Below are 71,523 nucleotides of genomic sequence, written 5' to 3' on the forward strand. Positions count from 1 at the left end.
GACATGATGGCGGGAGGTGGGTGGTGACTCGTGGGAGGTGGGTGGTGACTCGTGGGAGGTGGTTGGTGACTCGTGGGAGGTGGTTGGTGACTCGTGGGAGGTGAGTGGTGACACGTGGGAGGATGGTGGTGCCACGAGGGGGGAGGTGGGTGGTGACCCGTGGGAGGTGGGTGGTGACACGTGGGAGGTGGATATTGACCAGTGGGAGGTGGGTGGTGACACGTGGGACGTGGGTGGTAACCCGTGGGAGGTGAGTGGTGACACGTGGGAGGTGGGAGGTTACCCGTGGGAGGTGGGCGGTGACCCGTAGGAGGTGGCCCGTGGGAGGTGGGTGGTGACCCGTGGGAGGTGAGTGGTGACCCGTGGGAGGTGAGTGGTTACCCGTTTGAGGTGGGTGGTGACCCGTGGGAGGTGGGTGGTGACCCGTGGGAGGTGAGTGGTGATACGTGGGCGGTGAGTGGTGACACGTGGGAGGTGGGTGGTTACCCGTGGGAGGTGGGTGGTGACCAGTGGGAGGTGGGAGGTGACACGTGGGAGGTAGGAGGTGACACGTGGGAGGTAGGTGGTAACACGTGGGAGGTGAGTGGTGACACGAGGGGGGATGTGACACGAGGGGGGAGGTGACACGAGGTTGGTGATGACTGCTAATTGACGGCTAATTGACGGCTAATCGACGTGTAATTAACAGATATTTGACGGCTAATTAGCGGCTAATTAACGGCTATTTGACGACTAATTGACGGCTAATTGACGTCTAACTGACGGCTAATCAACGGCCTTTTTTCAGTGCCGGTCACTCAGTAACTCAGAGGCTCAGACACTCAAGGGCTCAGGGGCTCAGGTGTATGAGTGGCTGAGGGTCACTTCTTGAAGTACATGCTTTCCTGGTATCGGAAATCTCAAAACAGCTGGTTTGTAAGGAAAGTTAGTGTATAAACATTGCATACCTTACGGCGCAGTACCAAGAGCTACCTTTTCCGTTGATGCTCTCCTGGTACTATACATTCGGAAACTGGAGTTTTCGAAGAAATTTTTCACAACCGGCAACGGTATAGTGGTTTTCACAGTTGACCAGCTGATTTGGTCATTAGACAAATTTGTCAGCATTTTGGCAACTCTCCTGGCCCTGCACCTAATGGATCAAAGAATGCTATAAAACATGATCGATTGTTGAAAATGTTCAGTAAGTAGGAGCTCACCACAGAAGTCAACCGTTAATTTATGTTCATCGCCTAAAACATCTACATGAGCGGAACAGGTTGCTAAGAAATTTCGCTGATTGTTACCGAAAAAGTAAACCGATTGGAAACTGTACCTTCGCTCGCTTCGCTCGCAGTGCTTCCGGGATATTCACCATGCAACACTCAGTTGCAGCGGATACATGAGGGCACAGTATCAAAATTCAATAATCATTTGTTTGTGCTTTTGGGCAAACCAGATCTATTCATCACCGTAACTTGTAATCCGAGTCTTGATAACAGGAATATAGTCCAGTACGATTTGCAATACAGAATGAGCGAGTTACTAAGTTGTGAATTTCGATTTTTTTGTATATTTTTTATTTAGTGTCCGCCATCTTGTCTGCCATCTTGTCCGCCATATTGTGTCCTCCATCTTGTCCGCCATCTTGTCCGCCATCTTGGCCGCCATCTTGTCTGCCATCTTGTCCGCCATCTTGGCCGCCATCTTGTCCGCCATCTTGTGTCCGCCATCTTGTCTGCCATCTTGTCTGCCATCTTGTCCGCCATCTCGGCCGCCGTCTTGTCTGCCATCTTGTCCGCCATCTTGTCCGCCATCTTGTCCGCCATCTTGTTCGCCATCTTGTGTCCGCCATCTTGTCCGCCATCTTGTGTCCGCCATCTTGTCCGCCATCTTGTGTCCTCCATCTTGTCCGCCATCTTGTCCGCCATCTTGGCTTCCATCATGTCCGCCATCTTGTGTCCGCCATCTTATCCGCCATCTTGTGTCAGCCATCTTATCCGCCATCTTGGCCGCCATCTTGTGTCCGCCATCTTGTCCGCCATCTTGTGTCCACCATCTTGTCTGCCATCTTGTCCGCCTTCTTGTGTCCGCCATCTTGTGTCTGCCATCTTGTCTGCCATCTTGTCCGCCATCTGGTCCGCCATCTTGGCCGCCATCTTGTCCACCATCTTGTCCGCCATCTTGTGTCCGCCATCTTGTCCGCCATCTTGTGTCCTCCATCTTGTCCTCCATCTTGTCCGCCATCTTGTGTCCGCCATCTGTCCTCCATCTTGTCCGCCATCTTGTCCGCCTTCTTGTGTCCGCCATCTTGTGTCCGCCATCTTGTTCGCCATCTTGTCCGCCATCTTGTCCGCCATCTTGTCCGCCATCTTGTTCGCCATCTTGTCCGCCATCTTGTCCGCCATCTTGGCCGCCATCTTGTTCGCCATCTTGTCCGCCATCTTGTTCGCCATCTTGTCCGCCATCTTGTCCGCCATCTTGTTCGCCATCTTGTCCGCCATCTTGTGTCCGCCATCTTGTCCGCCATCTTGTGTCCGCCATCTTGTCCGTCATCTTGTGTCCTCCATCTTGTCCACCATCTTGTCCGCCATCTTGTCCGCCATCTTGTGTCCGCCATCTTGTGTCCGCCATCTTGGCCGCCATCTTGGCCGCCATCTTGTCCGCCATCTTGTCCGCCATCTTGGCCGCCATCTTGTCCGCCATCTTGTCCGCCATCTTGTCCATCATCTTGTCCGCCATCTGGTGTCCGCCATCTTGTCCGCCATCTTGGCCGCCATCTTGTCCGCCATCTTGGCCGCCATCTTGTCCGCCATCTTGGCCGCCATCTTGTGTCCGCCAACTTGTCCGCCATCTTGTCCGTCATCTTGTCCGCCATCTTGTGTCCGCCATCTTGTCCGCCATCTTGTCCGCCATCTTGTGTCCGCCATTTTGTCCGCCATCTTGGCCGCCATCTTGTCCGCCATCTTGTCCACCATCTTGTCCGCCATCTTGTGTCCGCCATCTTGTGTCCGCCATCTTGTCCGCCATCTTGGCCGCCATCTTGGCCGCCATCTTGTCCGCCATCTTGTCCGCCATCTTGTCTGCCAACTTGTCCACCATCTTGGCCGCCATGTTTTCTGCCATCTTGTCCGCCATCTTGTGTCCGCCATCTTGTGTCAGCCATCTTGTCTGCCATCTTGGCCGCCATCTTGGCCGCCATCTTGTGTCCGCCATCTTGTCCGCCATCTTGTCCGTCGTCTTGTGTCCGCCATCTTGTCCACCATCTTGGTCGCCATCTTGTCCGCCATCTTGTCCTCCATCTTGTGTCCGCCATCTTGTCCGCCATCTTGTGTCAGCCATCTTGTCCGCCATCTTGGCCGCCATCTTGACCACCATCTTGGCCGCCATCTTGTGTCCGCCATCTTGTGTCAGCCATCTTGTCCACCATCTTGTCCGCCATCTTGTCCGCCATCTTGGCCGCCATCTCTTCAGCCATCTTGTCCACCATCTTGTTATCGCCATCTTGTGTCAGCCATCTTGTCCGCCATCTTGTCCGCCATCTTGTCCGCCATCTTGGCCGCCATCTTGTCCGCCATTTTGGCCGCCATTTTGCGTCCGCCATCTTGTCCGCCATCTTGTGTCCGCCATCTTGTCCGCCATCTTGTCCGCCATCTTGTCCGCCATCTTGTCCGCCATCTTGTCCGCCATCTTGGCCGCCATCTTGTGTCCGCCATCTTGTCCGCCATCTTGTCTGCCATTTTGTGTCCTCCATCTTGTCCGCCATCTTGTGTCCTCCATCTTGTCCTCCATCTTGTCCGCCATCTTGTCCGCCGTCTTGTCCGCCATCTTGTTCGCCATCTTGTCCGCCATCTTGTTCGCCATCTTGTCCGCCATCTTGGTCCGCCATCTTGTGTCCGCCATCTTGTGTCAGCCATCTTGTCCGCCATCTTGGCCGCCATCTTGTCCGCCATCTTGTCCGCCATCTTGTGTCCACCATCTTGTCCGCCATCTTGTCCGCCTTCTTGTGTCCGCCATCTTGTGTCCGCCATCTTGTCCGCCATCTTGGCCGCCATCTTGTGTCCGCCATCTTGTGTCAGCCAGCTTGTCCGCCATCTTGTGTCCGCCATCTTGTCTGCCATCTTGTCCGCCATCTGGTCCGCCATCTTGGCCGCCATCTTGTCCACCATCTTGTCCGCCATCTTGTGTCCGCCATCTTGTCCGCCATCTTGTGTCCTCCATCTTGTCCTCCATCTTGTCCGCCATCTTGTGTCCGCCATCTGTCCTCCATCTTGTCCGCCATCTTGTCCGCCTTCTTGTGTCCGCCATCTTGTGTCCGCCATCTTGTTCGCCATCTTGTCCGCCATCTTGTCCGCCATCTTGTCCGCCATCTTGTTCGCCATCTTGTCCGCCATCTTGTCCGCCATCTTGGCCGCCATCTTGTTCGCCATCTTGTCCGCCATCTTGTTCGCCATCTTGTCCGCCATCTTGTCCGCCATCTTGTTCGCCATCTTGTCCGCCATCTTGTGTCCGCCATCTTGTCCGCCATCTTGTGTCCGCCATCTTGTCCGTCATCTTGTGTCCTCCATCTGGTCCACCATCTTGTCCGCCATCTTGTCCGCCATCTTGTGTCCGCCATCTTGTGTCCGCCATCTTCGCCGCCATCTTGGCCGCCATCTTGTCCGCCATCTTGTCCGCCATCTTGGCCGCCATCTTGTCCGCCATCTTGTCCACCATCTTGTCCGCCATCTTGTCCGCCATCTGGTGTCCGCCATCTTGTCCGCCATCTTGGCCGCCATCTTGTCCGCCATCTTGGCCGCCATCTTGTCCGCCATCTTGGCCGCCATCTTGTGTCCGCCAACTTGTCCGCCATCTTGTCCGTCATCTTGTCCGCCATCTTGTCCGCCATCTTGTCCGCCATCTTGTCCGCCATCTTGTGTCCGCCATTTTGTCCGCCATCTTGGCCGCCATCTTGTCCGCCATCTTGTCCACCATCTTGTCCGCCATCTTGTGTCCGCCATCTTGTGTCCGCCATCTTGTCCGCCATCTTGGCCGCCATCTTGGCCGCCATCTTGGCCGCCATCTTGGCCGCCATCTTGTCCGCCATCTTGTCCGCCATCTTGTCTGCCAACTTGTCCACCATCTTGGCCGCCATGTTTTCTGCCATCTTGTCCGCCATCTTGTGTCCGCCATCTTGTGTCAGCCATCTTGTCTGCCATCTTGGCCGCCATCTTGGCCGCCATCTTGTGTCCGCCATCTTGGCCGCCATCTTGTCCGCCATATTGTGTCCGCCATCTTGTCCACCATCTTGGTCGCCATCTTGTCCGCCATCTTGTCCTCCATCTTGTGTCCGCCATCTTGTCCGCCATCTTGTGTCAGCCATCTTGTCCGCCATCTTGGCCGCCATCTTGACCACCATCCTGGCCGCCATCTTGTGTCCGCCATCTTGTGTCAGCCATCTTGTCCGCCATCTTGTCCGCCATCTTGTCCGCCATCTTGGCCGCCATCTCTTCTGCCATCTTGTTCACCATCTTGTTATCGCCATCTTGTGTCAGCCATCTTGTCCGCCATCTTGTCCGCCATCTTGTCCGCCATCTTGGCCGCCATCTTGTCCGCCATTTTGGCCGCCATTTTGCGTCCGCCATCTTGTCCGCCATCTTGTGTCCGCCATCTTGTCCGCCATCTTGTCCGCCATCTTGTCCGCCATCTTGTCCGCCATCTTGTCCGCCATCTTGGCCGCCATCTTGTGTCCGCCATCTTGTCCGCCATCTTGTCTGCCATTTTGTGTCCGCCATCTTGTCCGCCATCTTGTGTCCTCCATCTTGTCCTCCATCTTGTCCGCCATCTTGTCCGCCATCTTGTCCGCCATCTTGTTCGCCATCTTGTCCGCCATCTTGTTCGCCATCTTGTCCGCCATCTTGGTCCGCCATCTTGTGTCCGCCATCTTGTGTCAGCCATCTTGTCCGCCATCTTGGCCGCCATCTTGTCCGCCATCTTGTCCGCCATCTTGTTCGCCATCTTGTCCGCCATCTTGGCCGCCATCTTGTGTCCGCCATCTTGTGTCAGCCATCTTGTCCGCCATCTTGGCCGCCATCTTGTGTCCGCCATCTTGTGTCAGCCATCTTGTCCGCCATCTTGGCCGCCATCTTGTCCGCCATCTTGTCCGCCATCTTGGCCGCCATCTTGTGTCCGCCATCTTGTCCGCCATCCTGTCCGCCATCTTGTGTCCGCCATCTTGGTCCGCCATCTTGTGTCCTCCATCTTGTCCTCCATCTTGTCCGCCATCTTGTCCGCCATCTTGTTCGCCATCTTGTTCGCCATCTTGTCCGCCATCTTGTCCGCCATCTTGTCCGCCATCTTGGCCGCCATCTTGTGTCCGCCATCTTGTCCGCCATCTTGGTCCGCCATCTTGTGTCCGCCATCTTGTGTCAGCCATCTTGTCCGCCATCTTGGCCGCCATCTTGTCCGCCATCTTGTCCGCCATCTTGTCCGCCATCTTGGCCGCCATCTTGTGTCCGCCATCTTGTCCGCCATCTTGTCTGCCATCTTGTGTCCGCCATCTTGTCCGCCATCTTGTGTCCTCCATCTTGTCCTCCATCTTGTCCGCCATCTTGTCCGCCATCTTGTCCGCCATCTTGTCCGCCATCTTGTTCGCCATCTTGTCCGCCATCTTGTTCGCCATCTTGTCCGCCATCTTGGCCGCCATCTTGTGTCCGCCATCTTGTGTCAGCCATCTTGTCCGCCATCTTGTCCGCCATCTTGTGTCCGCCATCTTGTGTCAGCCATCTTGTCCGCCATCTTGGCCGCCATCTTGTCCGCCATCTTGTCCGCCATCTTGGCCGCCATCTTGTTATCGCCATCTTGTGTCAGCCATCTTGTCCGCCATCTTGGCCGCCATCTTGTCCGCCATCTTGGCCGCCATTTTGTGTCCGCCATCTTGTCCGCCATGTTGTCCGCCATCTTGTGTCCGCCATCTTGTCCGCCATCTTGTCCGCCATCTTGTGTCCGCCATCTTGTCCGCCATCTTGGCCGCCATCTTGTCCGCCATCTTGTCCGCCATCTTGTCCGCCATCTTGTCCGCCATCTTGTGTCCGCCATCTTGTGTCAGCCATCTTGTCCGCCATCTTGTCCACCATCTTGTCCGCCATCTTGTGTCCGCCATCTTGTGTCAGCCATCTTGTCCGCCATCTTGTCCGCCATCTTGTCCGCCATCTTGGCCGCCATCTTGGCCGCCATCTTGTCCGCCATCTTGTCCGCCATCTTGTCCGCCATCTTGTCCGCCATCTTGTGTCCGCCATCTTGTGTCAGCCATCTTGTCCGCCATCTTGTCCACCATCTTGTCCGCCATCTTGTGTCCGCCATCTTGTGTCAGCCATCTTGTCCGCCATCTTGTCCGCCATCTTGTCCGCCATCTTGGCCGCCATCTTGGCCGCCATCTTGTGTCCGCCATCTTGTCCGCCATCTTGTGTCCGCCATCTTGTCCGCCATCTTGTCCGCCATCTTGTGTCCGCCATCTTGTCCGCCATGTTGTCCGCCATCTTGTGTCCGCCATCTTGTCCGCCATCTTGTCCGCCATCTTGTGTCCGCCATCTTGGCCGCCATCTTGTCCGCCATATTGTGTCCGCCATCTTGTCCGCCATCTTGTCCGCCATCTTGTGTCCGCCATCTTGTGTCCGCCATCTTGTCCGCCATCTTGGCCGCCATCTTGGCCGCCATCTTGTCCGCCATCTTGGCCGCCATCTTGTCCGCCATCTTGGCCGCCATCTTGTGTCCGCCATCTTGTGTCAGCCATCTTGTCCGCCATCTTGTCCGCCATCTTGTGTCCGCAATCTTGTCAGCCATCTTGTCCGCCATCTTGGCCGCCATCTTGTCCGCCATCTTGGCCGCCATATTGTGTCCGCCATCTTGTCCGCCATCTTGTCCGCCATCTTGTGTCCGCCATCTTGTGTCCGCCATCTTGTCCGCCATCTTGGCCGCCATCTTGGCCGCCATCTTGGCCGCCATCTTGTCCGCCATCTTGTCCGCCATCTTGTCTGCCAACTTGTCCACCATCTTGGCCGCCATGTTTTCTGCCATCTTGGTCCGCCATATTGTCCGCCATTTTGTCCGCCATCTTGTCCGCCATCTTGGCCACCATCTTGACCGCCATCTTGGCCGCCATCTTGGCCGCCATCTTGGCCGCCATCTTGTCCGCCATCTTGTCCGGCATCTTGTCCGCCATCTTGGTCCGCCATCTTGTCCGCCATCTTGTCCGCCATCTTGTCCGCCATCTTGTCCGCCATCTTGTCCGCCATCTTGTCCGCCATCTTGTCCGCCATCTTGGTCCGCCATCTTGTCCGCCATCTTGTCCGCCATCTTGTCCGCCATCTTGGTCCGCCATCTTGGTCCGCCATATTGTCCGCCATTTTGTCCGCCATCTTGTCCGCCATCTTGTCCGCCATCTTGTCCGGCATCTTGTCCGCCATCTTGGTCCGCCATCTTGTCCGCCATCTTGTCCGCCATCTTGTCCGCCATCTTGTCCGCCATCTTGTCCGCCATCTTGTCCGCCATCTTGTCCGCCATCTTGTCCGCCATCTTGGTCCGCCATCTTGTCCGCCATCTTGTCCGCCATCTTGTCCGCCATCTTGTCCGCCATCTTGTCCGCCATCTTGTCCGCCATCTTGTCCGCCATCTTGTCCGCCATCTTGAACGCCATCTTGTCTGCCATCTTGTGTCCGCCATCTTGTCCGCCATCTTGTCTGCCATCTTGTGTCCGCCATCTTGTCCGCCATCTTGTGTCCTCCATCTTGTCCTCCATCTTGTCCGCCATCTTGTCCGCCATCTTGTCCGCCATCTTGTCCGCCATCTTGTCCGCCATCTTGTTCGCCATCTTGTCCGCCATCTTGTTCGCCATCTTGTCCGCCATCTTGGCCGCCATCTTGTGTCCGCCATCTTGTGTCAGCCATCTTGTCCGCCATCTTGTCCGCCATCTTGTGTCCGCCATCTTGTGTCAGCCATCTTGTCCGCCATCTTGGCCGCCATCTTGTCCGCCATCTTGTCCGCCATCTTGGCCGTAATCTTGTTATCGCCATCTTGTGTCAGCCATCTTGTCCGCCATCTTGGCCGCCATCTTGTCCGCCATCTTGGCCGCCATTTTGTGTCCGCCATCTTGTCCGCCATGTTGTCCGCCATCTTGTGTCCGCCATCTTGTCCGCCATCTTGTCCGCCATCTTGTGTCCGCCATCTTGTCCGCCATCTTGGCCACCATATTGTCCGCCATCTTGTGTCCTCCATCTTGGCCGCCATCTTGTCCGCCATCTTGTCCGCCATCTTGTCCGCCATCTTGTCCGCCATCTTGTGTCCGCCATCTTGTGTCAGCCATCTTGTCCGCCATCTTGTCCACCATCTTGTCCGCCATCTTGTGTCCGCCATCTTGTCCGCCATGTTGTCCGCCATCTTGTGTCCGCCATCTTGTCCGCCATCTTGTCCGCCATCTTGTGTCCGCCATCTTGGCCGCCATCTTGTCCGCCATATTGTGTCCGCCATCTTGTCCGCCATCTTGTCCGCCATCTTGTGTCCGCCATCTTGTGTCCGCCATCTTGTCCGCCATCTTGGCCGCCATCTTGGCCGCCATCTTGGCCGCCATCTTGTCCGCCATCTTGTTCGCCATCTTGTCCGCCATCTTGTCCGCCATCTTGTGTCCGCCATCTTGTGTCAGCCATCTTGTCCGCCATCTTGTCCGCCATCTTGTCCGCCATCTTGTGTCCTCCATCTTGTGTCAGCCATCTTGTCCGCCATCTTGGCCGCCATCTTGGCCGCCATATTGTGTCCGCCATCTTGTCCGCCATCTTGTCCGCCATCTTGTGTCCGCCATCTTGTGTCCGCCATCTTGTCCGCCATCTTGGCCGCCATCTTGGCCGCCATCTTGGCCGCCATCTTGTCCGCCATCTTGTCCGCCATCTTGTCTGCCAACTTGTCCACCATCTTGGCCGCCATGTTTTCTGCCATCTTGGTCCGCCATATTGTCCGCCATTTTGTCCGCCATCTTGTCCGCCATCTTGGCCACCATCTTGACCGCCATCTTGGCCGCCATCTTGGCCGCCATCTTGGCCGCCATCTTGGCCGCCATCTTGTCCGGCATCTTGTCCGCCATCTTGGTCCGCCATCTTGTCCGCCATCTTGTCCGCCATCTTGTCCGCCATCTTGTCCGCCATCTTGTCCGCCATCTTGTCCGCCATCTTGGTCCGCCATCTTGTCCGCCATCTTGTCCGCCATCTTGGTCCGCCATCTTGTCCGCCATCTTGGTCCGCCATATTGTCCGCCATTTTGTCCGCCATCTTGTCCGCCATCTTGTCCGCCATCTTGTCCGGCATCTTGTCCGCCATCTTGGTCCGCCATCTTGTCCGCCATCTTGTCCGCCATCTTGTCCGCCATCTTGTCCGCCATCTTGTCCGCCATCTTGTCCGCCATCTTGTCCGCCATCTTGTCCGCCATCTTGGTCCGCCATCTTGTCCGCCATCTTGTCTGCCATCTTGTCCGCCATCTTGTCCGCCATCTTGTCCGCCATCTTGTCCGCCATCTTGTCCGCCATCTTGAACGCCATCTTGTCTGCCATCTTGCGGGGTAAGGGGGGGAGGGGGATGGAAGATGTTACCTCTTGAACAACATGCTCTCCTGGTATCGGAAATTTGAAAACAGCTGGTTTGTATGAAAAGTTAGTGTATAAACATTGCATACCTTACGGCGCTTTTCATTGCAAGTTGCTTGCATACCTTCCGGCGCTGTACCAGGAGCTACCTCTTCCGTGCATGCTCTCCTGGTATTATACATTCAAAAACTGGTAGTTTTCCAAGAAATTTTTCACGACCAACGGGAAAGTTAGTGTTTAAACATTGCATACCTTTCGGCGGTTTTTGAGCAAAATTGCTGCATAATTTTACTCAGCCAACGGGAAAGTTAGTGTTTAAATATTGCATACCTTTCGGTGTTTTTCGACCAAAATTGCTGTACTAGGTGCTACCTCTGCCGTGAATGCTTTCCTGGTATCGGAAATCGGAAAACAGCTGGTTTAGAATGGAATTTCGTACCAACCGACGGAAAGTTTGAGCGAAATGAAGGATGCTTTCCGTTTTATTGATCTTCCTTACATTAGCGATCGTTCTCACGTGTTTGATAGTATGCAATAGCAATTGTGATGGGCAAAGTTGACCCAAGCTGCAGATGTCACCTCTGGGAAACCATGCTCTCCTAGTATCGGAAATCTGAAAACAATTGTGTGCGCGGCTACGGCATAGTGGTTTTCACAGTTGCCCAGCTGATTCTGTCATTGGTCAAATTTGTCAGCATTTTGTCAACTCTAGTGGCACATATTAATGTGAATTTCGATCGTTCGCTTGATTTTCGCGTATTAAGTTTGATGCTCCAATTTTAGGTCGGTTGTCCGTGCGTCAAAAAATCCAAGAATTTCTGGGCCGATCTCGCTCATTGTGAAGACACTTGCGATCATTTCGTCACATTTACACTTGCACATTTACATCAGTATGAAACACACTATGTGCTCCTCAGGCACAATTTGATAGTCAGTAGCAAATTATAGGGATACAACACCACAAAGCACTCACTAATTTTTCTCAAACAAACTGAGTTTTCAATGCAAAAAACGAGACCGCTTTTAGCACGCACGACAATGTTTTAGCAAGACTATTATGATAGGTTCTTCACTGAATACATCGTTTTTATATCAATGCATACTTGATTTCTTCAAGTATCTTTTTTCGTGTTCATTTTTTAATTTAGATCAACGATTTCGCAGTGATGATCTTCAACCGTATGGATTTCGAATTGGAAATTTTAAAACCATTTCAGTCTAACAACGATGCATATGTTTCCGAGATTACAACAATGTAGTTTGAACAGTATTCTACACGGGGATATGATGAAGTGTTTGGACAGTTTGGGATGGGTGGACATAAGCTGGACCTACAATCCAACTTCGAATAAGTAATAATCAAGAAAGACAGAAATGGTATTCCAAGAACCATGAAGTATCAAATATCGAACGAAAAAGAAAGTTCTAATGATTGCAATTTGATTTTATTCATATGCTATGACAATGCTAGCTATTTCGTAATACACTGACAGATTGTGTCGGTAATAACATCATTACCGGCTTGCAAACTTGCAGAAATTGTGACAATCGAAATACTAAACACAATACTCCACCACAATAATGTTTCAAAACACGTAGGCTGGACATTTTCACGGTTCAATCGGGGAGAGAAAACAATACCACACCACGAGTATCGCAATGGCAATAGCTTGCGAATATTGCGGAAGTGAAAACAAGCATGGTTTCTATTCTAGCATCTAACGGTAGGATCATTTACGAGCAGATGAAAAAATCCCGTTTAAGAAATAGAATACATGAATAGGTTGAAGTAAAAGGGCATATAAGGGTTCACGGGGCGGCCAGATGGTGTATTGGTAGCGCAGTCGGTCTGTACAAGACAGGACCACGGAAAAGATTCATTTCGACCACCAAACCTCCGTACGTAGCACTGACTATCCTACGGGTAAATAAAGTAAAAAAAATAGAAATGGTAGGCTTAAACATCCTAAAGATGTCGGGCCGATAAAGAAGAAGGAGTTTGAATACACTGCATACTTCTCTTGCGTAGCCGTGTAACCGGGCCGATATAGCTAATCAAATAAAAACAAATTATCTAACCAAGGATAGCCAATTTTCTACCTTTTTAATTAGATTTTATGCTATAAATTAACTCTGCTGCTAAATTTCCAAAAATCGCACAATCGGCACAAGTTGTTTGGGGCCCCCAACACGACGAGGCCCTAGGCGACCGCCTACTCCGCCTACCGTTTGATCCGCCGCTGCCTCCTCGATATTAAGTGATATATTTAATACATTAAGGTACGTATAACACCCGTCACGGGCTCTATGAGATGGATTTTAACAACCATTGGACAGAAGCGTTGTACTGAATCAGTTACCACAACTTTTCGTGAATCCCTTCACTCTGATAACTTCCCAGTCTCCGGGAAGCTCACCTTGCTGACATCCATTTACAAGAAGGGCTGCAAGGTTGTCCGCGTCCCAGCATTGATGCTCTTGTTGTCTTTTATTTAGTGGATTGAATAGTTTCATGGACTCATAACTACTTAAGGTATACACCCTTCTGCTTGACGTAGCGCCCTATTGTGCCTGACTGCATGAGCTACACCTCATGTATTTGATCATTCTTGTCAGAAAAAAATTGCTGCAAACATTTGTGCCTACCTTTAGGTGCATATAATAGGACCACAACCAGCCAAGAAGACACGCTGAGAGACAGTAATAATCGCTCTTCCTTCTATAATTCTTCCATCGGCCATTAGCGATTCCACTTCATTAGCTCTACTTCATCATGAGCTCATTATCTTCTGCTTACAAGACTACTAACATTGAGGCGATTTTGCCGTGCGGATTGCATACTTCAACCCGCAATACATAAGCAGAGTATTAGGAAAAACTCCTAAATGTATGCAATACGAACAATTTATAATTACTGTACAAATTCGAAATCTTACATTTATGATCAAAATCAAGGTTTCTAGTAGCTATTTTGTGGGATAAACATGGTTCCCTTCACGCTGCTTGTACTCGCAGCCATACTGTTTTGAATTATTTTATATTCTTCCTTAACCATCATTAACAGCAGAACAGATACGAAACATACCATTAGGCCCTAAGGCTTAAATTTAATATTAAATCCGATTTATCCGCCCGGCAAGGTGGTGAAATGATTGAAAGGGTTATTTTTGAAGCTCACTAGCAAAACCCACACAATGCATGTCAATAGAAGGATAAGTTAAATCGATCAACCACGCAAACGTCTCGTTATATTGATCTTCTGCTCGCCCCCCCGGCGGAAGACTGTTTGATGAAGTTTAATGGATGGCAAAGAAAAACACCGCGCTCTTTGCCGTACCCGGAATCGACTGGGGTGCTGGTCTGTTTATTTGTGACTTGCGTTGTGCGCTGGAAATCGGTGCGTAAATCGCCGGTTCTGTGTAATCTCGTCGGATGGTTCGGAAACATATTTATCGACATTCAATCATCGTTCCGAAATCTACTTGATCGACGATAGATGGTTGCTGTCGTCGGACGGTTTGCGCGCTCGGCACGGTCGTGTTCGGGTGAGATTTGGCAAGATGGTACTGTATAATGTAGCGCATGTTTTTTTGGGAGCGAGGTGGAATAGATTCCGGGACACGGCAAACGAGTGTGGCAGCTGGAACAGGATGGTAAAAGGATTATGCTCCAACTAAAGTGAAACTGATGTTCAGTGAATTGATATGATGCTGTTAGCACCCACACGGTTTCGGTAGATGATGATGCCGAATGTTCCCACCGACTGGGATAATTGAATTGCGAAAAGTGCCTCCGGGTTGGTGTAAATAAAAAGTGTAGGAAAAACAACAAATCATAATTCACAGACCTTTCAATATTTCATTATCACCATCCGCGCAAATATGCCGCCGGGATATTGTGTCGCTTGCGATGGGAACGCTTTTAACTAATTTGGGGAATATCGGAGCTAAAAATGCAACCGAATCAATAGCACTACTACCGTGCCGGACTCGCACAAACAGAGCACAACCAAAACAAAAACCATTTCTTCAGGAAGATTTCATCCATGAATATCGAACACCAAAGCGCACGGGAAGGAAATTTGGGGAAAATCAAATTAAATACCATCGTAAAGGAAATCTCTTTCATTCGTCAATTTGCTTGCGATTTTCTCCTCATGTACGCCTTCCGAGAACTGTGTCCAACCCTTGGTGTTGGCGCCTGCTAGCGATAAGGGCTGCGATCGGTCACAATGAAAGCCAGACCTGTGTCCCTGCGATTACGAACCTTTCGAAGGCTATTCCGACGCGAGTAGGGTCGCATTAAATATTTATCGAATCTATTACTGGCAAAGCAAGGGGATCGGGTCCTGGAGGTATCGGGCACTGTCATCACGGTTGACGGGGATACGGCGTCTCGGTAAAGGGTATTAGCACAGTAAAACTTACCCATCCGGATGGATTGGTCATCTGTTGCTGATTGTTTGTTTGATGATTTTGAGTGCGCTTCGCACGAACGCCTTTAAAGGAAGTGACGAAAACTAAGGCAAGTATGGGCTTTAATAAATCGTCAGGAGAATGGAGAAACTCGCACACAATACACAAGCGGTTACTATTTTATCGGTTAGTAGACGGGTTTATTGAAGGGTTTTCGCACAGTTAAGAGGGGGACGGGGTTTTATTCTTGCACAATACGTAGATTTTTTGCTTTCGGATTATTTTGTTATTATGTGTTGGTTGTATTTTAGCCATACTCCCCTGGTTCAGTAAGTTTCACGTCAAAAATTGACATCCCGGAAACATTTCAAATAACGTGCCAACGAAAAAAAAAAACGAACACTCACTCACACACACACGCATACCCACCCAAACATAAACACACATACATATACATACATACATACAAGACGAAGCTGCATTAGGCAGGCAGTAGGCGGAGGAATATTGCAATCCCGCTTGCTATACGACGTTGTGAAGCAGCAGATAGCATGGGCGCTCTTTGTTGAGCGAAATGCATACATTTAGGCGCTTTTCCTTTTCAAAGCGTGTATTCCTTCTGTGTTACTTGTGCCACACAGTAGGGAAGGGGTTTGCTTGAGCAGGGGTATAAATAACGTTGCAATAGCTTAAGCAATACGGCCAGTCTGTCCTTCATGAACTAAACGCGTTGAAAAAAAATGAAAAGAAAGAAAAGGGATTTCTTTTAAGCTTTCGATAGCATAGCAACCGTCTGTGTCAACCTGATTAAAAAAGGGACAAATAAATCCATCCAAAAGTAATTAATTTTTTCACACAGTTATGTAGGCGGACTGTTCAAAGCAATTACCTTCATTAAAAAACGCCCAAAGTTATGCATTACGCTAAACAGCATTATCGCTTTTAATCGACCTCTCCACAACGGTGTGCTCACCGCGTGGTCTACTAAAGACATTCCACCCAAATTTGCAACCTTTTTCGTCTTCGTATGTCGTGAGGTTTCCTATTTCTTTATCCGTTTTTTTACACTACTCAAACCCGCCCGTTTTTTTCGTTTTTGTTTTGTTTCAAACACGGAACTGTTGCAAAGAATGCGATATCAATTATTAAAGTATTGCACGATAGCTACTGCTGCTGATGCTTACACGTTGCGCCATGATTTATGCAGCTTCTTTCACCGACCGGGGTTTATAAGTTAATCTGTTCGAAGCGGGCCGTGTCATTGGGGACGGGGATTGAAAACCCGGTATCACACACGGGGGGTTCCATTAGCTAATTATTTTGTTTGATTAGTTTATGATGTTTCTTGGTTAAACGCTTAAAACGTGCCTCGCGTGCGTAAACACGACGAAACGACACGTGTTTGCATACGATATCGTTTAAGCTCGTATAACGTAGTAGATCGTTCGATCTGCCGGCGAGTCAGTTTTGATTTAAATTTGATCGTGGTTTGTGTATCGTATACAAACTGGTTAGTAAATAAAATACGATCATATAATTTACATTCATTTTCCACCATATTTTACCTAAATTTGTATCTCAAACTTCTCGAAAATAATAATCCTCAAGCTCAAACTATGTAAGTCATGGAAAATAAATAACTTATTGCCGTCCAGCATACTACTTTAACCCACTTACTATATACTATGATTAGAAGAATGACACTTGCTGTCACTGTCAGTAGCTAAGTGCTAGTGCTTGTCGTGGTCTCGAACGAGTTGACTACTGGCGTTAAGAATACAGTCAAGCAAAACACCAAACATCGATGCATTAATATACAACTGGGAAAAAATGGGGGCAGAGTTTTACGATTAAATCCTAGAGCATTCACTCCAATTGCTTAGCGTGTGTCATGTTCACCCAACCTCAGTTTTTGGTGGGTTCTACATTTTAAATGTTACTCTACCATGTCTAACCTTACATTTAATATCCCAATACACCCCGAAAAGCCGTCTCCCCAGTTCGGCCTATACTCCACTCAACAAAAAAAGCACCATTCCCCTTTCCCCCTCCTATTTCGCTTCTTCTCCTCCTTTGGGGTACTTCCGTTGTCTGCCGTGGGGACATCGTTTCGCGTCCGCTACAATTTATCATACCACCTCCACATCCGACGCATCACTGTTGCTGTTGCTCAGCTCGTCACATTTCGGCAACAGTTGTTTGTCCTTGGTAAAGATGCCGGTCTGCAGCTGGCGAAGCTTTTCCTGTGCCGACACCGGGATGTTGATGAGTTTTCTAATTTTGTTATTGATTTCGTAGTTGGAAAACTGTTCCTGTTCCTCCCGCTTCTGCTTTCGCCATTTGGCGCGCCGATTCTTGAACCAAACCTACAACCCACAACCGTTGCGTGACAAATCCGGAACAGAATGGGGGTGGGTGAAAGAGAGAGAAAGAGAGAGAGACGAAATCAATATACTGCTTCTACAGCAGTTGGTGGTAGCTTCCGGTGAAAAAGGCGCTGCTCCAAGGCGCGTTTTGAGTGGGTGCCGGAAATTGCAACTTTTTGCCGTCGACTCGAATTTATCGAATTCATTATTATTGCGCCGCGTCGGCACAATCAAACAAGTGTGCTTGTTATGCAGTCCGGAAGGTTCCAAAAAATTATAAACACCACACCGTAAATGATTGCCCTTACCTCGACCCGCTCCTCCTTGAGGTCTACCTTGATTGCCAGCTTTTCCCGCAGCAGCACGTCCGGGTAGTGCGTCTTGTCGAACGTGGCCTCCAACTGCTCCAGCTGCTCCTCGGTGAAAATGGTCCGATGCCGGCGCTTTCGCTTGATGTGCGAGTCCGCGTTCAGGAAAGGGTACCGCGGCCGAAAGTTGCCGTTGCACGCCACGAGACCGACCTGCTGGTGCAGATGGGCCGCAAACAGGTCCGGCTGCAGGTAACTGTGGCAGGACGATGGATATGCTACTGGAAAGAAAAGGAACGAGGACGAAGTGGAATTAATGTCCAGCACTGATAACCTTCGTGTCACGTCGTTTACTCACTTCCGAGAATGTTTGTCGACAGCATGTTCGCGTCGGATGTGGTGGGAAGGTGCAGCGTGCCGGCCCCAGCACAGCGGAAATAGTTCGACAGAGTCTGCTTGGTGTGTTCCAGCTCGTAGGCCGTACCGTCCAACCGTTGCGGCACGGGAGAGAGCAACTTCTCGTTCAGGGTGCCCGCTTTGTGGGTGAGCGTGTCCTGATTAAGCCCCAGAATGCTTTCGATCGTAAAGACGGACGCGAACGATGGTCTCGAATCGGTTGCAAGGGTTGTCCCGGTCGGTAGGGTAGAGGTGGAAGCGGTGTCCTGATCGTTGGACGGTTCTTTCTGGCATTTGGTCGTACCGCGGTCGCTGGTGGTACCGTTCAGCCGTTCGTTGCCAAACATTGCTGCTGATGTAGCACACCTCCGATACAAGATCACGACTTGTTTTTTACTGTTTGCGCCCAACAGTAAGTTGTTCCTAACGTTCTTTTGCAGCGTGCTATGATCTGTTGCTAACAAAACACCATTCAGCGTGCAATGCAATGCCCTCCAAACTTTATTTTCTTCTTTTCTCACGCACGACGTACCTTTCGACGCCACTAACTTCCTTGCTGTTGGGAATGAAAATTTTTGCTAAAACGTATTAATCCAACCGCTTTCCGTTTTTTTTTTGTTGTTTGCTTTGTGTGCGTATTTCAGGCGCATGATGGCTAATCATCGATTTGAATTGCGTTTGACAAGCGGGCGAAAATAGTGAGCGGTTGGATTAAGTATTCGCCCCCACACTCGTTGTTGACAGCTTTTGCTCGCCACCGCGAATCAAATATGGCCGCGGCCGCAAGTACGCGCGTTTCGTTTAATCTTTATTATGCGCCCTCGTTTCGGTAATTCAATTGCTACAAGTTTGTTTAAATGGCATGCATTTTAAGCAACAAGTCGTACACTATTTCGTCCCCCTTGGTCTTCCGGAACGTCATGTTTGTCTGGTTGTACACGATGTTGCGGATGTTCCAGATGAGCTGATCCACGCACAGCTTCTCCTGCGGTGGACCAACGTCCGCCTCCACCACGGTACCAACCGGATCGCACGGTATCTCGTCCCCGTAGCCCATCGGATACGGTTCCCAATCGGAGAGAACCTTCCGCATCCAGTGCTTCTTGCTGACGGTGTTTCGCGTCGACCGCGTACCGAAGATGTTGATCGCCTTGCAGAAGATGTAGCCAAGTTTGGCATAAAACACCTCCTGCCCATCGGTGGCAATGTACATGTGATTAATGTTCATCACCACCTTGCAGTACTTCTCTATCTCCTCCATCAGGTGCGTGCCGATGCCACGGCCCCGATAGCGATAATCCACCACGACCGATTCCACATACGCCGACGTATCGTCTGCCGGCACGGGGGAAACTTTGGCGTGCCCGAGCACGGTCGTCGTTTCGTCGATCAGCTGCGTCAGTACGAACGTGATCGGTAGCGTGTCGGTGGATGTTTCGAAGCTCCAAAACCGAGCCATCCGGGAGCGGGGCCACTCGGTGTTGATCAACCGGACGCACTGCTCCTTCAGGTCCGGATGCCGATGGATCGGTACCACAAAGTACGGTTCATTCGAAGTCGGTGGCGGTGGACCCTGAAATATAGCGGGGAAAATTAAACACAGGAAACTCGCGACATAAGATGATAGGTGATGATTTCGCATTAACTGTACATACATCGTAAGCAACTCGCTTTTTACAGCTGTAATAATCCTGGTACGTGTCGTCGTCTTCCTCCTCGTTGTAGTAATAATAGTAGTAGCAATTTTGTCGCTGTGCGTACAACTCTTCCTCGGACGATTCGTACTGCTTTACCACCCACTGTTGCGGTTCGTTCGAAAGCATAAATTTGGACACACCCTTCCGCTCGTTGCGCTCCAGTATCGCACCGTACGCTAGCGTGCGCGTAAAGCTGAACCGAAACTTCGATCGAAACACGTTCTGATCGCGCAACGCCACAAAGATATGCTCGATGTTCAGGTAGTACAGATACTCCTGCGTCACTATCACCTCCAGCAGGCAGCGTCTGGCACAGGATGGAATTTTAGAGATGGAGCACAGCGCGATCACCTGCACGCGATCGTTCTCGGCACTGGCAATGATGAGGCTGGGTGGCATCTCCGTACTGCGCTCGAGCGTTTTTAGCCTCTCGGTGCGGATACGCTTCCATTCCTGGTTGATCTGTCTGTTGCATCCTCGGTACCATTGGTCCTTGTTGTGGATCGGTAGCACAAAGTAGTGGTTGTCGTAGTGTTCGAAATCAATTCTGTAAGGAGACTGTGGATTGGATAGAAACGCGGTCCAAAAACATAAAACTTGCTGCTCTTGCTGATGATCAGGTGGGTGAACTGAACTGAACTGAACTAACATCTTAAGATCCTTTTCGCAAAAGTTTTCTGCCCAACATTCACTATAAAGATGACTCTAATGAATGAGGATGGTGCGTGGTTTAAAACCCGAGACTAACTCCTTGTTTCAAAATTCTCTAAAGAGATGAAAGTGGTGGTCCTTGTTCCAATATTCCTCTTGAACTCTTAAAACAATAACGATCCTTTACTACGCACACTTTATGCATCAAAATGCATTCTTGAACTTCAGTCGAGTGTTTTCGTTGCTCAAATTCATGCTACTAAAAATTAACGTACGGTTTCATAATAGTTGGCACCCGTTACATGTAGCAACACTTTCGATTACGGTACACCCCTCCTCAGAACCAATCTATCATCAGCTGACTTCTACCGAACCAGGAGCATTCTTGCGTTCAACTTTCCGCGGGCCTTTGTTCATCCACGATTTAGCCGCCTGTTTTGTTTGTGCCACAACTAAATGGGTCTTCTAATCACTTCACAGCGGGTAAATCTGTTAACTTCGTGCGCTGGTTTTACGTTTTGTCTGTTTATTTAAACCCGCATTAACCGGGACACGCAGACGAGAGCTTTTAAATTTCCATCTAAAGATTTATGCGCCCGTGGATGCCGTCGGTTGAGCCATCGATTTATTACCTTGCGCTGTTTACACCTTCGGCTAGCCGTGGTAGAGTTTACGGCTTTACGCGTACGTTTCCGCTGATACAGCATGATGTGCTGATCGTAAGTCAGACGAGGATCGACTGATCGATCAGCTGGTAGAAAATGGTATTTAGCCCATCACCAGGAAGAAGCTGATTTAAAAAAAACCACACAAACACAGAGCAAGCAGGTGCACTCTTCTACACAGTGTACTGTTTGGATCGTGGCCAATAGATACTGAAAGTCATGTGCAGTGTTAAGAAAGCATTATTGCATCAGAACCGACTAAACATCTGATGCATCAAAGTCATGTAGAGTGTACTCGACGGCTTAGCGTTATTCGTTTGTCTGCTGCAGCGGCATGCTGGAAATGCCCTGAGCCTTACTGACTGCATATGTACAGGTACATATTTCTGCTACGATTAAAGACCTTGCCTATGCCAACAACCAGGCCAATGCAGACTGTTTGTTTTGTTACGCATCGGGCAGATGCCTCCCTGTAGGGGGAGTGCAAAAGCTTTTAAATTACTACTCTGCTTATTGAACCGTTGCCAACGGGTGGCGTCTGGTGACGACGACAGTACAAATTAATGGAAGGTCTGCGTGTGTTGACACGCCCGCACATATCAGGTCCGACATCGACGAGACTAATTATTGACCTACACCCGGCGTTGGCGGTCGGTTCGAACGGCGATTTATTGTTTCGAAAGCAACTAATGTAAATAAACACGACCTAGAAAATTGTTCCGATTGCTACGGACGCCACAGGTCACTGTGATCAGCTGTTTAAACATGTGCAGTTTAACACGATGATCTAAAATTAACTCCCATCCACCTCGTAAAATTGTATCCAGCTCGCTTGAGGTGATTTACGATCACCGAACAGAAATAAAAAAAGCAAACTTCAATAAACAGCTGAACTATGTCGTTGTGTATTATCGGAGAAGCGGGCGGATAAAAGCAACGAAAAGCATCCAGCAAGATGGAACCGTTCGCATATGTTTCGGCATAACGGGATGATGAATTCCAACATACGATGGAGGGGTTTGTGGATTTTTAACGTTATTTATTTGCCGATTTCATTTCCACGCATGTTCACTGCCAGCAAGCTGCAAATATTCCGATCTTGTTGTCATATGCGTAGAAACGTTTGAGAACAATCTCATATTTAATCCAGCTGGAAGTAAATAAGAGCAAATAGAAAGATCTTCATTAGCATCTCTTTGCCCTGTGCGACAACAATGCAGTAAAGCGGAACGTTTGGTTACGCGCGGTTGACCCGGGTTAAGAAACACTGATCAACAACAACACCGCACTCATACACTGCCATCTCGCATACGTACCTTCCTGAAGCCGATATCCTTGGCGTACTCGCGGAAGCACTGTCGGCAAATGTTCAGACCGTACTTTCGGATCATTCCGTGGTTGTTGGAGCAGGCACGGCTGAAATAAGAACGGACCAGAACACCAATTACACCAAGGCTCGCTATTTATTCCACCGGAACGCCCAACATGGCGAAGCGGCAGTACACGTGCACAGGAACCGCAAACGCGTCGGAAGCCCCGGTTTTCACGCCGGAAACCGAGCAATCCGGCTTCAAACTCACCAGAAACGCGAGCCCTGTCCATATTTACGCGGATGCGAGTACCACAAGTTGGCGAAACCCATTTTTTCGATGAAATTCTGTACGCAGAAAACGCGAACGTGCTTAACACGGAAAAATGTGGAGGCAAAAGAGTTTGACAGCTGTCAGCAGGTTGACAGCTGGGAAACAGCCGACAGTGTTCGAAAAACCCGATTCGAAATCGAGGCTCGAATTGTTTTCGAACAAGAAGTGGAATCGAAACCGATTTGTTCGAAATTTAAATACACTTTCATTTTAAATTTTAATCATGTTTTGAAGTAAAATGCAACAAATTTCTGAATCACAATTCTGCATCAATGGTGTCATTGACGTCCCAACTTTGTTTGGAAATCGTGAGTAGATCAACGGACAAAATGTGCAACGCTTTGAAGCGTTTTCGAAGAAACGAAGCGTTTGGTCCAACATTTCGGAAATTTTAATTGGACGGTTACGCGAAGTTAACAAAACAAAATGTAATAACTTTATTGTTGCTCTGCAATCATAAATACGTGTCGTGCATTAAGCAAATGTTGCTCATACTTTGTTTCCATGGTCCAGACGGTGAACCGGCGAATAAAATGTCGTTACGTATAAAAGCAAGCACACGAAATGTTAAAAATGCCAGTTGCGGTGAGTTTTCTCATTCTGCATAATATGCTTGTAGACGGTTACCGGCACCGGGAACGGTTTCGGCACAGGAACTTCAATCTTCTTCAGCACCTCCACCGGAAACGGTTTCTCCACCTCGATCGGGTACGGCTTTTCGACCGTGTACGGGACGGGTTTTTCGATCACCTTCGGGATGACTTTGTAGATCGGTATCTTAATCGGTTGCTCGACGTTCACCTGGAGCGGATAGGGTTGCGGAATGTACACCTTAACGTAGTGCGGGACGGCTACCGGGACTGGATGTGGTACAGGGACCCCAACCTTCTGGAACACTGGCACTGGAATGGTTTTCGATTTTTCAGACACGCTGGAATGGATTTGTGCTCCTGCTTGGGCCTCTTTCAGTCCTTCGATTGCTTCCAGATATCTTTCGTCGAGCAGACCATCTTCCTGATCATGATAGACGTACTTTCCGTTGGCTGGAAGAACAGTAGTTTGTAGCAGAAGGAGTACCATCGCTACCGAGGAACAAAACATCTGAAACAACAGAGGGGAACACTGTAGAAAGAATTCTTGAACAATCATAAGGCACTTTAGAAAAACTCACTAAAGGGCTCATGTTTTTTTTGCACGATCGACGAATGAAACAAGGATACTGAACTGAATGTAAACGGAGTAGATAAAGGAATGAACTGCCCCATAATGGTGAGCCGACTTTTTATACATCCACCACCATTGCGTTCGATTTCCAGCAATGGCTCCAGTTTTCGTGCCGATCACCTTCCCCGGTCCGAACTCCCGGTAATCATCGGTTTGGCTTCGTTCGGTCGATCGGAACACTCTTCCTTTCTTCTGCCGGTGAGGGTGGGTGCATCCGGGTGGGTGGAAAAAGTGCAATTGCAACACCTACACCGTCGTGTTCGTAAAGACGGCACAAAACGCCTTTGTCCGCTTCGTTTACGAAACGGGTGGAAACCCAGTGGTGAGATGGTTTGTTTTTCCTTTCACAAAGCTTCCCTTTCCCCAGCGACGGATCACCCTTACGGAAACGGCGCACAGTAAAGCCCTCGCGGAAGCACTCATATCGTACAGTGGGTGTGCCGCTGCTGGTGCTGGGAAATGAAATGGAAAACCGACGGCGATCAACGCGCGCGGCCAGGTTACATTTCCCACCCGCAAAGTACGTGCCTTTGATGCGTGCGATTTGATATCGAAGTTGAAACTCGATCGTCCAAGATTCGACTTCTGGTACGCGGTCCTGTTGCAAACATTGCGTTTTGCCGTTGCGTTGCGTAAATTTGGGTCAATAAGCGGGCGGACGCTCAATTTACGGAGTGCAGTGGGTTAGCGGAACTCGTGGTCGGCTTATGACGTTTGGTTGGTGCAAATTCGAATAAAGAACATTCCTGCACGGAAAACTGGCCCGTGGGTTCATTAGTTAATCTCACTAGAAACGCAACGCAACTTTACGGAGGGCTGCAGCGTAAAAATAAGGGGAATCGAATTGCTTGCAATATACAATCATTTTTAAGTGGAATGTGATGTTATCATTATCAGTGAAAGTAGAAGAGAATACCTCGAGCAGGGAAAGATATTGGAAATAAGTTCAGAGATTGGCTGAACCACATTGGTTCACTTCTCTTCACAAAATGTATTATGGATTCTAAGCACCTAAAAGTCGTCTCCTGCCATTCGTGGCAAAACTATCAGAGGGGGTTCCAAAAAGGGAAATCAACCACTAATCAGATCTTCACCATGCGGCAGATCTTGGAGAAGATGTCGAAGCTATAGCTTCTTCCATCTCTTCAACGACTTTAAGGCAAATGAAATTATAGCCAGGGTAAAATTTTGAGATGCAATGAGCTTTTTAAAAGCTTTGCAAACTAATACCAATGACAATCACCAACGTCACATGCCAGGTGATGGTGGATGGGAAATTCTCTGGGCCCTTTGCTACCACCAAGGGTCTTCGTCAAGGAGATGGGATAGCTTGTTTACTCTGCAACCTATTGCTAGAGAGGGCCATCCGCGACTCGAAGGTGGAAGCTTCGGGGACTATCCCCGAAGTCAATCCAGATCCTGGCATACATTGATGGTATTGGCATCATTGGTTTACAGGTTTCCTATATAGCGGATGCTTACCAAAACATTGGGCAGACGTTGGTAAACCTCGGATTGGAGTTTTACTCAATTTACTAAAGAGCTTTATTTCATTTGCTTTAGATTACTATTTTGATTCTTATTCATACTACATTTTTAACAAGACTTGTTTTTAAACAAAAAGGTCTATTCGTCGCGAGCATATTATCGACTACAGTTGTTATATTACAGATGAATTTACAATATTTCTACATCACCAGCATCAAAATAAACAACATTGGTTCGATACTTCCTCGAGTTTATTCGTAGGAAGTTCATCGCATTGAGTACGATCCAAAGTACATAAGGTCACAATCTGGATATTGATTAAAAATAAACAATGTTCATCCATCTAAACGACCCCAAGATCTCATGATCGAAGTCTCACTTAAAAGAGCGGTTTATACATGATGAATAAACAAATAAATATGAAATGTAAATTTAAACCCATAAAGACATAAATGGACCCTTACAACCCTTTACGGTGTGCTACCTAATTAAACATTCTATTAGACGAAAAAATCATTTAATTTCATTAGAAACGATGAAAGCGCTAATAAAGCGATTCACTACGTTAATTTTTAATCGTTCGCAATATTTAACACACGATAAGTCAATCCAACACACGATGTCGTTGCTCTCGGAATATTGCACGTAGCGCGAACGGCATTGTTTCAGCTCAATTAGTTATCTAATGGAATGAAAGGTGCTTTATGAAGCGTTGACGGTTTGCTGAATTAGGTGAACAACCCTATTTTAAGGGTACAAAACGGCGGGTCAGTGAGAAAAGGTAGCCAGCAAATAGACAATTAAGAACACGTGTCAGTATTTTATTCTGTGTTCAATTAATTTGGTGCAATCATGGTAATAATACTGAGCACACCACGGGGTTAGTAATTCTACCAAATAAAAACTCTACGCTTATTTATTACGATAGACAAATGGTGGTAAAAGCATGAAGCAAGCAATTTATGTAATTAATTTCAACGAATTCCATTTGTTAAAAATTTTGCTTTGCTGGCAACAGTTTTTAGAAGCTCTAGATGGATAGGAGAAATAAATAACAACAGCAAAACAATTAATCAACTAAGTACGTGTTCCGATCGGTTTCGCAATTAATTTCAAAATGCATAACTTTAGGCGCATTGCCGATGTGCCCTTGTGTAATGAATTGAAAAATTTAGAACGCCTGAAGTTATGCCGTGTTTGTAAAAATGTCATACTTTTAAGACTTGCAGGGGTTTGTTTGACATTTCGTAACCGTTTTTAAATCAAAAATCTCTTTTTCTGTGATTAGTTTATGCAAAAATGTCATCGTGTTCAACAGCTTGTTATTTCGAGTGCAATTATTTGTCATCATATTTTTCATTGCGTCTATTGTTCGACTATACCGTAACGATCATTTACACAAGAGAAGTTGAATCGAACCAATCGCAAGGAGATACAAACTTTCAGCCAGGAACCGGTTCTAATGGCTCGATAACTTACCATCCGACTGTGTGTTGGTTCAAACGCCTGAAAGTATGCAGTATCTAATCGTTAATCAGTCTACTCTGTAAATAGTAACATAATAATCTTCTACTTTTGAATTGCCTACTATTCATATTTAATTTTAATTTCATTTAAGAGTAAAAAGGTCGAACAGCGATGGAATTGGAAAATTGAGCTGCAGAAATTTAGCCAGCAAAGCGAGAAGATTAACAGTCGTAGTTCCAACGGGAGGATAAAATAAAACCTCAATCGATTCGCATTTTCGGATGTTTAAAGTGCTAAGAACAAACAAAATCAATCAAATCAAACCCATCATCGATTGAAATTAATGTGTTTTACTTTATCAGTAATAGTCAACTGGATGAGTAGAATTTGCCCTTGTCCGGGCAGCTGTTGGCATAGTGGTGCGCTATGTGCGCGTCTCATGTGTTTTTTCCACGAGACATTACATACGGTATTGATTCGCATCGGTCACGCGCGTCCCACGCGCGACGCGCTTGTACAATGGAAGTTACTAGTGTTACAGATAAAACAACTAATATATTGACCGACGACGACACAAAATTGCATAAACTTGCTCGGATGCACTTCCCAGCGTAAACCTCTTACTGTCTATACCGTTTCTAAGTGAGCAACTTTTAGGTGTGTCTAGGAAATGGGTGCCGTACCAATGGTTCGTCCGGAAGGATAGCCACCGAGGTGCAGATTCTTACGCCGTTGTCCATCCACTACTGCGAGTGTGCATCTATCCGTATCCGAACCGAACCGTGTTGTACAGATGCACAGTTATTGTTTTGCTATGTTTAATACCAGATTCTAGTAAAGATAGTGATACTACACCTGATGTACCTTATGCCGCTAGTTAAATAAATATGCAAAACCCTTTTTGGGTGCTTTAAAAAAAACAGAAAACCAAATCTACTACCTACGTACTACAGTAGTTGCTACTTGCAGCAGCAAAGATGGTTTTTGCAAACAAAAAATAAAAAAATACCCGAGAAACAGTCACTATGCCGTTTATACCTATGCCATAATCTAAGAGGTCAGCTAACTAGCGAGTAAACTTGCCCGCTCGTAAACAGTAACGTAAAACAAACCTAGTCCCTACCGTGGGAAGCGCACACGTGAACGGAATGTGCTCGTGCGGTTTACTTCCTCATGTCTACTATGATACTAACGTAACAAAAGTCTTGTAAACTCCAAACAAACCGATTCCCAAATCTGCCCGGACCTTCCCATACACACGGCACACTCACACATACACACATACTCTTACACACATACACACACACGGAATGGCAATTGGAAGCGATGGGTTTGAAGCGGTTTAGTTCGTAGGATCGCTGTTTAATAAATACTTATGCTATACCATGCTTTGAATCATGCTCGATTGATCCAGGATGCAGCGCTCGAAAATCAGCTGCGTGCGGGAAGTTGTGACAGGGAAGTGTCTGACGGGGCAGGGGGCCAGGTTTAGTCGCTCAGGTGGTTAAGCTTACCGAACAGCACATCGGATGCTGCGCGTTGCACTGGCAGGAAGAAAGTTCTGCTAGTTGGTGCTTGCAAAAGGGTGGCATGCAATGTATTGCAAGCTGAATGGCTCGACTTTAGTTCGCGGTGCAGTATAATTTAATTTGCTGTAATTAAAACACTTTCAAACTACAAAACCGACCACCGGCGTCAGTAGCGTAGTGCTCGTTCAATTTATATTGGATGGAGAAGAACTTTGCGCTGAATGGGATAAACAATCGAACATAAATGCTTGAAGCAAGCAATTATGCTGCACGGGTTGCATACTTTGAGGCGCATTCAAAAGCGTTTCAACCCTCGGAGCGGTTGGGCAATCTGTATGACAATATTACTATTCCTATGACTGGGAATCTCTTTTATGCAGCACGAATTAATGGAATAATGACCAGTGAAACGCACGCCCGCGTGTGTTTTATCAGCAAACACTCACCCGGCGAGCACCGATAGGTTTCACACTATAAATCGCACCGCACCATCCATATTTCGCGTTTTTTTTTCGCTTTCTTCTCGTTAAATTTTACATTTAAAAATAACAACAACACAAACCTAAGCCCAACCTGCCAACGTTGGCGCATACCGCATACCGAGTGACACAACCATTTGCCTTACTACCTACGCTCCCGGTAGCACACAGTACACACAATTTTCAACACCAAAAACGCTCACACCCTGCCGCCGTTGAGGAAATCGGTGAAATCAAATCATTTCCATTTACGTCGATGTCGTTGTTTTGTCGTTGCTACTGCTGCTGTTACTGTTGCTGCTTGATGTTGGTGTGACCGTCGTGTTGTTGCTTTGGTTGGTGCCCCGTACGCTTACGGATGGGGACGGTACCAGATCCTGTAAGCGCTCACCCGTCGAACCGGCAATGGTGTTGCTGCTGAGACTGTCTAGCGAGCGGGCCGAACCACCGACGGCAACAGCTGTGGCGACGCTGTTCTTGAGCGCTTCCACATCGACACCCTCGGACGAGTCGCCCGGGTTTTTGTAGTTGGAGGAGAAGAACGACAGCGCCTTCATCAGCTGGTAGCTCTTCGACACGGGCAGGTTCGAGTCGTACAGGTTCTTGCTGCTCTTGCAGTCGACGTAGAACCACCAGTTGCACTTCAGCACGGTCTGGTCGAACAGTGTGCTTTCCGGGCAGAGGAACGATTTCATGATCAGTCCATCGTCCGTCAGGGCACATACGTGGAAGACCTACGGGTCGAAGGAGAAAACGTGAAGGATAATTAAACTGCACTGGAGCTGCACGTAAAGATGAATTCTTATTAAAACCCCAAACCCTTTGCTGTGTACCGCGTGCGATTTATTTCGCAGTTCTCTCATCTCCATGTCTGGTTATTAGTGATTTCAGCCAGATATGCTCACTGAAATACGGTTTCATTCAGTACCTTTAATTAAAAAGGCCAAAATGCACAAATTCTCAGAACTACTTCAGTTGGAATTTTCAGCGTTCCAGACTCATTAGGTTACGCTTACTAATACACCGGTATTCAATGTGTGATGATATTCTGTGGACATCCTTGGTTTAAATACTCAAACCAGCTGTTAAACAGCTGTCTAATAAAAGGGATCTAAATGTGCTTCTATCACTGCAACAGCAGTACAGCAAACAACTTTATGTAACTTCACTATTACGCCTAAAAGTTATGCAATTTACGTTACATACACATTTTACGCGTAACATTCTGTTAGTTGGGTACCAACTAGAAAATAGTGTATCTAACAAAAACCGGCAATTCGTGTACGTTGCATGCCCGGAATGGATCATTGTTCGGGCACGTATTCACATTCGGATACATTTTCGCTGCGCACATGCAACCTTTAACCCCGTATTGCATACTGTCAGGCGTACGAGTTGGTTCGTCCTTTCGCCGTTGCATTGGACCATGTGTTTGCTGGTTGCCTGCCAACAGGCGACATGGTTCAACCAGCTTCAAGTATGTAGGGAAAACGTGCCCTTGCCGAGTGCGAGTACGCAGTGATGCTTGCTGGAATTTCTAGGAACGTTTTGTACGGGTTTTTGGACGAGAATTATCCATGGTAGCCTGGATTTTACCGGAAGAGCATGCGTTCTTCTAAATGTGTGCGGTACCAGCGGCCACAGGATGAAGAGTGTTTGTTCAACTACTAGTATTCAATCTCGTACACCACAAAAGCCATATACGCACCATACAACCAAGGTCCTCGTCGCCGTACAGCCCCGGGAAGTGTTTCTGTTCGCCGCAGTTAAACGTCGTGTAGGGCAGGTCAACCTTGGAGGTGAAGTTGTCATCGAAGTTCTTGTCGTATCCGACCGGGTAGTACTCTTTCGGTGCGTTCATAACCTGCGGACGAAAAAAAAGTGCTTTTAGTGACGATTTCTAAATTCCATGCCTGTTACAGAACCCCGTAAGCACGATTTGCTTCGGCTGCGACTTTTGCTTGCCTTGTGACCGGCGTTGGTCGGGTACCGTCTGGGACGTGGCGTTGTCGTGGTGGTAGTGGTCGTTACCGGTGTCGTCTGCTGCTGTGCAAAGAACTGGGCCTGAGCGTAAGCAGCCTGCTGCTTTTCGTACTGCTTTTGGGCACGCAGTTCCTGCTGCCGGACGCGAATCGCTTCCTTGATCACCTCCACACTGACGTTGGCAGCCGCCGCCAGCTCCTCCACCGTGTGGCCCATCAGATCGATCTCTTCCCCGTTACCGTCCACCGTGCTGGTGCTGCCGGTTTCAATCGTTGGGCCGGGCTTTGTCATCTGTCGGCGCGGTGGAATGCTCATGATGGAATTCTTGATGACGGACGGCTGCAGCTTATTATCGACCTGTACGACCGGACCGGTCGAGATGCGGGACACCGATTCGGGCATTGCCTGGAAAGCGGGCACCTTCTGGACCTGCAGGTTCGGTGCTTCCTTGTAGATAATCTGCTGATTGGGAGCGTTCGGGAAGGAAGGGGTCGTGTTGCGCGATGGTGCGGCACCCCGATGGAAGGAGGAGGTCTGATTCATCAGTTGACCCTGGAAGGAAGGATCAGGAGTTTGGGCGGTTTTGAGGGCAAAGTTTCGGCGGAGTATGGACGGGTCGAATCTCACCGGTTCCGTTTCCGGCGTCGGCTTGGGAATGGGTCGGAAGGGAGGAACGCCGAGTGGTAGCGAGGTGGCTTTCGTCATCAGGCTGGATGCTGGCGACACGTACACGGGCGAGACGGACGACGGCACCTTCGGTAGGCCACCAATGCCCTTGGGCAGCATGGACGCAGACGAACGTACGGTTACCGCCTGCGGACGACTTTGCTGGATTGGAACACCCGGCGAGGGGGCGATCGAGGGGGAGGGTAAGGAGGGGTAGGATGTCTGCAAAGCATGAGGCCACGAAGCAGCAACCAACAGTCGACCGGATTGGGATGGAAAATATGGAAGAGAAAGAAGCAAAAAAAAAATAAGTGAAGGAAGCAGTAAATACCACTCATCAGTCAGCAGAAAGGCACGGACGGGACTGTCGGAACGGCACGAGCTGAAGTTCATTATTATTGGAACTGAAGTGGATTAATTTGTCATCGGAAATAGAGTTTCTGCTCTACACGTGAGCTACATGTTTGTGTGTGTCCAAAGTTCACTGGGGGCCCAACAGGGTGATAGCAGGAGGCGAAAGCTTCCGGTGTGGCACCACAATCGTATGAATAAATACGTCCGGAGTCAGCCCGGACGTCGGACTGACTTGCCGAAAAGCGAGCTGTTGGACTCGAAATTACATTTCGTTGGCTCGACCAGTATTAAATTAAGTGAATGAGATTAACCCCACTCAACGGCGCAAGGCGTACGGATACGTAGCGGCGTACGGAAGCGTACTTCAGGATGTATGAGCTAATGAAAGCAGACGGAAATAGCGCGCGGTTTTGGTTTCGTGTACGGACACGTGTTCTATAAATAGTGAATCACTTCATATTCAGCAGCTTTCCCACCCATGCTTTGCATCCATTCGCTTGTGCTATTATTGGTCGCTTTTTCTTCTCGTACACCAGCACCAAAGCTCATTAGATGTCACCTCTGTTGCGCTGTGAGTTATTACACACCGAAGAAGCTGTTCGTTTGGCGCACAGTGTAAGGATAAGAAGTCGTTAGTGCATCCGCGTAACAGACCTAACCTGGCTACGATGTCTACCAGCTTCATTTCACGCCTGACAGACCCTGACCCCAGTCCCAGGAAGGAACGGTGAAGGCAATTTTCATGGCGTGCAAAATTCTCCGAGACCGGTTTAATAACTTTTGTCACCCGTGTTTTTCTCTGCCCCCCGTAAGGGGTGCGAAGGATGCGGCCCACCGTCATCGTCATGCCGGTGAGGTGAAAAGTGATGCATACTAAAAACGAGGAAAGCTTTTGCATACTGATGAAACGCGGAGCTTTCGGAGCGATTCTTGGTAATGTGGCGAAAAATGGCTAGTTCATCAAGCGATTCATCGTTTGGGGCAAATGTTACCGACGCCCCCTAACCCGAGTGTTTCACATTCTAATCTTGTGTGAGTGTGTTTTTTTTTCTCTACATCCGACACCTTGTTTTGCCTTCCTGCTAGAGTCTGTTGCCTGACCTTAAAGCTACTGTTAAGCGCGTTTAAAGGGCTTTTAAAATATGTTGCTGCATTGGTAGTAGGATAATTTACCGATGCGAAGCCTAAACGACCAACTTTCGGACTGCTTTACGATCGCTAACAGCTATCGAAAACTTTTACCACCCATTCGGATGCTGAACTTGTGTGGGCAGTTTTCCGAACGACGAGGAATGAACTATGTTCCCTCCCATCCAGTACCGGTACACTGCGTTATGTATGAGCGAGCTACTATTTTAGTACGACTTTTTGCTTCACCCGTAACCTGTGAGGATCAAAGCGTTGCATGATCAAACGTGTAGTGTTTCATTGGGTGAGTGTTTTTTTGGGGGAATATTTTTTTAGAATTGGAATGTGAAATGAAATTGTGAATATTAAGTTCGGTGGCACAGTGATGTGATGTGATGTGATGTGATGAAACATATAAAACTATTTGGCATATTAGGTTTTGTGAACGAACCTGCTTCTATTTGTGTGGTTTGCTCATGTGTTTTTACTATCACTTTTAGCATCATTGAAAATTGTGCTAGTGGACAAAAGATATCCGAACATTGAGGGCCTTCAAATAAATCGCCTAAAGGTGTGCCATTTTACATTTTTAATTAATTGCCATGATCTTCCGGAAATTTCGTTAATTTTGTTTTGTCTGTGTTCTAGAGAGGTCATCCAACGAAGTGCCTTCACCCACATACCTCATATATCGAGTGACTTGTTGAAAAATGAATGTATTGCATACCTTCCGGCGTTACACATTTCCGATACGCATTTCAGCGTTGGGAGTATGACGCCCGCAGGTATGCAATATCAATTTTACAGGTTCAGTTTGCACTGAATTGAGTAAATGCATTCTTGGAAATGCATTCCATCGCTCTGACAAACACACACACACACAATCAGTATCAGTGTACCAAACATAAATGTTAAGTACACCCGTGCGAGTGAAAAACGTTCGTTACGCCAACGAGTGAAGAATTACATTACATGAAAATATTTCCTCGAAGCACAGTGAAAATGTTAATAGTACCATAGTAAAATATTATTACATTTAACCACCCCCCGTATCCCTTTACTGATTTATTTCAATGTTTCGAATGAATTTTAAAGTTGTTAAATACGCATAACAAGGCCCCTAAAGTTATGCTTGCTGCATTACAAAACTAAACTCTTTTCGGAAACGGTTTCATGTAGCTGTTGTCAATTCAATGACCTTTTTTATTAAACGTCATCAAAGCCTCCAACGTAAATCGGTATTGCAAAATGACTACATTGGAAAACAAATTATTTAATTCCCAAATATTTTTTTGATATGTTTGCTGTTCCCTCCCCCCAGCAATTCCAAGCCACAATCAAACAAATCGACCATCATTACTTCCTAATGTGTGGTCTTATCCTAATGCCGTTCTACCAAACGAGCAAGAGAGAAGTAGTAACCCTTTTTTTTTTTTGGAGAGAGGATGACATTTCTAACCTCCGCTGTGTGTGGTCGTCTTGGGTTGCGTGCCAAGAAAAAAAAAACAGAAAGAAATAGTGAAAGCCCCGTATCAAACACAACTTACCGGCATTTTGGACGCGGGCAGGACGCCAATGTTGTTCGCACCGGTGCGAATGTTGAGGGCCCGCCGTTTATTTGCCTCGACGTTACCGAGCGATTCGGCCAGTCCCAGCTCATCTCCGACGCTGAAGCCTACAAACATTTGGGCGAGGGTGAAAAAATGCAACACGGAAAGGTCATTATTATGTGATGCGTGTGATTTTAATTCATAGCGATAGTTTTGGAAGAGTATTCCTCGGGGTGAAAGAGCAAAAGTGTGTGAGAAAGAGAGAGGAAAGGGATGTAAAATATGCGAAAGCCGTAAGATAATCCAGAAGCGAAATCACAGGCCACTGATATGTGAATCCTTTGCCGTACAAGAACCGTGCAGCTAAAATTTCGTAGCGAAAGGTTGGGTGCAATGAATATTTAAGCACATGTAGTACGGAGACTGGGGCAACCCTAGTTCTGCACAGAGTATATGTCCTTTTTGCACGCCAAAGCACAACGCTGGTGGCCCGACGGTATGCATTGGATTCGTATTTATTTTCCCGCAACCAAGAAGCCATAATGCTGTTCCTTTTCGTTGCGCCTTTCCGCAGGCAAATAGACCCACAGTCCTCCGCTCGGCGATAGGATTGCTTTATTTCTATTTACCATTCCAGCTATTAATACACCATGAGGCGTGGCCTTCGGGTGACTACTGCGGTAGGCACAAGCCTGATGATTAAATCAACATTGAATAAAACAACATTAACGGCAGGCCGCAAACGCAACAGCATCTTCGTTCTCCGCACCAAGACGCCGCACCAAACGACAGTGACAGTGATAAACGAGAAAGGATTACAAATGGCCATCCGTCACCGGTGGTCGTCCCGTTTATCAAGCTATCTGATTAATTTTTCATCCGAATCATTCCAATTGCGTACATTAATTTTTCACACTTCTCGTCCGACGAAGCAGTGGATTTTCTTTTGACACTTATGATATTAAACTCTTTGCCAACCAACATGGGATACGCAACGCAGCGGTTGTCACGCCTTATCGGGTGGGTTTTGAAACACGGAAAGCCGATTTAGTTCCTGCATCTGTTTAAACAAACCGTACAAACCGTCGATCGATGTTATTGCGTATGCGTAAGGGAAGATTTCTATTTTTTATTACACGGCACGGCTACTAAACGACTGACGAGCGGTGTGTCAAATGCGACATACTGGCTTACACGATGCTCAACTCCGCAACCGTACCGAGCAGTGGTTCTCATGCACACCGATCAGCATAATTCCTCGATTGAGGTACTTAAGAAAGCGCTTAAGTGAAGAACCCACACTTCCCCGTTTGGTTGACGCGCACTTGACGAAACATTTGCCAGTGAAACGTAAACAAACGGCATTGCCGAGAAGCGGCGTCGGCGGGAAGTTTGCAACCAGATTGGTTTATTATGCTTCAGCAAATACGCAAAACCGTACATACACGCAGCAAAGCTTTTACGGGCTTACCAACAGGACGAATCTGCTGTGAGAATATTGCAGAAGCGAGAAAGACAACAAAAAAAAGAAGCAAACACGTACATCAACAAGTTTACGACAGTGATGTGGCACATAAAACATATCTGAAAATATACATATAACAAGGCATGTATTTTCTTGCTTCTCGGCCGATTGTTGCACCACACGGGCAGCTAAAGGGGAAGCAAAAAAGCTTTTGGAGTTACCATAAAATAAGCTCACCACCTCCCCAAAAAAAACGAAACCACAAAAAAGTTAACACAACAGCAACCGCAGAAAGACTTTCTTCCGATACGGTACCGTTCCGGCTCATGGGTCGTAAAATTCAAACCCATTTCATTTCCGTTAAACGATTACGATTATTGCTACTTCGATTGAAGTGCGGCGAAGACGTCATGTCCGTTTGATGACATTGCCATCAGTGCTATCGTTTAAGCGGCTGTAACGCTGCTCTCATTTAAGCGCTCGCGTACACTTACACAGGAAAGCCGTCTTTTTTTTATCAAAATATTAGAATCTTTCTTAGGGAATGGTAAAACGTTCGTTTTTATTGTTTAAGCGATGTATTTCATTGAATTAACATGTTTTGAAACGCACCAAAGAAGAATTGCACAAACAAATTGCATACTTTTAGGGGTTTTTGTGAAACGCAGCTCCTAAAACTATGCAAAACTGCCACACACTAAGCGGAAAAATGAGGAGTTAACCAAGGGAGCAAACTGTTTTTTGTCTCCTTAAGAATGTCATCCAGAACAAAGAAACAAAGCCAAACAAAAAATACAAATTCAAATCCATTATTTTCTAGAGCAAGCATGCTAGTCTGTTAAACGACAGTATGGAGCCACTGTTATCTGCCAACCACAGCAATGCAGCTACCGTCTACCGGAGATGAAAATTATGATACCGATATGTTGAATTTGCATCGTGACACAAAATCATGCAAATAAGCAACCGAATCCATCGGTATGATTTCACTTTGTAGTTGTGCGCGCGCTACGATCGTCATATGTTTGCTAATTAAATTGCATTGCCCTACCACGGCTCGGTTGGGGTTATATTACGCACCGTTACCCTTTCGGCCTATACACATGCACGCATGCGGTGGGTTTTAGAGTAAACACCAATCCGTGAAAACGGGCCTTATTTTCCACTCGGATGGACCCGCGTGTGATGCACAACGATGCACCGTTGATCAGCGAAGAGGAGTTGGGGTACGGCAGGAAGGCACACATCGATGAGCGCACTTGAGGAATCCTGGACGGTGGTTCGATGTCATGCGAACAATTTAGCGCAAACACACCCCCCCCCCACCTCCCAGCACCCACCCCTGTACGGTCTACGCCATAAAGCACACAGGCTGCATCGGCTAAATTGGCAGGATCGGAACTGGTTGTCGTCTTTTGGTCGATGGTTTGGTCGCGTTGCAATCGACGTGTGTCGTAAGCCATGCTTAGCTAGTTATTGTGTCAAGATAAATCCCTCACTGTAAGCAACGTCACAACCCCTGCATATGCGTCGAGCGATAATTTATATGCATTAGCTTCGCCAATGCCCTGTGCCACGGGTCTGCATAAATCATGTTCCGATGCTGGAATATGAGCAAGGCGAGCGGACGATTGTTCGCTGGGTTGTGCAATCCGAGCGAACCGGTGACTTCCGAACAAAGTGGACAGTTTGTACTGTTGCACTGTAATTGTAGCGATATCGTTTTAAATGAAATACTGCTTTTTGTTATGTTTAATCAACTGTAAATCACCTACTGCACATGTGAGTAATATCTACCATACTGCGTCCGTGGAAAACATTTCCCAAGATCCCGCATACACGATTACAAAAGTCTGGTAATGTTATCATGTACCCTTTCATCCGAATTGCAGACTTTTCCTCATTATAAGAACGGAACCGGATAGCCAGTCCTAGCTACAGGGGAATGTTCCGGAAGGGATTTTAACGCGGTCCTGTCGCGTGAAACCGCTATAAAATACCGCATCGGACCACACCAATAGCATATTGAAACCCCTATAAAGAGCATGAATATTTTTAACTGAGTCTAAAAGTTTTTTTTACAGCAAAGAGAGCCTGGTCAAGCAATACTCTTTAATAGAATTTGTTTTAAATAGATAATAACAATATGTTTTAAAAGATCTTCACATATTGAAGTAATATTGGAGTTATTTGGGTTATTGGGGGAGGTTACACGCCTGGAAGTATGCAACCACTGTTCAAAGAGATAGTTTTTTATAATTGATATAACGTCGCATTAGATTAAAATAATAATTTGCATAACTCTTGCCTGTTGATCCGCTAACTTCCCGCAGTAAAGAACTAAATATGATAATAATATACAAGGTATAAGTCGGGCGCGGTCCGCTGGTGTATTGATAACGACATGCCGGTCTTCACACGACAGGACCGAGGAAAAATTCCATCCGGACCATTCTTAGCAAGGACTGACTATTATTCGGCTACGAGGTAAAAATAAATAAGCCATTCTAACGACCCAAAAAAGGAGTAATTCTTAATGAGTGAAATAAATAAGTTTGGCAATTCAATTTCAATATATTAAAGTGAAACTTTAAAGTATACTGTACAGAAAACTCAAATACGACCATCAAATAGAGTGACCGAGACATCACGAACACAACGGATATAGAATGATCTTGGGTTTTCATTATTCTCAATTAAGTCTATAAGTTATTTGGATATTCCTATTAATCTGCAATGCGGTCCTTGTGCATCAACAGTTTGTGGTAAAATTTCAACAAGCTCTGCATGATATGAGACATGAGACTCGCAGGCTGTACTTTGGCGACTGTTCCAGCCGGACACATCTACAACACAACGCACTCATTATCGTACCATTGTACTTCACTTGAGGGCCCTAAAAGGCTCGAGAGCCCCAGTGAAAAGCAGCCAAACAATGGTTTGAATTTGTGCGATAAATCGGTTGAAATTATTATAAATCTAATTATTAATGCTACCTACTCTCCATCCTAATGGAATATTTACTAGCAGGTGCAAGCAATTGCTAATGTAATGTAAATGACCCGTTAAAATGAAACCTAATTTCTTCTTTCACCCCGTCATCAGTACCATGTTGTGATAACTACTTGAAACTCTCACGTAATTGCTATTCATATTTGATCCAAACCGGGTGATTGCCCGTGCATAATGAAGGTTGAACATGGGTCAGTGGTGATTAGCCATTAGTCATACGGCGGTTCATACACAACCACTCTGCCCGTCACATTGGGGCTTTGTTACCGAGGCGAGGGTTAGGTCCCGCATTTCACAACAGCCCAAACTCTATCACCAACCGGGACAGCAATCTGTCTCCAGTGGGGAAGAAAATAGAGTTATGTTTTTTGAATGTACCAAAGGGGGTTATCCTGCCGCCCGTGGATACGTTACAACATTTGGCGTCTATTTTAATACGAAAGTGTCGGCTGTGGGCCGCCTACCAGAGGGAGATCATCCTCAGGCACTGCTGATCGAAAGTACATGGGGATCAATGCATAAACAAGTACGCCGAAGTCGCGCCACATTATGGTCTTGCTTGGGGTGGCTGCAAAGGCAAAGAAAAGCGACGAACGAGGGCACGGTGCGATTTTCAAAGATTGGTCACGATTTACGGGGTAGGGTGCGCTGGTGAGGACCTTGCTGATCTCGCCAAAAGTTTCTCGTCGGTTATCGCGCACCGAGAAAGTTAATCGATTTGCGAAGGGTTCAAGAGGCCCCCTACAGGGCATGGGGAACAGGTTTGCATAAAATGTCTATTTTAAGGTTTCTCACACACAAGCGCCAACGCGGTGTATTATCCAGATAGATTCTCATTCGAAAAGTGTATGCAAAACCCAACATTGGAATGCCTTGAGTTAGCTTCAATGAAGTTTAAAACACGAAAGTGTTAGTTAATAATTGATGTACGACTTATGCGTTCACAAACAATTTCTGAACAACAAGATGAAAAAAAATGCATTTTTATGGAATCGGTTAGGATGATTTATCGAATTGCTTACGGTGGTTTCGCCGAGCTAAGCCTACGAAGCTCATATTGGCATTTAAAAAAAATGTTTCAGTTGAAACGAGACGTCGAAAGATGGATTAAAATTATTATCCTCCAAATGACTCGCTCCCGAAATCAACGAATTCAAAGAGCGACCTTGATCTGTATGTAAGTCTCCCTGATACGAAACCCACAAGCAGAGCAAGAATGAAGATAACTTCTACAGCGCAACAGGCGTGCTTCGTTGCATTCAGCATTTATAACTTCGCTGATCCGCTTATAGGCCTCGCTTATATTTCTCAGAACACTCAGAAAGCTTTTAAGTTGTAACAGGATGGAATCCCTCCACCAAATTATAGAAGAAAAGCTAAGAAAACTCAATTGAACATTGTTAGAAACCGAAAGCATAGAAGAAAGAAAAGGGTACATTTCAAAGACACTTAGTGAAAGGAACAAAAGGAGAAGAAAGGATACTAGACACACACACACATTAAAAAGAACACCCTTCTCCGCAAAAAAAAAACAGATCGGAAACAAATAGTAAAAAAAAAACAGAGTAGCATAACGAACAACAACAAACACCCTCAACGAAACGAAACATACCTAACCCGAAGTGGGCCTTGACGCCGCCCAAGTTCCGCACCCGAAAGAGGCCGGACTTTTTGAAGGCACAGTTCAGGATGAGACCGAAATCGGAATCAAAAACACAGGTACTCTCTAACTGTTCGATTGTGCCTAGAAGGGGGATAAAAAAAAGAAAAGAAAAGAAAAGAAAAGATAGAGAGCGCAAAGATAAGAAAAGAAAAGAGAATAGAATGGAATGTATGAAAAAGGAAATGAAAATAGAATGATAGTAATGAAATGGTTAATTTGATTGTTTTGTGGATGCTTTGTTTGACGGTTTTCTTCACTAAACTAAAGGAAACACACACACACACATAAAACATAAACACACACAAACATCGAAAAACGATGGTAAAATAAGGACCAAAATACGCCTCCATTGAAAGAGCGGCGTGAGTCACAGAACAGAGAGAAAACGCATGAATAATTTGCCGAGAAAAAGGAGAAACACATCTTGCGGTAGCATTGTTGAAAAGCCGTTCCAGGGCAGAAAGGATTTTCCGCGCGGCTTTCATTGTCCTGAAAATGCTGGGGCAACTGTAGGTGAACGGTGGAGGCAAGTTGTTAAAAAGGGATCAAATGGCTACCGGTTCGCTTTCCTGTGCCAGGAAAGTTTTCCCGCTGGAATGCTCTACTACATCCCCGTTCCAGTCGCCCATCGTGTTCACCCGATACCGTGTGCAGTGGTGAGTGCATATAAATGTGCATTTTGTGCTTGGTATATAGAATAAATGTTTGTTTTATTTGTTGGTTTTTTATCGAAATTGTATCCCATTTCAATGCGTTCATTTCCACCTCATGGGTTAGTCACACAAACATTTGGAAAGGCGGTTTGGCTGCGTGTGCATGTGTGCGGTGTATTTTGGTGCATGTGCATAGTGTGTGTGTGCGTGTGTGTGCTGCAAAGGATGCATGTTTTTCACCAATGTTTCCCAGAACATGCCCCTGTTAACATAAGCCCCAGGCACAGCTTCCATCGGCTTCCCCGTGCGTTAAAGAGCCCATAATGGCACAACAACACCACAAATACGCACAATAAAACATACCCAGCAACAAAGGCAATTAAAGTAGCCTGTAACAACCCAATCACCGTCGCTTGTGGATGCACTTTTGTGCATGGCTTGCAATAGAAGCCAAACTTTATTCGGTAGTTAGGTTTTCGGATGGAAAACTTCTGCAGATAGCACTGACCCATAGCGAAGGTGCAGTATAGATTCTCCCGTTGTAATGATTCTAAGAACACAACAACAGGTAGAGTATGAAACATGTAAGTAATAGGTGGAAACTTATTCATCGGAAGTGCACTCGACCGGAATGTGTTGGGGTTTGTGATTCAGTTCAACACCTGGCCTTGTTTTTGCGCAATAATACGTTCACGAATGTGTTTGCTGTTTGTATATACGATTAAAAATACAATACGATTTGCCGTCGCGCACTTCTATTAACGAAAAACATTAAACTTTTATTGATAAAGTGAATCAAAAACATATCTATTTTACATATATCTGTGTTACACAACGCCTAAAATTATGCAATGGTAAAACGTCATTAAGGTTCAGATGCGAACCGAAGTCTTTACCTTTGTTTTATTGTGAATTTGGCAGAAACAGCACTAATTTAGCTGTTGAAGATGACTTGGCCATATAGACAATTAATAGAAATCGAAACGGACAGAACAACACACCAAAATCCTCTGAGCGCATATTCTACTTCTTTGGCGGCACAACAACCTCAAGAGGTCTAGGTCTGCCATTTCTGGCTTACTTTGACTATATTTACCCGTAGCTGGATAGTTGAATTCAACTGCTGGTACAAAATATACTCTATTTACTCCATTTACTTTTCCATTCACTCGATTTACTTTTGATACTCTATTTACACTTCCAAGTCAACTAGAATTAAATTAATCCAGGAAGGATCTACAATCTTCCAGACATCTTGAAACGATTTGAAAAGTAGACATTTTTGAGGATTTTTCGTCAAAACGTCATCGGAACCCAAAAGCTTCAAAAAATCCAAAAAGAGACGTATGTAGAAAGACCGCACTTATGTCTAGTACTTGTCATAAGAGATTTTAAAAATATTTTACTAACAATACTGACTTCCGAAACATTTAGGGTGTCAAGGTGTGGAACAATATTTTCCCAAAAACGTGTTTCCGACAACGCCTTTCGGTGTAAGATCGAAATTTGGTCGTACGGTCGGCATCCGAAAGTTTCACCAAATATCCAAATTTAGCGATTGCACACAATCAGGGGTTATTGCAACCAAACAACCGTACACGCAAGAGCCACACGAATGGCCACAAAATTACACGGAATCGAACCCAGCTACCCATACCCGGCCATAGTACGCCTCATCGGGTCCCAAATGCGGTCGTACAATTTCTAAGAATACAAGCAAGTAATTTAATATGTTAATCTTTACACAAACGCCGTCAGAAATTCATCAACTCGCCCAGATTCCCTGCGGGGGTATAACGAGTTCGGTGGAAACGTTCTGTATCAGTTTTCCGTAGCATCAGGACACTGTTTGGACAGGAAGCAAAACCAACAACGCTCCAGCATGGCAAAAACGGTTCCCCCCGCAGCAAGGATAGACGGTTTTAAGCGCACCCAAAACAAAACCACCGTTCATTACAAAAGCGGGCAAAAGCGTTCCGATTCTCTCGAAACGATAATATGCTTCCTCCTCTTGAGGGGGTTGATAATCGCCAGAAAAAAAAATCATAAAAGGCACAAAGTTCCTCACACAGCTGGCAATTGGGTTCAACAACCCAAAACAAAAAAAAAAAACGAACGAGGGAAATCCACCGATCGGTTGATTGCCGCAGAGACTAATGCGGATTAAATTGTTAAAAAGCGTAGATTGAATTATTACAGCTGGAATCGCTTCCCAATCAGTGATTCAAAAACATGGCAGGAATGAAAAACGGATTCGATTGCTCAATTAAACCTGCTTCGAACCATTCATCGGGTGGACGAGACGAGGATAAAATTAATTTCATCTCCCCAGTGCTGGCACTGGTGCCAGGTGCAGCCCCTGCAATGATCCGCATTGCATTCATTTGCATCGAAATCGCATCTGATTGAAAAAGGCTTCTGCCAAAAAACAAAAAAAAAAATAGGGAGAAATGGACAACTAAAACACAAAAGCTTGCTCGTAAACCCATACTGCAGCACAGCGAAATGGGAAAATTAAGCCGAGAGTGACGATTGTGGGGCGAATTGTAAACTTTGTCATGTGCGAAGTGCAGCCCCTAGCTCTTCGTTTGCTTCCTTCGCACGGAAAGGTGGCGCAAAAAAGTTCGTCCATTTCTGAAACAAAACAAAAAAATACGTTGTCGAATAAAGGGAAAACTTTGGGGGAAAAAAAAGTTTTCTTCTCTGTTGTCACTCTCATCCCACCCCGGTGCCTTTTCACTGGCACTGGTACCGCTGGGACGGTAATGGAGTTTGTAATTGAAATTAAACATAATGGCCTGGTGTGCAGCATCATCATCGCCGTCATGTCACATCGAAAATCGTTTGACCTTCAGCGATGCACTTGGTCTACAGTGGGGTGATTTTTGTTCTTATCTTGATTTCGCCCAAAAGCCTCACGCCAATGTTTTCTTCTCATTTCCAGCCAAACCAAACTGAAGTATCGCACGTTCATCAAAAATCAATCAAACCTTGAAGCTGTCCGTGCTTTTTGGACTGCTTCTAGCTGGCGTAAGCTGTACCAAGGGTTCGTTCTGTTCTATCTGAGCATTTGCTTTGTTAAAATAATACACCTCCCGGTGGTACAAGGCGAACAACGGTTGTCTGTCAATATATATATATAAATCTTCTCCCTACGATAAACGCACACGTTCGTGTGGCAGCTTCCTGAGAAGCCACGTGCTTCATTTTCGACCCCTCCGGTGAATAATTGTTTGTGTGTGACATCCGGTGAGCAGCACTGACGGGAAGAATTTACTTCCACCCGGAGGGGGACTCCGAAGAAAGACCCAATCCCAACAGCAAACATTCGTCATGGAGCAAATTAGTTTGGCGTGTTCATTTGGCACACAGTGGGGTGCGGTAAAAGTTATACTGTCGGAAGAAATCAGAAAAGAAAATCTACATCGCCTTCCTGCCCGGCCCAAACACAACCAACCGCGAAGGAAAAGAAAAACACACCACACCGACAACAATCGTCGTAACGATGCCAAACACTCCCGGGAGTGGTCAGGAAGGCAGGTGGCTTCACCGCTCATCAAACGCCACAAACGATCATTGTCACGAAATGAGCGCGATGAAACCCCTCACGGATGCTTGCGGTCCGTCCGAAATGTCCGGTTTGATGATTTGCGGCGATGGTGCTGATGATGGGAACGCATGTGACCGGAATCGGTAATGATGTTTCTGGTTCCTCCCTGTCGCCTCGGTACCGGTCGGAGGCCAGGGTATGCTACGGTTAAATCCGTCGAGATCGTTTTTGAGGTGATTTCGAGGGAAGGGAGCGCGGGGAATGTATTGTGTCCCATTGGGAGGGAGGACGGAAGCAGTGGTTTCGGTTGCGTGAAGAACCGTAATACACACACTGACCTTTACCTTTTCCTCGGCAGACCAAAGATGTAGATAAAACACAGATCAGCAAGCCGAAGGCATTTTTACAACAGAATGTTCCACAATCAGATTGAATTTTGTTACATCAAACGAGACTATTGAAATGTTACTCAGCAAACAAGATGGAAGAAAGAAGGTCCCTACTGGTTGGACATCCTGCCGAAAGAATGGTTTATTTGGGAAAGCAACCTGTTATGAATGCCACTGCCACTATACCAAGAAGGTAACATTAAGAACAATAATACAATTGAACAAGAACTATAAGAAGGTTCAAAATTAACAATTTGATGTTCAACTGGTTAAAGTGATCGCTTGTAGATTTTATTTACCAAGAGCAGCGATAAAAGAGACATCTTCCTACTCTATCTTCCTGTATAATTTGTTGAATCATGCCTCAACTAAGGGTCTCAGCTATTAATAAAGTAAATGATTAAGTGATAAATAAGTGATTTTTTGTTGCTAATAATGTTGACTAATAACTAGCTACTAATAACCATACGTTTGACGGAACCACATAAAATCAAACATAACGATAACTACGCAAGCAATTGCATAACTCTAGGCGGTTACAAACAAGTTGTGCAGGGTGTCAAAACTCGAATACATTTTTAAATGGGATATTTTTTTTATTTTGTTATTTAACGGTATGTTTATAAAAAATTGTTTAAAGAATACCTTAAAGAACTCGTATCTAATATTTATCACGAGCTTCAAATGCTTCTCGAACTAGACGTAAGCGGCACACACAGGACCTCCACAAGAATTTCGAAGATTTTGAGAGTTCATCTGGTCCAAAGTGATGAACTTGCATTGGTTTAGGATGGGAATAGTATAAGATCGATCAAAGCAGTCAACGGAATTCAAATTCAGGCAGCTAGGAGTCTACGAATGATTTACAAAAACGACCAAATATCCATATGAACTGGAGCACTGTCCTGCTGGTACTGATCTCCACAGAGGTTTCGACGGCTGGTGCCAACAAACTACATCGAAAACGAAGCAGTGCTTTAACACTGCATTGAATTTGGCGTTGTTTGTCATAGAACATCGAGGGGAGTTCCCGCGTTTTGACAGGGAACTTGGGAAGCATTTGGGATGCATTTGGGAAGCGAGGGATGTTCATGTTCGATTCGGGCATGTTGTCCCATGTTAGAGTCTACACCTGGTCATGTTGCACAACATGTGACACGAATAGTTTCTCGTTCGAAAGAAAAAACTAATCAACTAACCAACGTGCCAACAGAGGAAAATCTAAGCTCGTCTCTAAAATCTAACTTGCTTCCTCCAACGGAACAACAAACTAGAAACACAGATAGTCACAACCGTCCACATGCAGTTAAAACTGACATCAGCACAGCATACCTAACGATGCATACTAGATAATGAACACCCTGTACAACAAGACATCCGATCTTCTTTAGTTTCATCGATCGTAGTGTTTGGATAAATGTGATTTTATGATTGGTTTTTGCTAATGGTTCATTTTAGCACCAAAAAGTCCATACTTCTATTCTGCAGCCGCAGCCATTTCTATTCTAAAAATCGAACTCAGATTTAATTAGTTCCTCACTGCCATTGCAGAGCCACAAACAGTTCAATTCCCTCCCACCCTTTCTCCAACGCAAAATGAATCGAACATGGTAATAATACCGAAGAACCAAAACACGCAAACTTCCAAAAACTTTCCCACCATTTTTCCACCAGACAGAGCCAACAATTTAATTAAGGCACGGTGAAGATTTGACCGGATCTAATAACCATTTTCCGGCTAAAGCGAATCGAAAAGGTGCTTGCTAGCTGTGCCATTTGGTGCTGCAGAGTGGCCACATTTGGCAACGGCATTCAATTGCCCCTCGGAAACATACACACACATACAGATCGGCAATCGACATTTCAAGCAATACGAAATTTCCATGGCAATTTTCTGTCGAATTTCCATTTCTACTAACCCAGGGTTCTCTGGGTAGTTTGAAATGATGCACTTTAATCTGTACGAATTGGACACACGGATGGTTAGTATTTGCCGCGAGATGGCACTGTCGAAGCGAAAGTTTAAAGCCACCGTTGAGTCGGGAAGATAAATTGGCCGTAATGTATTTAATGCTTTGTCGCACAATACTTTCGGCGACGCGAATGATGATGACGGACGCGAATGGACACAAATCATGGGTCCTGGGTAGAGAATTTGAATGTAGGGGGTTTTGGTCACCACCCCGCACCCCGAAACAAAGGAGAAAAGCATTAAACTCTAATCACAACCTATTTTAATTATCCAATCCACCGAAAGGAGGCTCCATCGTTTATGCGGATTGCCACCAGCGGTGGAATGTTCCAGCAGGAAATTTATCCATGAACCAAGAGCGTTGAATTTGGCACCAGCGGAGGTAATTTGTGGTAAAAGAATGAGATTTTTCCCACCCCTTCGTTCCAACCGTGCGCCGACGTACCCGGTTTTGAAGAACTTCCCACAAAATGTCCTCCAAATTGTTTCGCCCACGATTCTTTCCCGTATCGGAACAGGCAGAATGGGGCAGGGACCGAAAGATTGGGGACGACTGTGTGTTTCTTTTATTTGGTTTACCTCCGTACCCCGTACATTCCCGCACAAGATCACGGAGGACCTTCGCTTCAGTGGCTGCGACTTTAGACTGTGATCGTTACTAAAAGTTCGCAAAATGATTTTCGGCACGCCCAATCAACTGTTTTTCCTCCCCCACCCCCCAAAAAGCTCACCACCCGCCATCAGGCACAGCGTTGAAAAGTGCCGGCATCTCGTTATTTTCCCAAACTGGTCGTAGAATTGTTTTTGGTGAAAATTTTCACCACCAACTGGGGGGTGGTGCCACCCTTGCGCCTTTCCTTTCTCGGTGTGATTTGCTTCGGGGTGCTAAGCGATTGGAAACGAAATGCTGTTAATACTGTTGTTTTTTTTTTGCTTTTTACTTTGTTTGTCCCGTTTTGCCACTTCCTGTGGTGTGTTGCCTTTCTTCTTTTGCCCTTCCCTCCCTCCTGCAAACCCGTCTCACTTTTCTCTCCGTTTCACTTTCGGATGTGGAAAACGAAAAGCGTATAGCAAAGGGTCGTTCTTGAGACAGCTGCAAAAAGAAGGGAAAATGGTGGAGTTCGTTTTCGATTGTTAGTCGGCGAAAAGAAAACTTCATCCGTATCCATTACAAGTGGAAGTAGCTGTGTTGTGTTTGTTTGGGTGTTTTTTTTCCCCCCTTAAACAAAGCTTAAACATAATCCCCAACCTAGGAACGGTTGTAGAATCGCGCTTCTTTACGGTTAGGTAGAAGAACAATCAGCAAATTGAGCTTCGTAACATCAGCTCACCGAACGGACGAAAGCTGTCAAATGAACGGTGCTGTCATCTTAAGCCTGTAGTTGGTTTTGATATGGCTAAAAACAAAACAACTACCGACCGGGAGGTAAATAATTGATGGCCCCGGGTGCAGCCAAACCGAGCCATCGAGGATATTCCTTTCACCGGCACCGTATCTTGGCTGCGTTTCCCAGCGACAGTGCACACTTCTTCCGAGCCGCCTTGGATGCATTATGAATGCACTGTAACTGCTGTGCATCGCGACAAGCACGGCCAACACCATGGCCAATTCACGAAACGGGTTTTCTTACCAGCAGTTGCCGTCGTTTGTCGATGGTCCTCGAAAAAGTCAAAGACGCCGAAGCAAAGAAACACACCGGAACGATAAAAATAAAACAGCTGCTCTACGCGGACAGCCTTGCACGCGGAGACTAGTTTGGATTGTACACTGTACAGGCTGTGACCGACCGAATCTCAACCAGTGAACATCGAAAACGTTGATGGAGAACAGGAAAAAAGCACGTAGACAGGTGTAACTACAAGTTTGGCGGTGACTGTGCAGGAATGAGCAAACTGTGAAATTCTTCGTCTTTTTGCACCGTGCAACTGAGGTATGCACCACCACGCGGACCATTGTTTACGGACCCGGGAAAATGAAACTCCCAAAATTATATCCTGCCAGCCAAACGGCAAGTGGCAAACCCCCCCCCCCCCCCCCCCCCCCCCCCCCGGAAATTCTAACCCCAACCGCACCGCTCGCCATTGTGCGGTGCGTTCGATGCAAACATTGCACCGCGTGCAAAAAATAAACGACGCAAGCATCGAAAAGTTGAGCTTTCACCCAAAAAACTTCCCTTTTCCAATACGACCGCCACCGGGTTCGTGTCCAAGCACACACCCTGCAGACGGCAAATTTTCACAAAGTGCAGTGGAAAATTGTCGAACAAAGGCGGGCGGGCACCGGGAAGCGAACGGTCAGTTTTGTCGGGTTGCAGCAGAAGGTGGAGTCGTGCATTATTTAAAGTTTTAATTATACGTAATTATTTTCTTACAGGGGCGAACCCGGCAACACTCTTCGACGATCTTCCGGTAATCCCTTAAAACGCAGGTCCCAGTTGCAGGGCCGGCCCTTTATCCTTCCGGGACGAAAGCTAAGGTTGAACGTTCTCAACGTCTACTCTGTGCAGGGCCAATAAGGAAGGAGCGGTGTTCTGCGGTAGTTTAATGTTTGTTTGCGGATGGTGCAATCTAGTTCGTTTGTTTGCTGGGATCGATTCCACGATTTATTGATGGCAAATTTGTTTTTTTTTTCACCAAGATGAATGTTTAAAATTGTGCAAACAAAAGCTGCCATCGGTTTGCAATATCAGTAAATCTTGGGTTCTGGATTAGTTAATCATTGCATTGAGAATAAATTGAATGGTTCGCAATTATTTTTGTTGGTATTCTGAGAAGTCATTCGTCTTTTGCAGTTGGTTAGAATTTATTGTTTCAATTTCTAATAAATTTGAGGCACAAATAAACTTGCAGGGTTCGAGCATCAATAGGTTCGTAATTATCATTTATTAAATCATCTGGAATTCTCTAGACCACTTTCTAATTATGCAACTGTCGTAAGCACTAACAATCGTAATGAAATTATAGGTTAGTAAAACTACACCTTTGACGGACTTCAGAATATCAAAATTTGATATATTGTAAGTTAGACCACTCAGAAAATCTCCTCAGGAATCCCTGCGAATTCACAATCTCGTCTTACCTCACTACTATATCGTATGCTTGACTGAAGTCTTTCAACTGTTTCACCTTTTTAAATAGCGTATACGACACTAAGTGACAGTCACATAATCAGTTGATCATAAAAAATAGCGCCATCTGTTAACTAACTTTTGTAACAATTTTATTGGAGCCGAACTTGGGTTTCAGTGTACCTTAACCTTTACTACTGCTACACGCTTAGCGTTGAATGTGCTACGTTTTATCAGCTTCACACCAAACACCAATCCATCTCGCACTATCTACATAAAGGAACCGCCATCAACAACTTATCACCGGGATGCATTACATAAGCCTTTTAGCTATGAGATATCCTGTCAAGTTGTTGGCATTCCCAGCGTCCATCATCAATAGCTATTAACAATATAATCCTCTTCTCTCTTGAATGCCATCATTTTAGAGGATAAAAGTTTAGAGCTTCATTTAAATTCGTACCCATTTCCATTATGATTGATCAAACGTCATCAAAGTGCTAACGTGAACGTGCCACGTTACACGAGCAAGAAGCTTCGAAGTAAGCTCTTTTACAACAGTGAACCGAAGCAAGAAAAAGAATGTTTCTTTGAAATGCGACTCATTCCGTCCCAAAAGCTAGACCTTCTTCAAACTCTCCAACCGTGGCGCCTGGCACCAGTATACCCGGAAGGGCCAATCTTTCCGCACTTGAGCCGCCCTCTATCGGGGCGAACAAGCAAAGCGTTTCTAACCGACCGATACTGATACTTCAGGCGGGAGCTCAAAAACTGCCAATCATAAGTTCCTCTTTTCCAATCCGAACCCCACTGGCTCGGTGCCGATTAGCGTGTGCCGATCCGCCAAGCCCTTCCGATCTCCTTCTGCCATCAGTCACTTTCACTTGCCCAGTGTCCGTGTCGGGCTGTTTCCGCTCTACTCGGAAGTAGAGCAACGTTACCATCCATCATCTGCAGCGTCTTATCGAATAATGTACGCATTTCTCCGAGGGGTACTACAACGCATACGCCCCAATCGGTATAGGACGCCATTTTCTCCGCAACCGGAAGGAAAGTGCCGTGGATCGTGTTTTTTTGTTGTTTAGTGCGCAAAAATAGGAAAACAGAAAAGCTCATTTTGCAATATTTTCCTCCCCGTGCTGGTGAGGCACGTGGAGCGCAGGAATGACACAAAGCATCGGTGCCGGTGGGATGATACTCGTTACAGCCTTTGCGTAATGACGTTGTTTGCATATCATATTTCTTGCTCAGCATAATCATTTATAACACGTATTTTTTATTGTTGACGGTAAACACGACACTACACAAAATCCTCCTGAAGTCCCCACCAGCCAGCCAGTGAATAAATCGAAGTAATTGGATCAACTCCGCTTCCCTTTTGGAAAAAAAAACAAAACTCTCGCCACAAAATGTGCACATCAAAGCGCCAGTTCTTTTTCAATAAAGCGAAGGATAGCATTTAATCTTGATCGTCCGCCATCGGGGGCCCGGGTAGTTTATTACCATGATTTGTTTGTCTTCTTTTTTGTGCTGCCCAGTACCGAGTGTGTTGCTCACACTTCCCGTGTCCCATCACTGGGAGGGCTCGCGATTTGCAACAATTTTCTTCACCTCACTGTTTCACCAAAACGGGCGAACTCGCTTTCGAAGCTTTCGAGCGGCGAACAGGGGAATGTGTTTTTCGGTGGTGAAAAGAAAGCAAAACCATCCATCCATCCATCACGGTCATCGAAAAATTATTGAGTAGGTTCGCTGAAGGCCACGTTTTCTGCCTCCGTAACCGTCACGGTCAATGATTTTTGCACATTTCACTCGTGTATTTCGTTTCTGGGCAGTTCTCTTCCTTGCGCGGTGCCTTGATTCGATAACGTGACGACAAGAGCTTTTCAAGCGAAGTTCGTTTTTTCCCCCGCTTATGAGCTGTATCATTTGCCATGAATTTAATACTAAAATTGAAATATTCCCTGTTGGTAAATCAACGTTATAGATTCTGCAACTGTCAATTCGCTGCTTGACATCTGTCAGTTCTGTAGTAGAGACAAGACAACGCAACAAGTGTCATCAAGTGGAGTGGAATATAGTCAGCTTTTTTGTGTTATAGCACGTGCTGTGACTCTTATACAACATAGTATTTTATCGCTGCTATCCGTACTATCTCACTATTGTATTGTTGTACTCACACTCTCGGAATAAGCTACTATTTATATCTAGCACAGACATCTTTTAATAGTCGCACAATAACTACATTATCATTCATTAAGCCTTGACACGCTAACTCCCTAGGAAATCCTTGGCCCTTTCTTCCTCATTTCCTTTCAATCAGAACCAATTACCCCAGGAAATCATCTGCAGGCGTCAATGATTAACTTCTCACGGCCATCCCTTCACCGACTGACCGCGAAACTTTCGACCGAAAGACGCCAAAAGGAGAAAGACGACGGCAGTTCGTGCAATGCACCAACACCCATTGGAAGCGTTGTAATCCAAGCTCACGGCCACTGGATCCGCATCGAACAACCCCAACCGACCTCCGATTGCAGTCAATCGCAGTGTTACTGCTTTTACCGCTTTCATTGCCCGGTGGATCTGCAGTTTTCCTTTCGATTTTATTTTCCCCTCACGGCTGACACTTTGACTGGCCTGGGTGGCCCTTTTCGCTGTGCGTGACTGCACCGATGCAATTGCAGCTAGTGCGGCTGGGAGCGAAGAAGGTGGAAGGTGGCCTGTGACGGAATAATGCAATTTACAGTAGCATTGACGCATTGTCACTGCTGATGCTGACGGCATGTGGTAAACAAGTTTCCACCGAGCTGCACCATTGCATGTGTTCGACTCGGAAGATTTACGACCCGATCTGTTGGGCCGTTTTGCACTTTGACACCGTCCCCACAGCCTTTGTCAGCGTAGCGCAACTATCCGAAGGGTGTAGTAGATCTTAAATTACATACTAAGAGGTTGCACTGGCACTGTAGTTTTGCATCGCAACTTGTAAACCCTTCTTGAGTCGCCAGTCGCTCTCGAATGAACGCAATCGTCTATGGGCTGAACTATAACCATAACGAAGGCGAAGGGGTCTCGGTGTCACCGAAATTACCCAATTTCTTCCTCCGACCATCAACCCGCCGGTGCGCGTGTGTTTGTAATTGAGTAATTTCACAACCCAGGCCCGACCCAGCGGGGTGGAGTTAGACCGCAAATGAAGCGCCTTTGTGGAATGATGGGTGCCTGTGATCCCGTTGCACCAGGGTCATTTCAAGCCGGCCCAAACCCTTTGGTGCCCGGAAAAAGGTCCTGCGCATGGTGATGGTCATAACTCTTTTTTACGCCTCATCAGGACATTTACGCACTTACGGAGTACGCAATCGTAATAGATTGCGTTACAGCAATTGGGTGTTTCTTTTATTGGTGTCATTCCTTCATCTTACGCCATCGTAACGCCTGCACACACTTCCCCACATCAGCAGAACCTAACACGAATCTTTTACAGCATCTAACTTTAGTTGAAGGTAATTAATCAAATTAGCTTGATGGTCAGGAACGGCAAAAAAAGGGGTTACCAGACGCAAAACTTTCGCCTCCAAACGTCAACCCAAAAAGGCTCGGGAATCAAGGTCTGGATCAGGATGTGGAAGACTTCATAAAATGTGTAAATAAATAAAGGATGGTCGGATGAAATGCCATTAGGGAAAAGGGAATGTTGGGACCGCAGTTTATTATCTTTTTTTCTTCTAATGCGTGCAGGCAATGGCAATGTCTTCCCCGAAAGAGTCACAGAGTGTGACAGTAATTAAAAAATTACCAAACCCACACCGCCACCCCCATACAGAGGTTGACATTTCGAATCCGTTCGAAAAGCGGGAGTTTATTGTGTTTCGTTTTCCCCCTTCAAACCACCCCCCCTCGCGCAGCCCACAAAGCCTGACCAAGCTAATCGAGCGCGGCCATGTTTTAGACACTTAATGAGATAAATGTAAAACCGAATAACTCTAAACCAAACGAGAAGGCGACGCCATGAAAAGGCGGTAAATTCCGTACGCCCGAAGGCGTTGGCTCGCAAATGTTACCTTATGTCATGGCCGGGGCGAAGATAATTCCGACCGGGGGTTCCGATGACACAGACACAGTGGGAGAGTTAATTACGTATCCTAACCAGATCTTTGGGGGTACATGTGTCATGAAACGTTTTAAAGTGTGTTGCAACACCGGCAACGAACCCAACGGCAACGGTTCGCATAGCGTCAGATATGAGTTTATGAGTCTTCCTAAATCATGTTTAATCTGCGTGGAATGGAGCGAATGTGGCCGGTAGATAATGAAATTTCGTACTTGCTGCCATAAAGTTCCATTCGGCGGCGTAAAAGCAGCTTAAGCAGGACACCGATAGGGATGGGTTGGTGCGTTGGTGAGAGTGACAGTGGAAAATAAATTCTTGATGCTGTAATAGGCCGTCCCACCCTACTTGGACACTTAGGAGAAATAATAGTTGTCAGCTTCAAATCATCTTCGTCAGATAATGTTCACAGATGTGCAAATGCCTTGTGGACAACTACATTGTACGTACATCATGTTACATGCAGCTACACCGTTAATGGTGGCTCTGGTCCAGAGTGGAGAAACCGTAGAGAGATTCTATCAAAAATTCAAAAGCCTAAAATTGCTGCCCAGGCTCCATCGGGGGCCACGCCACACAGCAACATTCCAAACTTATGCCGTAAAGCGGAGAACGGAGCGGCAAGTTCATTAAAAAGCCTGTCATGGAGAATGTAGTTCACTCCGAAACGTATAAAAAATTGCTAACGATCCACACATCTTGGCCTGCGGAGGATGGCTAACAGTAGCGGCAACGGTCATCATAATTGCAACGTTATCAAAAGCGGTGCTCGGACAAGCCTAAAGACAAGCCGGTGGAGAGGATGCAGAGAAGCCATGTCTAATTTGAATACATGGCAGCAATACACACTGACTGAGTCTGGGAAGACTCAGGCCAGCATACCGTTAGGCTGTGGTCTAGTTCGGCTCCTGAGAAGACCAACTACGAACACACGTTGCTTAACGGTAAACTACGGCCATAACTCCTATCCCCCCGCCTGTATTCCCTCCGATTTCCGGTACCACCGGGTTGGTAGAATGAATTGGTCAGCTTCCTTGGAAGTTTTGCAGGCTATCGGTCCGGGGCCAAGCGTCGTTGCGTGTCTGGATGGATGTAAAACTCACCCTTACCGTGAAACCCTAAGCTTGGTCGAATATGGTTGGTAATAAATTCAATCAATATTATTACCACACTGTTATGCCTGTGGCAGTGCTACGGGAAGCCGTACGGGGGCAACATTGAAGGAAGATGTTTGGTTTTCTAGGCCTCACAAATACCGACAGGTAGTTGGATACCGTTTGAAATATCGCAAAAAGGATCTCCTTTGAAAGGGTGAATGGTATATTACGCAAAACTTTACCACTGTACTGGGAGCTACCCTTTGGTCGGTGAACTTTACATGCAGTCTCTGCTGCATGATGCTTATTAATCCTGCATGCACTGCTGAGAACTTCATTCGAAAGTGGAGTTCCTTTCAGTGCATCGTACGGGGATAGCTTTCGTGACCGGACCGGCTTACGGAATGCATGATGAATGTGCATAATGTGCCGTAAAGCGGTACAGTGCTCTTTGTCCGCTAGCCATCAATATAAACCTTTCCCTTCGTGGTGGCAGAAGGCTCCACAATTCACATCCAGAGGTTTATACATAATGGCAAAGTAACTGCACTGTATGCAGAGGGTGTCCATTAGTGTGAAGTGAGAGTCCACATTCCCGGTTTCATCTGCTTATCTCATTTCACAATAATGAGATTATCTTCCAGTGCAGCCGGAGTGAAGCGAGAACGCTTGCAGCAGGATTATGTGAAACACCGGTTGATAGTGTGCGGTATCCATGGCAACATATTTGCCGAGTGTCGGAGAATTTTCATCTTAGCAGAACTAATATTTACCAAGCGCTTCAGGAGCGTATCGTCCCATCGAGACCAAGGGAAACTTTGTACAGGTGTGGCCTGCATTATTTTAACACCCCCTATCGGTGCCAAGGTCCTAGGCAACCCGTTCGACATGCGGAGTTAAAGTTTCCCTGTAGGGAATGCAAACACGAACATTAAATCACATGTTTGTTGGTGTTTGTGAGGAAAATGTCAACTTGTAACGATTGACACTCGCGGATGTTTCCCTCAGCAGGAAACCAATCGACTATTATGCTGAGCGGGAAGTAATTACCCAAGAAGCCTTTCCACTTTGCCACTCCAGCAATCACGACCCTTTTCCATACTTGTGCCCTTCTCTATTGTACAGGTTCGACGCTAGATCTTCGCATCATTCTGAGAAGAACCATCAATGTTAATGATTAATTGTGTCGCAACGAAGTGTATCTCACTGAATGTTTAAAGTGTTAATCTGTTTGTTGCAAATGGCCAAGATCTTCAAGAGGGAAATACGATCTGTCATCTGTAAATCAAAGGCTAAACCACACATACACCATACACCAGAACGTGACGTGTTGAAAGCAGGAATTACTTCACTAATTAATCTGATTTATCACTCCGTCACCGAGCGCCATCTATCATCTCCACATCCGTTTCCCAGGGGAATGTGTTCCGTGAGTGCCAAAAACAATTGCCCCTCATAAGGCAAATTTACATCCACCCTTTATGATCACACACACACACACTGATAGCTGACCCATTTGATCGCAGGTGATTTGTTATTAGACAGCTTTTGTGTGTGTGTGTGTTGGTGTGTCCCTGATGAGAAAAAAACAAATCGAAGCCATGCGGTTGTTGATAGTGGGCAATTAGTTCGCATTGAAGGTGCGAACCTGTCGCATCGTATCGTCCTGCGCCGACAGGTAAGGTTGCTTTATATGCTTTTTATTGCCAAAACGGATTGCTTCACGTCATTTACGATCGCCCATTCGACTCATCCTCCAAAATCCTTCACAGCAAGGCGACAAAGTGTTGGAAGATAGGTTTTTTTTTTGCTGTGATTCCTTCCATTTGGTGGCATGGAAGGCAGCCTCACCTCGGTGAGCACGTTCGGTTGCGTTGGCTTTTTTCGGGTGATTGATCGCTTTATATCGAGCCCACACTGTGCATGATGTATGCGTGCGTGCGAGCAGGGGACGGAGTAGCCTAATGGAGCACCTGTCGGGCATTTGGGGCGCGTTTGGAAAAATACAAATCGACATGCCGACGTCCGTCACAAGGAGGTTGTGTGTTGTTGGCCGCACACTTTGACTGCTGAGGAAGGCACGAAAGACTCGTGTTCGGTAGATTGTTTGTCCATTGTTCGACCACGCAATGAAGTTAAACTGTTTTATTTCATTTTTTTCTCTTGTGCTGCCTATGGCAAATACCCATTTTGTTTGACAAACGATGAGCAATTGGGGCACCAAATAGGACACCCGGCCCATGCGGGACGATCGCCTTCGGAAGCGTTTCTTAATGAACCATCCAGCCAGTAAAGAAAAACCCCCCAAACCAAACAATACGAAAGCTTGATCAATTAACCACAAACTCCCCAATCCCGAACAGGACGTTCACTTTCGGTGGAAACACATTCGCGGAGAATCAACCGAGTGGCCGAGATTCTCGTGCAGAAATGAGGTTATAAATGCGTACGAATAATTTAAGACACAAAACAAAAACAGCACAATCCGTTGTAATCACTTACAGCCGTACTGTAGGCGACCCGGGCGAAAGGAATTTTGCCGCATTTATAACGATCTCACTTACTCGCTCTGCAGGTGTGTGCACAATAAATCGAGCCTCATATAGCTGCAATTAGAGTTGCTCCAGCTCACCCAAACACAGCGGCACGGTACAGAACCGGGAAAAAAGAGTTATGCATTTAATTACCAACAACGGGCAACATGTTGAACAGTTCCACACCCAACCATGCCGCTTCATCGAGTGGCACACACTTGTTAAGATAATTGTGGACACTCCGGTACCGCCAGGAGAAAACCAGTTGGCGTACCGCGCTCGATAGCACCAATAAGCTCCGGTAACCTCGGGCAGATACATCATCAGTTTTGTTAAATCGCACCTCACGCTAACAACTGCTTGATGGTCGGCATGTTTATCGAATGTCGCCTATAAGACGGATCGCTCTTCTATCGTACGCACATGGAAGCTGTGGAGCATGGTCTATAGATATTTCATATTTTCTGCTGGCAAATGATTACACGCACCGTGCAGTGTAATCGTAGCTAATTGTTTTCAAAGGAGATAAGCACCGACCGGTGCAGTACGAATATTGCTTTGTGCAATATTGAACCATCTCTTGCGTTGCCGCATACGATGCCGTTTTTTCACAGCCGATTGCCGATTACTGAAGATGGTTTTGCGAAGAGGGTGCTTTTGTTGGCTAAATTTGCAAGACTGCTATTAGACGATACTTCCAGAACATCCTGTTTGCTCAGAGTAGCCACCAAGTCTCCAGGGTGAAAGCGCCAATATGACGTGTTTGAGTTCGATTATCGCTACCATCATCATCGATCCTTCCGGTCGCCGGATGGTAATGCATTGGGGAGATATGAAAGGCCAGCTTCTTCGGTGGTTTCGCTCAAGTGCAATCGCCGATGACTTGAACTCCCGCCGGGAATGGGGCTGGGCGACTTGGATCGAACCGTTGCCGTCGGTTTTACGACTTTCACATTTTATCGTTTCACCCGGCACAGTCACCGAGTGGGGGGGCTTTGCCGCCATTTTAATACGCCCTCTTATGGGATAATGCTGTGTCTTCGGACAGCTGCTACTATATCAAAACACTCATGTAAGGTAAAAACTTAAGAAAGGTTACACAGGTTACCTTCCCCCAAGACCGCGCGAGCATGAGTGTCTCGGCACCCGTTTTGTCTCCCCCCCTTCGCGTGACAGTCGAAGGTCCCGCGGTGATCTATTGTGTTTGGGTGCCGAATGCCGTCCTCAAGGTATGCCAGCTCGGCTCAGCTCGGTGCTCCAATTAAAATCCTATTAAGATAGGATCGGTTTCAAACGAGAGAAATTCATTCGGGTACGCAAAAAGCGAACCAAATGGAATCGTAACGCACCGTGCTGCTAATGACCTGAGGCTCGTGCTGCACCACGAGATTCCTTCAATTTCCGTGGATTCCGTGGTTGGTGCGTGCAGTGGAACCACCCGCCCCTTCTGCGCTTCCACCGCCATTTCGTCCCCATTGCTGCCAACCTCATTGTCAGTCAAGTTCACCACGCACCTATCGACGAGCGCGAGCCGAGCTGGCCGTTAGCAGGTCTCGGTCATGGATGAAATCGAGTTGGATTGAAAAGATGATTCAGCTCATTTGAAGCAGCTGGCGGCCGTCGCATGGGCCGGTCTACGCAAATGTTTATCTAAAATCAATTTTTGGAGCCTTCTTCAGTGCTCAAATTACTACCGTTTTTGGAATGGGGTTTGTTTTGTCTGCTCCGTGCGGATCATTGTCCTTACCCTCTAAGCGTGCGTTGTCCGTGGCAATCGGCATCGAACGCTCACGATACGCTCCGATGCCACCGGCATTGGAATGTGCGGCGTTTGGTTGAAGTGCTTTGTGAAAATTAGACACCATCGATCATGAGCCGGATCGGTTCTGTTTTCCCAAAAAAAAAAACATGGCGTATAGCCATCGTGCTGCGGCAGAAACTGGAGCAACCGTGGCGTAGAGAACTTCCAATTAGATACAGTTACCGAAATCAACAAAACAATTTCGATCACACTCAAAATGAGCGTTTCGGGCGAACCGAGTGCAAACTGGAACAGGGAGCGTAACGGTGAGCAAGTGGGCAATTGAGCCATTTTACATTCCACCACAACGCATCTGGACGAGTTTGGACAACGAGCAGCTTCCAATTTCCGGTCTTGTTTCAATACCGTTGAAGGGCCCTTATAATGCGAATTAGTCGATATCGGGAGATCTCATTGGAAAAACATCTTATGCAGGCTGCTTCACACAGCTCGGGGCTTGGTAAGTAGAACACTGGCCAAAAAGTGAATGTTGTTTTCTCCACCCAGCGGATGCAATAAGGAATTGTGCAACTCTCCACACGGGAGTGCCTGCGGGAGATATGTCCACAACGACCAACTTCATCTCCCGCCGGAGGTCGAAGCGTGAACAAATTAAAAGCCCTTAATGCGGGGAGAAATGAAATGAAAGGGAAATGAGTGCACTTACCTTTCCCAGAATCCCGACCAGTTGGATATTGTTTCTGTTTGCCTTTTGATGCTATTATTACAACCACTCGGTGGCTCGGTCGTTGCTCGATCAGCGTATCAAACAAAACGGCAGTGAAAGGCAGCAACAGGTACAATCACACCTGTATCTGGGCCATCACTTTCATTGGGCGCGAGGTGATGATGATCATGCCCACGACTCGGGCCACTCAAGCGACTTTCATTTATCCGGTACGGTCGGTGTACGACCGGAAGACATCAACCGCACGGGAGGATGTTGGCGCGAAACACCGCAAAACAATCGTTTTGCTGCACTCCCACTCGAAAGCACATTTGTTTAGCAAACGTTCGCATGTGTGCATAATCATAGAAAGAAAAATCCCTCCACACACATTACACGCACACAAACTACGGCTGGCGTTAAATAATTTGTGTTTTCCCTTTCGTTACATTCCCCCCAGCCAGCCATTGCACGCGCTGAGATTGATATCTTCATAAATCCACCGCTCCGGACCGAATGAACCTTCTCCACAGGGGGGAACTACTGCCATTGCAACGCATGCAACAATGTACTGTGCGGCAGTTACAGCAACACAGTCGATCTCTCACCCAGTTCCCAAATGCGGGTCGGCACACACCTGGGTTGGTAATGAAAGGTAAAACTAGCTGAAGGTCTCGTGCGATCGTAACGCGTCGATCAGTCGCGTGGAGGTGTAGCGTTAGTGTATCATGGCGTGCGTAAGTATCGCGCACACGCACACTAGCTACACGGTGGTCAAGATGGTGGACGGCACTAACCCGCGCATTAGCCCAGGTTGTTGTTACACAGGTCGAAAGGCCAATCTCGTGTGATGTACTTGACAGAAGGAAACACACAATTAGTTGTCCTGTCAGTAGAACCAGCCTGCGTCTTATTTACCTTGACTCGCTGACTATACACCCGGATTACGGTGTAACGGGTGTAGTTAGTAACGTGCTGCTCCATCAGGCGCAGTTCGTAACGCTACACAAGATACAAGATAAGAGAAGAGTCAACCAGATGAAACCCCCCGTCAATTTGACAGTGTGTTGTCACCAACTCACTTACCTATCCCTTACAATCTTTCGGCCCATCTCCACGTACGCATCAGAGCGAACAGAGCGCATAGGGACCCGAAACAGTGAGGCACCTTGTGGATGTAGTCGATCCGCACGAGTGACGCTCATATGACCGGGGAGTTTGACGCAACAGTGACGGTTCGTATCGCGAATTGCTGCGCTTTCGGAAGCACCGAGCTATAACCCTAGCGTGTTTGGAGGAAGCCAATCGTTTAGAAACCGTTTCTCCTTTCCCAATCGGGGCTCCGGCGCGGCACCAAATGAACCACGGTGGCCTTCAGCACAAGCGGCGAAATAGCGCCGGTGAGATTAGAATCAATCGCAGCACAAAAGGCACCCGAAGGGTGTCACAGTCAAAGGACGCGTTTCTATCGCTCGCCAAATGGATGTAAATTTAATTTTATCGATTTTCGAAACCCACACCCTACCACACATTACACCTCAGCGTATGGTGTGCCGGATCGATCGTAAATGTTGGTAATTTATGCTCGATTGAAACCATGGGAAAATCATTTGGACCTCCGGGCTATTATATCCCCGCTCCCTTTTGGGGGTTTGCGCGCGTATGCGCTTTTATTTTTTTGTCGCAACAGAACAAAAAAGTCAAACATTTGTCTTCGCGTAGCTCACCAAACACCTCCAGCGAAAGCCGTGCGGGAAGGGACCGAAGCAGAAGCAGAATCAATTCACATCCAGCGGGATGGTTCGCCGTACACTGTCGCTTCGGTGACCGAACACCAAACCGATGCTCGTAGCGATGTAATGAAAATGTTATTTTATGGATTGAGCTAACAAAGCAAAGCTATAAAAGGCACACCGGCGAAACAGTGTTAAGCGCAACAGAATAAAACATAAAGGACCGCTCCGGTGGCGTAACGCGTCAAGGATGAAGCCAGAGGAGTTGAGCAGAAAAACACCCCATCTTGGTGCCTCTCCACACGCGTACCCGGTTTTGTTGCGCTTAGTCGATCTACGGTTTAATGGCTATGCAAATGGCTATTGCGAATCGCCCCATCTGAATGCTATCATTGCAATGCAGCATTGCTGGCGCTGAAATATGGAACTGCAAAGAGAAGCTTCACGCTCGATAAAGTGGCCCCAGCAGCACTGCTAAAGCGTGATTTAAAGCTCCAGCATTGGCTGGACGCTTAAAGAATTCATTCAATTCCCTGTGTTTGTTGCCCGTTTTAGCTTGGCCCGTACGGTCGTAAATGGACAGTAAAACAACGGCGTTCGTTATCTAATGATTGGACGCATTGTTTAATCACTTTTAAATCGATTGAAGTTTCCTTTTGGTGAATCATTGGGTGTTGGGTAGTGGTGTGCGAATTTCATCTCATTTTCCACTCACAGCCATTCATTTTAATCTGTAACTAGTTGGATGCGACTTGACTCTCTAATTCTGAACGATATCTCCTCCTTCCCTGTATTATGTACTCCGTTAGCATCACATGACGCTTTCGACGATATGCTCTTGGTCTCAAAGCCAGCTCCAGTCTTAATTAATCGCACATTAGGCTCACCCACCCACCGTACGCTTGGTGCTGGATGTACCCGACCGCACAAGGCTGCGCAAGGTTACAGTCGATGCATTTCGCCAAAGGTGACCACATCATCGGGTGGGAACGGAATCCGGCAAAAACCGCGAAACTTGAGTCGGAATTGCGTAGGTCCGTTGTTACGGGGGGGAGGGTTTTCGCCCCCGCTCCGAGCTGCATCGGTAAGGGCATCGGTAAGGTTCATCGTTGCACTGCCGCTTGCCGGCTGTACTTGAAAAACACGCACCGACATCGAGCAACGGTCTGCGTGTGAGTGTGAATGATGTTTCACTTTCTATCAGTCTGTGCATTTGCACCGAGCGATGCGAAACCATGGGAAAGATTTTGCTGGTGGGATAGCTATCGCCACCAAAAATATCATTTTATTTACAACAAATGAACAAACAAAAGCAATACAAATGATGTGTTTTTCTCTTTTAAACCTTATCACCCATGCATCCCATAGTTCCTCCATTCTAAGTCAAAGGAAAGGCATAGAAAGGGAGAAATTAAAAGAGCTTGTGGGAGATGACGAATGAAACATGGTATTGATTAAACCATCTTCAAAAATTCCAATAAAACCCTATTTAACCCAATGGAACTGGACGATTTCACGGCATGCATGTATGAATTATTACATATTCTCTCGTTATAAAGTGCCTCTAGTGTCAATTAGACTATGGTGGCATAAAATTTAATTCCTTAACTTTTAGTTTCCATGAAGGATTTATTTCGTAAACATCCAGAAAGGATGACGAAACGTATTTGATGAGACTTTCTGATGAAACCATGCACTTAAGAAATCCAAAATGCAAATGCAATTTAAACTAAATGCTCTCGAAAAAAGAAAAGGATTTTAAATAGGACTGTAAACTCAGGAGGTTTTTAAAATTCCATTACTTCTTGTGTTTTATTGAAGTCTTGGTTCTGTGGCATCTCTGGTGATCGTGCGTTCATTTTAATGATGTCTAGACTTAGATCTAACCCCTTTGCTTTAGATTCCACGATTCGGATCATCTTCTTTGGTCCTACGTGGACCCTACGTACGAGACTTCAAGACCTTCCTTGTTGGACGCAGTTCACAGTATAGGAGGATCTACTGATACTCGAATTCGCGATCTGCTGGAGGATCTGCTGGGATGCAGCCTACCTCAGGGTGATTTTTTTCCGTCTTCCTTTCCACTTCAACATGTTTGTCTTTGGACGGTATGTTTTATTTCCCTGAAGATGAATGACTGTATGCATGAAAGTAAGTATGAATGAGTTCGATGCGTGGACGTTATGGGTACGATTGGCAATATTTGGGTGCCCTTTCACTGTTTGGAGAAAAAATATGTGTCCCAGCCTTTGTGAATTGTGCCTCAGGTTGACCTGATGGGGCGGCCCGTCTAGTTTGAATAATAAATTAAATTATTTATTCAACAAATCATAAATAATTGAAACTAATTAAACTACTTTAATGTTCTCAACATTAAAACAACAACAACTTTAAAAGCTCAGCAAATCGATATGAGCGAAGAAGTATGTAAAATAATGGCAAAGAAGTTATCCATTCCTAGGACTGAATCGTTTCACCATAATCGACAGATCAATTTTCAAAGCGAGAAGCAATTTTTCATCGTAAACGAACGATTTTGCCGCATGCTGCGTTAGTAACAAAATAACATTGGAGCACTGCATCATTTCGATGTCACAAAGTCTTATTTTCAACTGTCTCTAAGACGCATTCACTGCGTCTTGGACATAGAGAAATACAACGGGCGGGAACCCGGGAGAGCGCAAAGAACAAATGGCCAATCTTCTGCATTCAACTCAGCGCCTGTACGTCACTGGGTAAGCTTGCGGAAAATGGGAAAAAAGCGGCAAACACTATGAAAAGAAAATGCATTACCAAAAGGCGCATCGCAGCGCAAAGCAGACAGGCACGAAAGCAACACCGTTGATGCACACATAAAGCACATCAACCCCGGTTTGTTGACGGTCGACAAAAATCGGATGCGAACCGGCATCGGATGCTGGGCGAAACGACATCACACGAACAAATATTGGGCGCGCCTGGCCGAAACAAAGCCGCGGTAAAAAGGGCGTAAAATGATACGCAAAGTCTCACAGCGAAACAATGTGTAACGATGAAAGAACTGACTGCGAAGAAAGCAAACTAGCACGCGACACTTTGCATGGAAAGGCATGGTAAATCGGCGTAAGTGCAAAGTGCATGCGAAAGTGCAGTTAGTTTGGAGTTGTGAGCGCACGGTGCAGTGAGCCCTACCCTGTGGGCGGGTTGTGTGCCGAAGGAAAGCGTGGAAAGGAAGGGCAGGGGAGAGAATGGTATGTAAGTACACAAAATCAGTCAACAAACGGAAAAAAGGAAAGCATACTGTTAGTGCCAGCCCGGTCGAAGGTTGTTACGAGCGAAAGAGCCCTCCCTTCCTGTGATGTGATGCGGGCGATGGTGTCGCAGGATTAAGGTTAGAAAAGCTGTAGATTCCCGGTTCCGAAAAAGCAAACCCCATTGTTAGAGAAAGCCGGATCCTGGGAATGGGTTTTGCCTGTTGTAAGCAGCAGCATCAGCTACACCACATGACGGGGTAGCACTTGCAGGAAGGAAGTTCATCGGGAAGCAGCAGAATGAGTGAGCGCTGCAGTGGAACGTCATCTCTTCCGAAGACAATCCTTCACACGCAACGCTATTCTACCGCCCACTATGCAGTTCAGTAGCAATTCACAATGGGAAAACACAAAGACCACCATCACCATCAAAGGGAAGAGAACGGCGGAACGGTATCCTACGACATCTAAAGCGCTCCCAACGATTCGGAGCTTCGGGGGAAAAATAGAAAAGGATTGCTCCAGCGAGATTGAAACTGTGGTCCAGCTGCTTTTGGAAGCTACATGATAGCCGAGCGAATTTGCCTCACAAATGGAGTCAAACGGTTGTTGGGACGTCTCTATGGGAACCTGCTCGGTGTGCCCAAAAATTTCGAGGATCGTCCACCCCGTTCCTCGTGATACCACGGGGTGGAAATCAAAAACGTTAGAGGGAACCGTTAGGGAAGGAAGAAATAAAACTCAGGACGTTTACTCACAGAGAAAGCAGAACGCGAACAGGGCAAAATTTAGCACTCGGAAACCATTCATCTTGGATGTGTCGTTTTTTTATTTCCTTGGTTCCACTTGCTGCCTGCTTGCTGATGCTGATGCAAACCGGATGTTAAGTTCCACAACCCACAGTCGCTGTCGTTGTCGCCTGGAATCCGTTTGATGTGAAAATCCAGTAAACACAAGGCTGTTTTCCCGCCGTTTTTTTTTTTTGAGTGGGCACTAAGCACTCCCAACACACACACACTACCCACTGACACTTCTGGCACCGGAAGACGGGGTGGAATAGATACTGATTACGCTTAAGTTATAACTGGCTGCAGAAAAGAAGCACATTCGTCAGGTGGCCAGGAATGTGTTTCCGAACTTGTGCACCGGATACTTTTTTTTCGGCAAACAGCCACTTCACTCACTGGGTTCACTTAGACGTCACTGTTGACACTTCTTGTTTGACGTGACACTCGCGAGACTACTCTATTCGCACTGAACGTTATCATTCAAAGATACGGTTTTGAGTAAATTCTTCAACTATTCGAACCACTGACACCGGACCGATTTTTTTGTGAATTATTCGTCTAACCTGGAAAACAGAACATAATAAACAATGACTTGAACAATTTTTTATAAACTATTTCGCATCTAAACCCCTTGGATCGCGCAACCCTTTTTGACGGTTAAAACAATATTTCTCTCACTCTCTACTACTGCTCCACGAATCGTTTGTTGTGTGGATATAATTTGCATAGGAATTCTACAACAGCGGCATCCGATCGCCACACAAACTTGAATGCTGCAGTGTTTTCACTTTTCACACCTCTCACTCGGAACTCCGGCACGGGAGAAACTAAAACGAAACAAGAAAACGGTGTAAGACGGATTAGTTTAGTTTGTCGGTGACGCCATTAGCTGTGGTATATTAGTTTCAATATCAAAAACAACAAAACTAGGTCACAATTTTACTACCAACGACGGAACAGTTCCTTTGAACGACGGATCCGCATAGATTTCGTCACGCCACCGACTTTTACTTCCAGTGACAGTCTGTTGCTACGGCAACGCGCACACTTTGACACCGACCGATGCGTTCGAGCTCTCACCGACGACTGACCATCGGCGATTACTCAACACGGTGGGAAGGATACAGCCGTTCATCGCACGGCAAACCGGTCTGCGTCCAGGTCATCGTCTCCGAATCGTAAAACAAGTGTGGTAGATCCGGCTGTAATACAACTGGCCCCTGCAGTCGGATGCAGTAATCAACCGGAAAGAGATGCATCACCCAGCGGCAAAGCGAAATCACATCTGAAGAGTACTCGGTTACCAACAAGTCGCTCTCCCCGCGATAAAGATCTTGTGGTGTGTTTAGTCAACCGAAAATTACAGTCATCGAAAATCGTTAGTGCGCGCAATCGTACGCTAGAAGGATGTTGTACCTTTCTTCGGTGATTCACCTCAAGGCGCGTTGCGTTGCGATCATGATCATCTCACGCCGTCATCTAATGGGGCCGGCCGTACACAAGTGGCGGATACGTTTTCGCATCTCCAATCTGGTTTGTGCAGGTTGTGAAAGTTTCTGATAGCCCGGGAGGAAATGATTGATTAAGCCACTGCCACTCCTGCACCATTTTTTTTCGCCTTCTATTTATATGTTACTTCGCTCAAGATACATCCAAACAATATCATAAGATGTGCTTAAGGTTCATCTCAAGACGAGCTTTCTTCGGCAACATAAACGGCTCTTGAGGTTGAAGTGCTAAATGTACCCGTGTACGTAGTGAGCGTGAAGTTCTCATCGCTAGGTGGCACACGTAAATGGTACCTTCCCTTCCCAATTCGGCTGTTGGAAGTATTTTCGTGGGGGGTAGTTCGGTAGTTTTCCGATCTTTTGTATACCAAAGTATCTTTGGAGACCAATAATAGCTTCCATAGATGCTTCTTTTGTTGTGAAAGTTTGCCGTCCCAAAGTCTCCCGAAGTAACCTAAAACGCGTGTTCTGCAGTGAATCTCGCTGTAATCTTCCTTAGACTGTCATAGGGGATGCAGAAGCCAGCGAAAGAAAAACAAACGCACACACTTGATTCTACCAAGACCGGAGATGTTTTTATTCGCTGCTTCTTCTTCGGCCACTCGACTAACGGTGCCTAACAGAAATGGTTACCGTTACAGAAAAAAAAGCATTCCCGATACTAGAACTGCCAAGATGGGATGGGAGAATAATAAGAGCCATAGAATGAGCTAGGATTGCAGAGAAAAAATAATAATAAATGGCCTATTTCGGTCACACTGGCACACAGTATCCGGAGGCGCTTCTATTCCACACCGGAAAAGGGCACTTCAGCCGATAGCCGGGTCTACGCTCGGACGACAACGGCGAGCCTGAACTAATAGAAAAAGGCCATTTTTTAGCAATTGATTGCTGAATAACATCCAGCATGGTGGCGTCAACTCGAAAGGGCGACACAATGTGCAGAAGCTGGGCCAGGGTTGTTTTTTTTTTTTTGCTCTCTCCCCAGTCTCCACTTTTCTATTTTCCGTTTGTTATCTCTCGTTGTCGTTGTTGGTTTTTGGCCGCTGAAAAGCTTCAGTAACTGCTGAACAGCACGGAAGATCCGGAAGCCGGTGACAATGATACAGCCTGGTGCGGAAGCGAAAGAACGTGCGAAAACCATCATCATCCCGTCCCGGTGGAGTCGAAGAAAGCAGATTTGCAAGATCGGTCGAATATCCCGAACCTCAAAACGCACTCCATGACGCCCGTTTGCCTCCGGGAGTTTGGGCCGGTGTCAGGCGGATGACACATTTTTATCGGAGATCCGTATCTCGGACTGTGTGCAGAGAAGTGAGCAAAAAACTCACAACCTCCCGGGTGTGGTTATCCTTTTTAGCTTGGTGCCGTAGCAGCTAAAACGGCGAGCGTGTTATGGTCAACTGAAGATGTTAATCGCTCTCAGAAGGCAGGGAAAGGACAGGAATTTATTGAAAACCACCCTCCCCTCTGTTTGCGATGCTTATCATAAGGGTAGAATTTTATTCTCGCAAAAAAAAACAGCTGAACGATCAACGTTAGACAATTGAGGATACTGATTGCTGATGTTGATTATTGGAGAATATTATATTTCAATTCATTGTTGAATTGACGGTTTTATTTGCCATAATCATACATTTATGGGCGATAAATGTCGTCTGTTTTGGAGCACTTTTTGTTAGGTTAGGTCACGCGGTCAGTTATTATCGATTTCATGAGCAAACCAATGAGAACTATAATAAGTGAATATATCTGACCGTTTAATTGGCATTCAATAAATCCCAACGTACAGGTGATAGTGTTTATTTTTATTATTTAAAAACATTTTATAACATGCTTTCTTTACCCATAAGGTGATCCTGGCTCTGAAGATCCAAAGACTTTGTCAGCTTTCTATAGAACCGCTGTCTTCGAGGTGAGACGAATGTAAATTTCATCTGTGGCTGATTTACTTAGGGAACAATTTCTTAATATTTTTTATTCACAGACAACGGTGTTAGTGAGCAATAGAGAGCAATTCTTCGGAAGGTCGAGATCACCAACCGGTGCGGCAGCACCGGAAAAGTGAGTAGGCACTAAATTCGTTCTGGCATTATAAAATATAATATATTCCGATTTATCCCTGCCCAAAATTGAAAAATAAACGTAATGCTCTGAAACGTTCCTTCCGACAAAAGACAAACAAAAACCTAAATCCCAACACTATATGGAAATAGTCGTACATCCCACAAAAGCGGACCAACCGTACCGTTGTAATAAGCTCGATTCATCTTCAACACGTTCCATTTTATCTTTTCTTTAACCACAGTTTTACTACGATATGATCCTATGTTTCTCCAATGGTTTTTCCCTCCGGTTTAGTATGGAATGTTCCTGCGTAAGCTGCTAGGGAAAGGCTGCTTTCCGGCCAACCAACTAACCATCCAACGGGTGGTACACGGGCACCCGTTTATTGAATTAGAGATAAAACAGAACAACGGCCCTAATATTTGCTTTCCGCTGGTCCGCGCCCAACATCGGCCCCTGTCAGAGTAAATTTGTTTTGCGAAACAAAACAAAAAATGTAAACAAATAAAATAACAGCACCCAACGGGCCTTTTTTGGCTGATGTAAATTTATAAAGCCCGTTGAAACCATTTGGTCAAGTTCGCTTTTGTTTTTCTGAGGGGGGGGGGGGGGGAGGGTTTCCATTCGCCAACAAACGGCAAAAGTTCACCAGTCGAACGGTGCGTGACGGTCAAGTTGAAAAATTTCCACCTCCATCCCGTCTGACAGGGACTGACATGGTGATTCCTTTCCTACGCCTCCTTTTGTATCGCCAACATTTTTTTGTCGTTTGTTTGCATGGGAGAAGTTTCGTAATGCGTTTTTTTTGTCTGTTTGCTTCTGTGCGCTGTGGGTACACATTTCGGTGGAAAATTATTTAAATTAGAAGAAAATTTCCTAAACGAAAAGACAGAACAAAATTGTCCCTCCGTCGCTCGGAAGTCCACTCGAAAGTTGCGTCAGAAGTCAGATATTGGGGACGAGCAAAAAGTAAACTGACCCACAGGAACAAAAAAAAACAGAACATCCCTTCCACCTGAAAGCAGGTGAAAAGACACAACACACCAACGTTCTAATGGTGAAATGGTTAACGCATTATGCTTCAAGGAGTTTTCTCCGGTTTTCCATTCACCTTTACAAGGAATGGGGAACAAAATGGTAATGTACGCCCTGCCCAGGACAAGGTCTAGTAGGCGCGATGAGTTTAATATTAGAAAGCTCTTTCACGATCATCAAAGCAAACGATGTGCTTCCGGATCGATAAATAACTTTTCCAACAGCAATTGATCGAGAGGAACGGGACAGCTTCGCGGTACATTACAGTTTAATAATGTCCATCCAGTAATTAGGAGGTCCTTGCGAATGATGTGTTAAATAAAAACATAAAATAAATCTCTATAATATATTTATACACTCTGTTGCCAATCAAATTTCCATTTCTAGAAATATTTTTCACTTCCTTTGCAATAGTATCCCTTGTCTCCCATGGGTCCAGAAAAAACTCCCCGAAATGTTGCTAAAATTAACTCACCAGAGATGAAATATTTATTACAATTACATGTCCATCTACACGGGTGCGCTCTCGTCGGGAGCATCTTTTTGACTGTAAATTTAATTTTCCCCTTATCAAAATACAGCCAAA

At 46.4% G+C, this 71,523-nt stretch overlaps 4 protein-coding genes and 1 pseudogene across 4 annotated transcripts; all 5 read right to left on the reverse strand.

Annotated features, from left to right (window-relative positions):
• Positions 1-16,961: 16,961 nt before the first annotated feature.
• Positions 16,962-18,417, reverse strand: LOC128297325 (homeobox protein goosecoid-like). The gene is made up of 3 exons (XM_053032950.1): positions 18,033-18,417; positions 17,675-17,955; positions 16,962-17,366 (listed from the first exon to the last, which is right to left on the reverse strand). The coding sequence occupies exons 1-3, from the start codon at positions 18,415-18,417 to the stop codon at positions 17,130-17,132; spliced, it is 903 nt and encodes a 300-aa protein (XP_052888910.1). The 3' UTR covers positions 16,962-17,129.
• A 345-nt stretch (positions 18,418-18,762) lies between these two features.
• Positions 18,763-21,125, reverse strand: LOC128297324 (uncharacterized). The gene is made up of 3 exons (XM_053032949.1): positions 21,051-21,125; positions 19,726-20,325; positions 18,763-19,643 (listed from the first exon to the last, which is right to left on the reverse strand). The coding sequence occupies exons 1-3, from the start codon at positions 21,123-21,125 to the stop codon at positions 18,924-18,926; spliced, it is 1,395 nt and encodes a 464-aa protein (XP_052888909.1). The 3' UTR covers positions 18,763-18,923.
• Positions 21,126-22,101: 976 nt separating this feature from the next.
• LOC128297237 (40S ribosomal protein S29) lies at positions 22,102-22,798 on the reverse strand. The gene is made up of 3 exons (XM_053032846.1): positions 22,664-22,798; positions 22,400-22,499; positions 22,102-22,233 (listed from the first exon to the last, which is right to left on the reverse strand). The coding sequence occupies exons 1-3, from the start codon at positions 22,723-22,725 to the stop codon at positions 22,225-22,227; spliced, it is 171 nt and encodes a 56-aa protein (XP_052888806.1). The 5' UTR covers positions 22,726-22,798; the 3' UTR covers positions 22,102-22,224.
• Positions 22,799-23,293: 495 nt separating this feature from the next.
• On the reverse strand, positions 23,294-27,645 carry LOC128309993 (uncharacterized; annotated as a pseudogene).
• Positions 27,248-41,412, reverse strand: LOC128310003 (uncharacterized). Its single transcript, XM_053046533.1, has 6 exons — positions 41,343-41,412; positions 40,684-40,815; positions 34,592-34,719; positions 30,879-31,784; positions 30,622-30,777; positions 27,248-29,647 (listed from the first exon to the last, which is right to left on the reverse strand). The coding sequence occupies exons 1-6, from the start codon at positions 41,410-41,412 to the stop codon at positions 29,162-29,164; spliced, it is 1,878 nt and encodes a 625-aa protein (XP_052902493.1). The 3' UTR covers positions 27,248-29,161.
• Between the last annotated feature and the right edge of the window lie 30,111 nt (positions 41,413-71,523).

This window comes from Anopheles moucheti, chromosome 2, assembly GCF_943734755.1.
Source record: "Anopheles moucheti chromosome 2, idAnoMoucSN_F20_07, whole genome shotgun sequence".
Lineage (NCBI taxonomy): Eukaryota > Metazoa > Arthropoda > Insecta > Diptera > Culicidae > Anopheles > Anopheles moucheti.

Coding starts and splice junctions, on each gene's coding strand:
- LOC128297325 (XM_053032950.1), bottom strand. CDS start 18,417: ATGTTTGGCAACGAACGGCTGAACGGTACCACCAGCGACCGCGGTACG. Junction 17,956..18,032: donor GTCGACAAACATTCTCGGAA/GTGAGTAAACGA, acceptor TTTTCTTTCCAG/TAGCATATCCATCGTCCTGC. Junction 17,367..17,674: donor TCAAGGAGGAGCGGGTCGAG/GTAAGGGCAATC, acceptor TGTGGGTTGTAG/GTTTGGTTCAAGAATCGGCG.
- LOC128297324 (XM_053032949.1), bottom strand. CDS start 21,125: ATGCTGTATCAGCGGAAACGTACGCGTAAAGCCGTAAACTCTACCACG. Junction 20,326..21,050: donor GAAGGTGTAAACAGCGCAAG/GTAATAAATCGA, acceptor TCCAATCCACAG/TCTCCTTACAGAATTGATTT. Junction 19,644..19,725: donor AAAAGCGAGTTGCTTACGAT/GTATGTACAGTT, acceptor GCTATATTTCAG/GGTCCACCGCCACCGACTTC.
- LOC128297237 (XM_053032846.1), bottom strand. CDS start 22,725: ATGGGTTTCGCCAACTTGTGGTACTCGCATCCGCGTAAATATGGACAG. Junction 22,500..22,663: donor GGACAGGGCTCGCGTTTCTG/GTGAGTTTGAAG, acceptor TTCTTATTTCAG/CCGTGCCTGCTCCAACAACC.
- LOC128310003 (XM_053046533.1), bottom strand. CDS start 41,412: ATGCACATTTATATGCACTCACCACTGCACACGGTATCGGGTGAACAC. Junction 40,816..41,342: donor TGGGCGACTGGAACGGGGAT/GTAGTAGAGCAT, acceptor TCCCCCTTCTAG/GCACAATCGAACAGTTAGAG. Junction 31,785..34,591: donor TGCCCGCGTCCAAAATGCCG/GTAAGTTGTGTT, acceptor CATGCTTTGCAG/ACATCCTACCCCTCCTTACC.